The sequence below is a fragment of the Heterocephalus glaber genome, unplaced genomic scaffold (assembly GCF_053883595.1).
Source record: "Heterocephalus glaber isolate CG9 unplaced genomic scaffold, H.glaber_assembly_v1.0 deba00001673, whole genome shotgun sequence".
Classification (NCBI taxonomy): domain Eukaryota; kingdom Metazoa; phylum Chordata; class Mammalia; order Rodentia; family Bathyergidae; genus Heterocephalus; species Heterocephalus glaber.
Window position 1 is genome coordinate 4,159,437 of NW_028258410.1, and position 60,948 is coordinate 4,220,384.

Sequence of the window (60,948 nt, forward strand, 5' to 3'; positions counted from 1 at the left end):
TGAGTGGTGGTGCTGACAGTTATGACGAAGACCTGCCTCCTACCCTGAAGTTTGAACGTGACATTGCCCTACACTTAATGGAGTGATTCTTCACCAAAACTCCTCTGAGGATTTTGCTGAAATCCAAGGTATTTCTTACACGAGTTGTTTACTATTTCTCTTCTTTTTTAGTTTAGAAGTTTTTACTTTTAATTACAGTTTTCTTCTTCAGTAAATTAGTCTCCAGAGTTCATTGTCACCCTGGAACCCTGCCTCCGGGGAAGCAGAGATAATGAACTCGGACTTACTCCCGTTCCCCAGTTCCAGTGTCTGAAGGTGGGATCATGGAGACGTCACAGTTCAGTTGGGAGTGTCTTTGCTACAGGACTGGCTGGGAAGGCTCCATTCCCAGGGAACCTCTGTACACTCCACAAGGAGCTGTGGTAGTTGTGATCTCCACTAAATTGCTTCCTAATGTTCTAGGTCTGCAAGAAGAAGGAAATGCTCTTTAGGAGTAATTCCAACTGTGGGCGATATCTGAGTTGGGAGCTTGTAAAAAGTAATATTCTGAGACAATGGACTGCAATATTTGTCAGAACCCTGAGATACACTTTAGCAGGCCAGTAAAAATCTTAAATTGTTCTTCTCTCAGTCTTAATCTTCTTGTTCACATTCCCTCCTGTGGTTATTTTGCCCTTTGCTTTGCCTCCTGTTACTTTTTCCTTTTCCTTTTACTTACTGACAAATGTGTAGTGTTTACTCAATGGACAAAATGGATCTTTATTGGCCTCATTTATGTGTTTAGCCTCCCTTACCTCACTAGTGCCCTGAACACATTTATCACTACTCATGTTTCAACCAACTACATAGTAGACCGCAGGGAAAGTTCTTTCCAGTAATAAATCCTTGTCTAAAATTATGTTTCACTTCTCTACCAAGTCTATTAGTATTTCCTTTGTCATGATTATCAGAATATTAACTGTAGTATTGCATACCATGTCGTCACTTTGGAAGGTTTTATTCTTTTGATGGAAATACTAAATTCAGTTTATTATATTTGGAAAGGTTGCTATAAACCACTATAGTACAAACATCAATTTTGATCCAAATCATTGCCCTTCCTTATGCATAATATTCCTGTGAGAATTATATCTTTATTTGATTTTTCATTATGCTTTCAGTACATAATATTAAAAGTGAGTTAAGGACTACACTAGCAAATAATTGAGTCAGAAAAAAGCATCAAAACTAAATCGAAGACGCAGGATCTTTTTTTTATTGGGAGCACTGACCCTGTGTGATATGAGACTGTCTTTGACCACACTCACTACCACATAAATTGAAAAGTGCAACAAAAAATTTTGTTTACTTACAGTTACCTCTCCCCAAGCCTGTTGATAGGAAACTGTTGTGTGTATTGTACCCTGGAACTGGAAATCACTATTCCTTTCTTACCTACAGTGGGTTAGTTTTGCAGCATAACATAAACTCTCCAAAGTGACATCTTGTTGAATAAGTAAAGAACTCTGTCTGCAATGACTTTCCTACTTTATCTGCTCTTCCGGCCCTGGAATTGCAGCATAAACTAAACAATCGGAGGCTTGGTTGTCTCCCTTCAGAAAGCCAGATGCTGGGCTGGGGCTGTAGCTCAGTGGAAGGGTCCTTCCCTAGCTTCGGGGTGCTGCATTCAGTGCTCAGCAGCACAATCATGTCAAGCAAAGTAAGACTGATACAGAAAGCCAGATGTCACATTTCCTTTTGTACGTGGAATATAGAAAGAACATTTTTTAAAAGAGACATGATAGGGATATAGGAAAGAGACTGCCTGAGAAGCAGAAAGACAGGGAAGGGGAAGGAGTAGTTAGAGAGTGAAAATAACCAAAATACATAATTTGGTTGTACAGTTATACCAGAAGGAAATCTACTTTTCTGAATAACTAACACGCATTCATAAAATTGGAAAAAGCACAAAGCCCGTTGTTCTGTTTGTCTATTCTTAACCTGGAATGTTTACTTTATATGTCTGAATTCCAAATTGGAAATAATCAATTGCTTTACTAAAAATCAAGTTTGATCCTTTCAGTTCCTTTCGCAAGATCTGTAAGAATCTAGTGCACTCCGAGGTCTGATTCCATATGGAGACTGCAGGAGGCTGAAATTACTGTCTTTAGTGCCCACAGCACAACCTTTAGCAGGAGCCTGAAATGTAGTGGTCATCAGCCTATTTCGAGGTCAGGTAGTTTCTATTAATATTCTTCTTCTTAAGGATAATGAAATAGCTTAAAAAGCTATTTTTGAACATACACATTTATATAGAATTAGATTAACTGCAACTTTGTTTTCCTGCAAATACTTTACATCTGAATGGTTAAAGACACTGAAATATGTCTATTCCAAAGATTATTCTATGCAACTGTTCACAGGGCCTGTGAACTGAGGAAGTCACAGTTAAACTTCCTACAGTAAGAAACGGTTCACAGATCTTTCCTAGGGAAAGTAGAACGTTGTCAAAAATAACTATGAGGCTGACCAAACTTTATTATTGCATCTCATACCTTCTTTTTCATGGATCATTCCCACCACCTGTTTACATGAGGTACGATAAAAATATATTATGAATTTTAATGTAAAAAATTTTACAGTGAAAGACATATTGCCATTAACCCCTCTGAAAATACTCCCTGCAGCACTGAACACACTTATCCCATTGTTCTTTGGCACTTTCTAAAGCCGCTCTGGAAATCCTTGCTCCTGAGTCTTTATGAGGCAAGATCCAAATTCAGTGGGTGTTGATGCTGAGCAAATGGCAGGCTCTAAAAACATTACTTTGTGTCCTCACTCACCCTATTCAACATATCTGGAAACTTGTGACACCTGACTCTTTTGCAAAGTGAAAATAACCAAGAATAATAAATGTTTTGAATCAGTTCAGGACATTGAGGCAACCACAACTGTGCAGCTGAGGCACTCAGGAAAGAGGATTCCAGAACTGACCCAAAACCCGGCAAGGACAATGGGATTGCTGTGTTCACAGGGAAGGGGGCACTTTGAGGGAATTCGTGGCAACATGTCTTTTACTATCCTAATTTTTTAAAAAAAATTAAACATTGAACATGTTTCAATCACATCTAAGACTTTAGAAAAATAATCATTCCCCTTCATTATTATTCCTCCATGGGAAAAAAAAAAGATACTTAACTGTCATGAGGATGGTGCTTCTAGGGTTAGGACACAAAGAATAGTAAACTTGTCTCCTTCTTTTTCCGGGTGCAGGAGGAAACTTCCTGGACTACAGGAACAAGACCTGGTTTCTGAGTTCATCCTCGTGGGGGTCCAGAAAGAGAAAAGGGTGGAAATCCTTCTTTTTTGTGGGTTCCTGCTCTTGTACCTGACATCCCTGGTGGGCAACGCCCTGATCATGGTCCTGGTGTGCTGGGACCACCGCCTGCACTCTCCTCTGTATTTCTTCGTGCCCCGTCCTTCCTGGAGGTAGCCATCAGGTCCACAGGGGTCCCAGGATGCTGACAGACACCTTCTCCCTCAGCAGGGCCATGCCCTTTTCCTCCTGGGGTCCACGGAGTTCTTCGTGTTGACCGTCATGTCCTTTGGCTGCTACGTGGCCATCTGCCACCCACTGCTCTACTTGGTGCTCCTCATAGACAGGCATGTGCCCTGCTGCTCCTAGGCTCTTACCTGGGCACGTTTCTGTGCACTCTGGGCCCGTTGCTCCTCACTGTCCCTCTGCCCTTCCATGGCCCCAATGAGGTCGATCCTTTCTTTGGCGACAGCTGGGGACTTCATCTTCTTGGCCCTCCTGTGCTGCTGCTGGGCTCTTCAATCATGACAGGCGGCTTCAAGCCCGCATCATAGGCGTGGTCCTCACAGTGCCCTTGGTGCAGGGCTTGCGCAAGGTCTTCTCCACCTGCGCTTCGCACCTCACGCTGGTCACTCTGTACCATGGCAACTCCATCTCTGTCTACCTGCGGAAGGCGGGCGTGGCCCCAGCCCAGAGCTCAGATTCCAGCAGAAAGGCTTAGAGCCTGCCGGCTCCGGGTGGGGAGGTCCCGAGCCGAGGAGGGGGAAGGGAGCGGGACACCCGTGTCGGCCACGGGCCTAGCGGGATCCCGTGCTCACACCCGACACGTGGGGAGAGGGCTCCCGCCGGCCCAGGCCTGCAGGGAGAGCGGAGCAGGAGCTGGAGCGCCGCCAGGGGCGCAGCTGATAGGGAACCAGGTCCCTGCTGGAGGACCAGTAGGGCAGCCTGAGCAGGAAGGCAGAGAGGTGGCAACTCTGGGACCGGATCCCAGCCACAGTCCAAGTCAGTGGCGCTGAGCACCGGACGGCCGAGCTGGAGACTTGCACAGCCAAGAGCCTGCCGCGCGCACACACATACACATGCTCACACACGCATGCACACACGCACATACACACAGGCACGCGCCAGGGCACCCATAGCCAGCGCCCCGCATGCCAGGGCCTGATCCCCGCCCTGTGGGCATGCTCTCTGTGGAGCTGACCCCAGCGTGGCCCTCAGGGGAGGCCACGTCGACCCTGCTGGAACCTCTGGGCTTCCCCGAACCCACTCGCGCCCACACTCGGGAGACCAGACCCTCAGTGGGCGCCTCCAGCCCAGCTGGCATGGCCATGCTGGATGGATCCACCCTACAGAGCTGCCCTCTCGCAGCCCATTCGCTGGGAGCCCTTCCCAGGACAGAGCCATTGGAGAGAAGCCTAAAGGTGCTGCAGGAAGCAAGGGTAGGGTTATGGAGGAGCAGCGTTTCCATTCTTCCAAATGGTGTGCAACTCTGCCAGCACGTTCACACCAACAGCATGCACCGTGAATTCACGCCACAAGTAAACCATCCATACCTCTCAGTTTATTATTAAATTCTCATCACAACTGCAGTTTCTTAGGTGATAGATCCTTTGTTACTGATACAGGAGATCTCCCGGAAGTGCTCATGCTGCCCCAGCCATCTGTCAGACCTGTCTGGCTTGGGTGTGCCACAGACAGCCCTGCCCTGGTCTCCTGGGGTGTGGCATCTCACCCTCTGTGGCTACACAGTACATGTGCACCAGGTCTGGAAATAAAACACTTCTTTCAAGTTAAATGAGGAAAATCGATTTAAAAATGCAAGAAACAGGAAGCTGTGAATCCAAGTTGTGAGACCAAAGTGAACCTAAGAAATGCCATCTTGGCCTGTGATTAAACTCCCCTCATACCCCTCCCCTTATAGAGTGCTGGAATTCCCCACAATATAGCTGCTTGCTCTGCTTCTGTAAACGTGCTTTATCGCTCCCCGGGAACAGATGATGCCTGGTGCCTCCCTGTAACCACTGGACCCTGTGGCTACAGAAGGCCCTATCTTGGCAAGATAGGTGGGATGAAAAGAACTGAGTTGTGAAAAAATATTTCACAGCTGGCTGAAAGACATAGTGGCCTCTCCCTGAACTTCTTTGTTTGAGTTTCCTATAAACTTGTACTGTCCCCTGCTTCGGGGCTTCACTTCTCCTAGAGAGTGGAGTCCACGCGCATGAATAAAATTCTTTTAGTTATAACTCTGTCTTTGTCCTGGTGTTTGGTGATTTCCTGGCTGGAGTGGCACAACACAAGTGACTTCATCAGAAAGTGTTTGTATGCAAAGTCCCTCGAGGTAGCTCCTACAGGCAAGCCACCTCTCCAGTACTGTTCATCAGGCCCAATTCTGCAAAAGTTTTCACTGATCCGTGTCATCTGATCCCACCCAACAGCCACTCAACTTTCAAACTCCACACTTGCTCTGTGGTGAGGGCTTCAGACAATGCTGAACTCTGCTTTTTAATCTCTGCTACAACCTCACTCTTTAGCGGAGTAAATGTCCCATCAAAAGCATCCTTAACTTACATTTTCATTAATATATAAGTACAAGGGATACAACAAATCTCGTTTTCTCTCATTTTTTCACTTATTCTATTTTCTCAACTATTTATTTACTCACTTATCAAACATTTAAATATAATTGTGCCAGTCATCTGAATGTTCATGTTCCTAAAAAGACAATTTTGTGACTCTGGAAAACATCACTTAAGCTTCACGACAAGCATAAAACAAGTACAGTATCTTCTGTATGTCAAATGTTAAAAACATGTGTGCAGATAGACCAGCCAAGGCATCTGTGGAGAGAACCCCTGAAGAATCTTAGGTAGACCAGTGCAGGGATCTGTGGGGTGACCAATAACTGCAGTTGGTCCCAGAGGGACCTGAGCAAAGGTGTGGAAGTGAGTCCTGCACAGTGAGAGGGGAATCACACTGCACAGGCAAAGAAAGCAGGTGGGCAGATGGGAGAAAGAAAATTCAGAACCAAAAACAAAGAGAAAGTTGCAATACTCAAGTAACGTTTTTCATGATAATTTAACGTTGCAATGCATAATTGGCTAAAACTAGAAATAAAATTGCTTTTAAAACTGTTTTCATTTTAGATAGGAAGACCCCTTATACACATGTTGGGAAGGTCAAATTATGAGTAGTACGGGAGCAGTTTCATGGAAACTAAGAACAATATATCCATGAGAGAAAAAATTTTAAACAGGTGCTTTTGAGAAAAGGCTTTAAGAAGACTCCAGTGCCTGCCTCTGTGGCGTCCACTGCGCTGTGTGCGGAGAGTGGTGGGCTGCTGACCCGCACAGTTTCCTGGCCACTCATTGTAACATCTACAGCTTTGCTCCACACAGCTCCCTGGAATCAATCGATCAGGCCCTGTCTGTCTCTCTACCCCAGGCCCCAGTCCAGTAAAAGTGCCAGGACATAGAGCTCACACCTGGGGACCTGTGCATCTGAGGACTCCCTTGCAGGCCACCTTTCCTTGTGCATCTCCGAGGTGTGGCCTCAACCTGAGCTCCTAGGGCAGGGGCTGCAATGGGAGTCTTGGCTTTGGGGGCTTCAGTTACTCAGTCAACTGTTTTCCTTCCATTTCCACCAGTGCTAAATAAAATAATATTAACAGTGACTTCATGACATGAAAATCCATCCTATACTGCTGTAGTTTAACAGTATGCTATTATAGCTGCAAGAATTTTAAGCCACTTTAGTTACTACACGATCTTCAATGTCATTTACCTTGGCCTTTTTCAGAAATAAATGGTTTGACTTGCTGTTGTGGCTTAAGTCTATATGTCCCCCAAAGCCTCACGTGCTCAGAGGTAGGGCTTTTGTGTGTGTGGGTGATATCAGGTATCGAACTCAGGACCTTGTGCTTGGGAGGCAGGCACGGGTGCCACTGAGCTAAATCCCAGGCCCATGGTGGGACTTTTGGGAGGTGACTGGGTCATGGGTGTGATGCTGGACTAGTCCACTGATGGGTTTGAAGGTGAACGTGATGCTGGGAGAGGAAGCCTAGTAGGAAGAGTGGGTCACTGGGGGCGTGGCCTGGAAAGGTCTATCTCCTTCCTCTTCCCTTGATGGCTTGCTGCTTGCTGCCTGCCACACCATGAGGAAGCTTCCTCTGTGATGCCTCTCTGCCATGCTGCCCTGCCTTGGGGCCAGCTGAGTATGGACTGAAGCCTGTACAAACTGAGCCAAAATAAACCTCTCCTTCTCTAAGTTGTGGGTGTAGGGTTTTGTGTCCTAGCGATGAGAAAGTAACTAAGACTCTGGCTCAGAATTACATACTTCTACTTGATTGGAATTTAAATGTCTATATTAACAGATTTTGTAGACATTGAGTATTTCTTTCCCCTTAGGTATATATATTCATAAAGTTTTAAATTTTTATTAGTGTATACATGTTTTCAGTGCATAACAAAAACATCCATCAAGGAGAACTGGAACATATACAGAACACAACTTGACCTTTCTACTTCTCTTTCCCTTACCTACCTTCGCATCTTCCGTTCCCTTCCCAACTTCATAAAGTCTATCCTCGTTTTCTATCTTTTACTTTGTTCTTTAAATTATGTATACTTCAGACCCTTATATATGAGAAACCATTTGATACTTAACCTTCTGGGTCTGATTTATTTCATGTAGCATGATGGGCTCAAGGTGCATTAATTTCCTACAGATGATTCAGTTTATCCTTTCTGGCTGAGTAGTACTCTTGGGTAGATACACCATATTTTATCTATCCATTCACCTGTCATTGGACATAACAATGGGCCACTTGCAAGTCTGAGTATTATAAGTTGTGCTGCTATAAACATGCCTGCATCACTGTAATATAGTGGATTTAACTCTTTTTTGTTAGATACCTAGAAATACAGCTAAGTCAAATGGAACTTCCATTTTTAAGTGTTTCAGGAATAGTTGTGCTAGTTTACATTCCCACCAACATGTAAAAGTTACTTTGCCCCATGTCTTCGTTAACATTTTTTGACTTCCTGATAATAGCCATTCTTTCTGGAATAAGGTGCAATCTGTTTTGCTTTGATTTAAGTTTCTCTAATGGCCAAAGATGCTGAGTAGGTTTTTGTGTACCTATTGGCCATTTGTACATGTTTTTGAGCAGTGTCTATTCATATAGTTGCTCATTTTTGATTAGGTCTTTAAATTTAAATACTTGACATCAATGGTAATATTAAATATTATCTTAAGATGTTTTACGTCTGATCTTCATAAAATATGGAAAGAGTGTGTCAACTTCTCTTTTTACTAATCATTTCATTACTCCCTGTTTGTCCCATATCTGCCTTAAAAGTCATGATGTAATCTTATTTGTCTCAAATGCAAGGGTCTGTGTGCCTGCATTGAAACTGATTTATTCTGCAAAGTCAAATGGCCTTCCACAACTTTTGTTATATTTTATTCTGCCTTAATTTTAATTTGTCTGCTCTTTGTGTGTAATATTTGCTTTTATTGTTTTTTGTTTCCTGATATAATCACACTTTTAGCACTTTCAGCCATTTCTTTATGTGTTCCTTATAAAATAAATATAATAAAATATTCTTTTAATTTTAATCAGAATAATTCTAAGTGAATTTAATCCATTCACATTTTTATATGTGGCTTTTTACCATATAATTCATTATTTTTGAAATCTCTTGGTTCATTCCAGTTTTCACTTATTTTTCCGTACGTCCTTTTCTGGTTTTCCTATACAATCTTTGATTTAAGGATCTACTGTTGTATTTTTCTATCCTGTAAAATCATGTCACTATTAATCTTTTCCTTTAAAATATAAACTTTTCAGAATCACCTTCAAATTTGTAGTTTGTCTTAAGACTCATTCTACAAGTTTATTTTCAACTTGCAGTGTGAGATGAATCCTAGACCTAACTTCTCTGTAGAGAAAAATCTCAAACAGTCTTGCTGATGTATACTGCAGGCACACATATTTATGGGGACAGGCCAAAAACATCATCATAAAGTGATTAGTTGTTTTTCTTTTTCAGTGCCAGAGATCAAACTCAGGATCTTTTGCCCGCAAGGCAAGCACAGTGCCACTGAGCTAAATCCCCTGCCCTAAAGTGATCAGTTCTAAAGAATCCTCTCCTGAATGAGTTATTTTCAAAATATCACACTCTTGTCTCTTTTAGGTCTTTACTCACTGTTATATCACTTTGCAGATTAGACTCTGTTGAGTACAGTAAAATTCAAAGAATACATTAGTAAAAATTTTAAATCCATAATGTTGGCTGCTAAGTATCTAAAGGATGAGAAGCAAATTCTCTTGGATTTTTGTAATTGGTTGGTCAACACTGGCTGAAGAGTGTGGTCCACTCTTAGGATGTAAACGTGAAGGCTGAGATGGCCTGCAAGCTCGAGAGTGCTCTACACACATAGGCTAAGTTAGCTCTGGTGTTGAGTAATATTTCAAATATGTGACACAAGGTTTGCATTATAGACAAAAAGATCAGCTACAAAATTAAATTACATGTGATTATTAAAGAAAGATCAGTTTCTTGCTTACATTGAACAAAATCAGTTTTTCATGTGATTATGATTACATATACATCAAGGTATATATATTATATATAGTGATTTCTACCTTCTCATTGACATAAGAGGTAAATGATTAATAAAGATTGCATTACAAACATTGATGTCCGTTTCCTAACCATGAGCAACACAACTTTTATATGTTTTTTTTATGTGAAAGCACTAAGAATAGTTGAAAGCTAGCATAATTGCCAATCATAGTCTGTCTTGGCTAAAATAAAACACAGAGGAAATGACTGAGCTCCATGTATCTTAGTGACACATGCTGGTCCCTTCTCTGCCTCACGGCGCTCCCTGCACCCCGGCCTGGGGAGGCTGCTCAGGATTTTCCGCTGTCACATTGGGTGGCAGTCATTGGAACATCTTCATTTTTACCCTGGCTCTTGTGGGCTCCAGCCTTTGTGCCTATGTGCTTCTTCCTGAATGATCTCTTGGTGCAATGCTGACCACAACTAGTGTGCTTCCCACCATGCTAACATGGTTCCTGCTGGGAAGGAAAAGCATGGCATTGGGTGGTGCTTTGCCCAGTCATATGCTTTCTTTCTGGAGGCACTGAGCTTGCTCTTCCAGTTGTCCTCTCTGTGACTGCTGGGTGGGCCCTCGCAGCCCCTGCAGTGCACTGTGGCCCTGATCAGGCTCTCTGTGTCTTTCCTGGGTGCTTTCTCCTCATCATCACCCCAGTTGTTCTTACTAGGACTGCCACAGTGTGGCTTCAATGTGACTGATCGCCATTACTGTGATGGGTCCCCTCCTCCTTGTCCTGTGCCCCTGAGCCTCTGCTCTTCCTCAGCTCTGGGTCCTGCTCCTCGGCTCCCTATCACTCATGTGGTCCCTTGTGGTGGCTTCATCTGTAATGTCAGAATGTTCCCTTGGGCTAAGGTGAAGGCAAAGCCTTTGCTGCCTGCACCTCTCACTTCACTGTGGTCCCTGCGGGCTCAGGGATCCCCTTTGTCTACATCCACCCTCTCAGAAAAGCATGGTGATCTTTACCAGACACCTCCCTCCATCCTCTCCAGAGCCAGGGCTTCCCTCCTGCGTTCCTTCATTTTCAGTCCATGGGATGAAATCATGAAAGATGCACTGAAGGATGCCTCACCTCGATCTAGACCCCGACACTCTCAAAGAGATGAGGCCCAAGTGACAGGAACTCTGAGATGCATCCTACACCTGAGCATCTCAGCTTTGCAGGAGATGAAGGGAGTGACTGGTGCTGCAGGAAGCGAGCATCCACAATGCGGCTCACAGTATTCACATTCATATCTCTGCTGTGGGGGCCACTCTGCTCTTCCATGGTCACCACCCATGAGTGAACACGTGCATGAAAACACCATGCATGGCACATCAATTGTCTATTATATGCTCGATTAAAAACCAAAGTTAAAAAGTGGAAAACTCCATTTAAATCATTATCAGTCTCTGGTAGTTACATGGAATTTTGTAATCTTGCTTTTATATGACAGTTAATGAGATCCTAGTGCTAAAAATCTCAAATACAGTTATCATTATTAAACAGAGCATATTTCCAGTTATCCCTTGTTCTCACTGTGTGTGATGATTGTTCTCTTTTCAAGTCCTTCTCCTCTTCCTTGTAGTCCACACCTCTTTTTTGCCATCTTTATCCCATGGGTCTGACCTGCTCAGAGTTCAGAGACTCTGGTCTTTGTTCAATGAGTCCACTACACAGCAGCTCTGGGGCAGACATAAAAGCTACCCAGATATTCAAAGTGAGCTAATCTCGCTACCATGTAGGTACCTACAGCAAAGACTGACAGAGTCAGGAGGCAGCAGATTCCCCTGGGCAGCTGCACCAGCCTGCCAGTAAGACACGATATGGTTTTCTCACAACTGGGGCTATGGCTGTCACCATTAGCCAATGTGCTGAAATTCCATACCTACATATGTGCCTCAGCTGCCTTATCTTTAGCAGAGAGGGTACTTTCATCCGTGGAAGCATGGTGGTGGATGCACACCCTGGAATTCCCTGGTGCTGGCAGAGCATTTGGTCTTGGCCAGTGGGACAGAGGAAGGGATGCCTGCTGAGACCTGTGGTGGGGGTGCAGGGGCAGGGCCTGCAGGTGGTGAAGATCAGACAAAGGCCTCATGGAGCTTTAGGAGGGTCAATAAGAAAACTCAATACAAGCAGTTTTTGCCCTCACAGGTAGACCCTGCATTTAGGGTAGTTAGAAAGGCAAGGGAGGGAAAGGATGGCCAGACTTGGGGAGGCCCAGGCACCACAATTACCAGGAGAGCCAGCTCCCCTCACCCACCTGACCAATGCAAGGGCGATAAGAGACAGCCACCTAGGACTTGTATTTAATATGTAAGACACACATGCTTACACATGCATACACAGCTACACATATACACTTTAACACCAGTATAATATTACACAGATCCACACATATACATATGTTTCCTCTACTTCATCACTAAGTACACTTCCTTCCTTATTCATTATAAAGGGACAGAAGAAAATCAAATATCCAGAAGGCCTAGGATAGGCTCAAAGACAGCCGGGGCCACAGCTCAGACAGTGCCCAGCACCCACCCCGGGGGAGGGGAAGACACTGGTCCCCAGTAAAGGGAGCCAGCATAAGGGCTCCTGGGCTTTCAGCCCTGAAGCCCCCACCACCTCACAGTAGCTGTCTATCCTCTTTCTTTTCCATCTTCCCCCCAAGTAAACTGTCTTTTGTTATACTAAACTGCCTTTTCTCAGCTCTTTACTGGTACCAGGTTCAGAATCAGGAGCTGCATTTTCAGCAGAGCAGCGGTTGGCGTGATGGGACGTGGTGAGCTGTCCACTCCTGGTTGTGACACTCGGATGATGAACAGGATGCAGGAGGTTCCACCTCAGAGGCCAGCATGTGGGGGTGTCCCCAAGCCAGACCTAATAAGTCCACATGCAAATCAGGGTGCGGGTGGCTCCTGTCACATCATAGTTACTGTCCATAGTCAGAGACAAGAAACAGCCCTGGTTGACTGGGTGCTGGCTGCAGGGAACCAATGGGTATTAGACAGTGTAGGGCAGCAGGGAGATCAGACCCAGGGACAGCAGAGTAGCTATGCAGCATATACTGGCATAGTGTTTATGTTGAAGTTATGTTCATGGAAAGACTCAGGGGCTCAGAAAAACTAAGACAGAAGACTACAAGGCTTTGTTTCCTGGGAAGATGAAATTTCACTGATGCACTCTGGAAGTCACCCCACCTGAGAGGAGAACTGGCTACCAGTGATCAGAGGGTGAGTGGCCAGGAACCCTCCTCTGGGTCCACTGTGGGCTCTGAACTGGTAACCTGAGCTCAGCTACCTTATGGAGGAGGCTGGGGTGCAGGGTGCGAGGGATATAAGAACTGGTGACTCAGGTTATCTGCCAGGAAGTCACAGAATTTCCAAGAATGGGACTGTTGCAGCAGTTTTTCAGGCGTTTTGTTAGCTTTTAGTCATCAGAGCCAGCACAAAGCACACGGGTACTGGCTATGGTGGTCACCCAGGCTGTAGGAGCCCTCAAGATTCGGTGGATACCCTCAGGGCAGGGGCTGTTAGGTTTCCTCCTTGTTGGAAAGATAAGATAGTGACAGATGCCAAAGAGAGAAGCGATGCATCTAAGGAGCAAAACCCGGCACCAGGGATGACCCAGTGCCCACACAGACCAGATGGGGCAGAGCGGAGCAAGGGGCATTGCTGCCAAGTGGTATCAGGGTCAGGCAGAGCGATATCCACACTGCACACAGTGGGGGGCACAGAAAGAGTTCACAGTGCCAGCTGGTCCTCCTGTAGAAGGAGTGTCCTCCTGCGGCCTGGGGACTGTAACTGCTTCGGCAGTGCCACCACACGGTAGCAGGGGGCAAACGTGTGCACAGATTCCCACTCTGCACATTTACAGGTCATTCCCAAATGCTACACACAGAGTGTCCTGTGTGGATAGGTATCTGCTCTGTCCACAGCAGGAACTGCCCAGATCTGCACTAATGACAGCTTGTCCCTGGCTTGGAATACTTGTTGTTCAATTGGAGAGCATTTATTCTGAAATATATAGTTGGATTTATTGTAGAAGTTAAGGTATAAAGTATAGCATAGAACTTTATTTTAGGTACTGAAAAAATTATTAATTAGTGAATAGCTAAATTACTTCTTCTTATATGTGATTCCGATTTGTTAATAGTTAGTGGACATAAACCACTGTTTTGATCTAATTTTCTGAAATGAGTTTTCCCAATGCACTAATCTTCATAAAGCCAGATCAGAAGACTTTTTACATTAGAGTAGTATATAATGACTTTTACCTTTATTTTATGTCAATAACGTAAGTGAATTCCCCTAGGATTTTACAAATTTTAAATAAAGAAAATTTGTGTATAAAAGGTATGATGTCATTTGCACATTACTTTTAATTTTTTATAAACTTCTAAATTGAGATGTTTATCTCAGAGAAGTAGTGGAGTTAACATGTCCACCCATAAATAAGAAGTTTTGAATTACATTAATGAGCTGCCTGCCACCAGAAGTGGAGCAATGATTAATTTGTTATTTCTTACATAAAGTTAACCGGTTCCCTTTGGGATCTAACTAAAACTTTGCCTCTGTTAACAGATTCCACTCATTTGTGGATGTCTCCACCATGGGTTTATAATGCCTGCAAAATGACTTTTGTTTATTATGCCCCCTTTTCAGTTGTTAAATGTAATATAAATTGGAGCTTATAGGGCCGGGGATTTAGCCCAGTGGTTTCGCCGCCTGCTGCGCAAGCGCAAGGACCCGAGTTCAATCCCCAGTCCCCAAAACAAACAAACAAATAAATTGGAGCTTGTAAGGAGAAGACTTCAGAGACTGTGAAAAATGTCTACACTGAGACTAACAATGTGAAATCAGGCCCAAGAGTGCTAAGGGTACAGATTAATAGCCGCAGTTCTCCTCTTCTTTTTCTTTTCCTTTTGGTACTGGGAATGAATGAGGGCTTTCTCACACCCAGCCTCTTCAATTTTTTATTTTGGGGAGGGTCTTGCTAAGTTGCCCAAGCTGGGTGTGCACTTGCCATCCTCCTGCCTCGGCCTCCCTCTCTGCATGCTGAGATTACAGGTCTGTGCCAGCAAGGCAGGCTCTCCCATGCCCTTCAACCTAATTTCTGTGGATCAAAGAAGATCCTGGAATAAAACAATTCTGGGCAGTGTTAAATAGGATGAGCTCTAGAGGCTGAAAAAGGCTGTGTTCTCCTGCCATCACCGTTCTAGGTGAGGATTTGAAACTTGTCTCCTCTTAAGGAAAACTAATGTATGGCCTGGCCTTCTGACTGTGGGGTTCAGGTCTTCTGACAGAGGACGGCAAGTGTGCTGCTCATCACCCTGAGCTCGCATCTTCCCACCTGGAGCAGAGCTCTTCCTGTGGGGATCTCAGGCCCTCTCTCTCTGTCTCTGTCTGTCTGTCTGTCTCTCTCTTGCCAAGTGGTTCTCTTTTTCTGTCTCTCTCCCCACCATCCACCACCTAGAAACCATAGAATCAAGGAAGTGACACACAAAAAACGAGGAATTTATCCAAGACAAAGGAATAAGCCTAGAAATATGAGTTAGCAGAGAAGAAGAGGTGTTGGGTACAGGAAGACTGAATCCATATTAACACAAGGCCCCAGGCCTGATTTATGTACCTCGGTAACTAAAGTATTCTCAGAAACAGGGCTAGGGACCTGGCTGAGCTGCAGGACCTTGCCTTTTTGCATGATGTCCTGGACTCAGTCCACAGCACCAAAAAAGAGAAAGAACACCTCTCGGCAGCACTGTTCCATTTTTTCTGAGTGTATTCCTGTGCTAACTGTGTGTGTTGCAGAAGATATTGCAGAGTTTATGCAGCCATTTCAGCACACACTGGAGAATTTAATTTTCATTTTCTTAAATATTAGCTTAAAATTTCATAAAGTAATTCACTCTCTGCTTAAAATGATCAAAAAGCTGGTTTGAAGTGAATTCATTATATTCTATAAATCATAAATAGAAATCTGAAAACTCAGTTGTTGCGAGGTTGAACTACAGTATATTTACTACTACTGAAGTAGTTAACATATTCCAAATAATTTAGTTAGCAATGTTGTTCAACTTTATAAGATATAAACTTATTTTCCTTAGGGATCAGGAATACAGACTTCATCCGTTCAATATAGTCTGTGTAAATTTATGTTTTTAATGGTGTTGGAAAATACATTATTTTCAACTTTGTATTTTCTGCTATGCGTGTTATGTAAAAAACTCTGTTTCACTAAGTCTATTGCTTGTTTTATGAAATGGGTAAAATAGTCAATATGGAAAACCTTGCAGACTGCTTTGTAGTATATATGATAAAATGGGAAGAAGAGGGTGAAATCTTCACTGTGGAAGATCTTTTGTATTTAATTAAAGTAGGTGATCATATGATCAAAATGTGAGTTGGGATTACTCGGAATGTAGAAGATCTCACACATGAACATTACTGTCATCTAAAACACGTCCAGCTTCAGCACTCAAGGTGCTATTGATGGATGCCTCTGACTCCTGGTCAGCCATGAGCCTCGGTCTCTGCCTGGCCCAGGCACAGACCTGGCCAAGATGCAGCCTGAAAACTGCCATGATGCCTCCGAGCTGGTCCTCCTGGGCTTCTCCAACCACCCCCACCGAGGGGCCCCTCTTTCTGTTTTCCATGATCTACCTGACAGCTGGGCTGGGAATGCCATGGTCATCACTGTGGTGGCCCTGGACTCCTCTCTGCAGACACCCATTACTTCCTCCTCTGGCATCTGGCTTTCCTTACCGTGTTCTTCAGCATGGCTGTGGTTCCCAAGATGCTCTTCAACCTTCTAGCCAGCAGGAAGGTCACATAGTCCCCCTTCAGCCTCACGCAGATGCACATCACCCTGTCCCTGGAGGCCACCAAGTGCTTCCTGCTGATGGCTGTGGACCGCTGCACGGCTATCTGCTACCTGCTGAGATACCTGCTCATCATGAGCCAGTCCATGTCTGTGATGCTGGCTTTGGGGGCCTGGGCTGTAGACCTCTTTGCCTCAGTGGTGCCTCTGTACTTCACAATCCTCCCACTGTGCTGTGCCCCCCTGTTGTTGACTACATCTTCTGTGAGCTGCCCATCCTGCTGCACATGTTCTGTGGGGATACAGCCCTTCAGGGGACCATGATGGTCATAGGCGGGCAGGGACCATGCTGTGCCCCTTCGTCCTGAGCATCCTCTCCTACCTGGGCATCCTGGGACCGGTGATGAGCATGGACTCCACAGAGGGCAGGAATAAAGCCTTCTTGATGTGCAGCTCACACCTGGCAGTGTTGATAGATGATTACGGAGCAGGACTGATTCGGTACCTGAGGCCCAAGTCCCTGTACTTGGCAGAGGGGGACAAGCTGATCTCCGTTTTTCACACAGTCATCAACCCCATGATGAACCTTTTCATCTACACCCTGAGGAACAGTGAGGTGAAGGGGGTCATGGCAAGCATTATGGGGAGGCTGAAAAAAGTATGAATCTCAGACTGGGACCCTTAGAAGGTAAAGATGAAGATCATGTTTCTAATGTGTTCACACTGGAGCTTGCTGAGACCAAACTTCTTCAGCAGACACTGCAGTTAGGCTGACAAGGTTTCTATAAATCTCTACAAAAGTTCCCATTTCGGATTTCTACTGTGGAGGAGTAAACACCAATAGACGTTCACATAACAAATGTTAAAACCTTGCTGTATCCACTCAGACACTGGGAGTGGGATGCGGTGACCCAGGCCACAGACTGGTCATTCTCTGCATCGCAACCTTTACCATATAATGTGTCCAATTTCCTGTTCATTTACAAACCATTCACCCCAAACTGTGATAAAGCCTGCATTCTTATTCCACCATGTTGGGGAGAGCAGTCTGAAGGTGAGCTAGCTTTTTCCAGGTATAAAGGAAATGTAATGAAAATGATGGGATAATACGGTGTTTGATATTATAAGCAGAAAATATATTTAAAGTACTACTGAAAAATTTTTAACAGGACAGCTTTTTGGTCTAATTTTAGTTTTACATTTTATTCATCTAGAGTTTTGCTGGTTTTGAATAATTTTAGGAAAACGATATCCTCCTCTTAAATTTAAAGTTGAAATTCTCAATTGATTTAATTTTAGATTGCACCATATGGAAGATGGCTGACATGAATAAATAATAACAGTAATTGCATTGATTTATGTTTTTGCCCATGTAATTATATTGACTGCAGTATATTAAGTGAGGTGTTATTTCAAATCACCATATACTGTACACCATATGCTGGAGGATGTTTGCAGATTTATCAAACAACTTCTCTGTGCATGTTTCCCATTTAACAGGATGTGTGCATGTGTGTGTGTGTGCACCTGTGTGTTGTCATAGAGATGAGCACACATGAACATCTAAAACATATTAACGTGCTAAAACACTAGATATTCTGATGCTATCACTTGCCATCTGCTACAAGTGAGAACAACTTCATACCGGAATTTGCAATTGCTTTAAAAATGTAATGTGTTGCAATTAGTAAATGGACAACTTTTCTACCTTCTTTACTAACCACTGTTGGAAGATGCTGTCCTCATAGAACTGACTATCCCTTCTTCCAAGGCCAGGTACTTAGGAAACAGTAGAGGTTCTATCTACACAGTTAGAGGTAAGTCCCAAGAATGTAATGGGTTTACTTAACCTGCTACACATCTGTGCCTAGAGCAGAAGTAACAGTCCCTGGCACGTAACTGGACTTTGATGTTTTTGTGAAGATCTTTGCTGCTAAAGACATTTGCAGCTAGCAATTTGCCTTTGTTCCCAAGTCTTCAATTTCATTATAGTTTTATATGAAATATCATTAAAAAGTAGCAAATGTTAATACGGAGTGAGACCATGGTCACCAAAATCATGTATCCGTGTCTCTAGTGCAACTGTGCTAACAGGCACGCCAGTGTTATTCTGTATTCTGAACTGTATGTTTTCATTTGCAATTGCTATCTATGAGTAGCTTTTGTTTAAAGCCACATTATTTCTAAGGCAAACAAGGCATTTCCATCTTACAAATATAATTATACATTGCCATCATATCTTGATTTCATAGTCACTGTTTCAGCTAGCGCATGACCCTGAGGAAATGTTTTCTTGGGAAAAAACACTGGATTAGAGTCAGAAGACCTGAGTAAAATCCTCAGTCAAACCCGATTTTCCAAAAATTAGGACCTATTTTATTCAATGTGAATTTGATGGCTAGATTAGTCTTAAATCATGGCAACTTGATCATTTTCTGGTTTGAATGAGTCTTTCTCATATGATTCACAGTGTGCAAACAAATGAAAAGTAAATACAGCAGTATTTTATGAGATTGCAGTAGGGATTACATAAATCTATAATTAACATGTATGCAACAAAAGGATTGTGTTTGTTTCTGTTGAAAATAACAATGTGCTAGGTGGAAAGATTTTTAAATAGCATCAGATAATGGAATTATGAATTTGTAAACTTGGTTTGGTAGAAAGCCACATTAATCCTGATTAAAATATTGTGTTTTGCTTAGAATCCTTATAGGCCTTCATCTGTTTAATTTTAATTTTATGCTCAGTGTTAGCCATTTCTAAATGAAGAATCCCTGTGAACATACATCCATCTATTCTGTAGTGCTTCCCTTTGCTTGTTACTTTTCTGGCCTCTCATAACAAACACAAAATGTATCCATTTAACTTTCTGGGTCATAGTCTCTCCAAAAGCCTTTGGGAAACCACCTGAACTTTACTAAATTTTACACCTGATCCTGTAGATATCTAATTAATTCATTCTCATTTTTGGTTAGACCAAATATTACACTCACTTCAAAAACAGATTTTGAATTGGCTATTAACATGATGTGGACACAAAAATTTAAAAGAATTTTCCAAGGAAATCTGTTATTGGAAAACATAGGCAAGAAGAAGACAATGAATTGCAATCATAGGAGGATGGTGTGGGCTGAAGTCAATTTCCCTAAAGATTAATTTTGACAGTTTCTGTTCAAGTGATGGCAGTGTAGTGTTCCTAGGAATTCTAATAAGTAGGAAGTGAAGTTTCTTAATTATGGCTCAACACTCTCTCTCACACTTGAAGATGATGCTTAGAGGGTTAAACACAACCGTGGATCTTTAGGAAGAGTTAGCTGGACTACTGGAGATGAGCTGTACAGATAAACATTACATAATACAAATGCAGTCAATATGTACATTAATGGTCAACTAAATTACGATGACACATGCATTCCTAGTCCACTAGTGATTTCACAGGCTGGGGATAGCATTCTGAAGGTTGCTGTCAGCTCTTTCCAGGAGGAAAGTAAAGGAATGACAAATATGGGAGACGTACACTCTGCCATGTTACAAGGTGGAATAATTGCTAATCAAATCGCTAATGAACATGTTTAGCAGAAGAGCCTCCTGTTGTTATTTTTTGTTTTACTTTTATTCATCTAAGTTTTGCCTATTTTGTATAATTTTAGAAAAAACTTATGGTTTCCTTAAATTTGAAATTGAGAGAAATTCTTTCCAAATGCTTTTAGTTTGCAACATATGGGAAAATTGGGTTGGTTGTTGTTAAAATGTGGATCTAACAGTTTAAACAATCTTTCAAACAAATTTGTTATTGGAAAACATAAGCAAGAGTAGAAAAAGGCAACAAACTGCAGTCATGGGAGTACGGTGTGGACTGAAGTCAATTTCTGTAAACATTAAGTGAGAAACTTTCCACTCAAATGATGACAGTGTGGTATTACTATACACCCTAGTAAGTTCACAGTAGGAAAAATGCTTCTTAACTTTGGAACAACACTCCTGCACATGCACACACACTCACACACACACAAATGAAGAAAAGTTTTTAGAGGTTTAAATACACTGCTGGATCTTTAAACAGAGTTAGCTTGACTAGTTGAGAGGCGCTGTTTAGTTACATAAGTTAATTTAATACAACCACATTTTATAAATTAAGTAAATTAATAACCCACAAGTTTGTCCCTTTCTATCTACCAAAATGGGGAGACGTGTGGCTTGTGTGTGTGTGTAAGGCTAATAAACACTTCTTTGTTGTGATTTTTAATCAAGTAAAAATCTGTTGTATGGCTAAATACCAAGAATTGTCAAAATTTGATCTGCATCAGAATTGCATTACAAATTAGAAGTAACCCTCTCAGTCCCACATAGTAGTGTTGTCTACTTAAAAAGTTTTATACCTCTTCTTTCATCATAAATTACTTCATAATTTATATTTCTCAGCTTGAAAAGGTTTTACTTCATAAATAAAAATTACTACATGTGATATGATATTTTGATTTATTAACATATTGCAAAATGATTTGATCAATCTTATTAAAATATCCATCACCTCACATACCATTACTTTTCATATGTGGCAAGAACATTTAAAATCTCCTGAGAGGTGTTTCAGTCTATTATTCACCATAGTAACCACATACATGCAGACTTCCTGCTTTTGAATCCTGTGTTCCTGGCGCTAACCAGTATCTTCCCATCCAACCTGTGGAAACCAGCATCTACTCTTCACTTGTATATATTTAACTGTTTAGAATAGCTCACACAAGTGAAATCACACAGCACCGATTTTTATTTTTGGCTTATTTTAGGTAGTATAATGTTTTACAGGTTCATACATGTTGTTGCAAATAGCAGAATTTTTTAAAAGAATTTTTTAAAGGCTGAATGGTACCACACATTGCAAACACACACAACATACATGTGTATGTGTGCATGTATGTATAGTATGTATCTATGCACACCTCCCATTTTCTCTATCCATTTAGCTTTTAACTGTTTATATAACAATTAAATGATTTAATTAACAAATTAAGTAATATAATTTCATACCACTGGCGTCAATTTTAATGTATTAATTTCCAGCTAATTTATGTATATTAGGAGGGAAAACCCTTCATTTAGAAAGAAAACATTCTACTGTAGCTTCTAGTTCATTACAGTGACAAAGAAATGAAGCATCACTCTATTTCTTAGAAGTGAGGAGTGCAGATGGAGTAAAAGCCACGGGTGTCTATACGACATTCCATACAGCTGCATTGCAATTCCTGCCGCTATTCTGCAGTTCCACCAGCTAAGCTGAGAGCCAAAGAGTCAGTCTCCTTCACTGAGCTGTGTGAGTAGCTTGGGCCCTGATGTCTCCACTCAGCCTGCGGAGCTCAATGCCCGGAACAGGAAAGGGAGGCTGATTCTGACCTCAGCCTCATTCCACGCACGGTGTCCACTGACTTTAAAATCACGTGTCACTCTTTAGAATAAAGTCATAACACTGTAGTTTTTAATATACAGTTAATAGAAATATAAAATCAATATGAATTTACACATTATTCATGGAGTGAAATTGAGTTTTTTTGAGAGGATAACCCTACTACTTGTGAATAAATTATCTACACTTCTATTAATTTTTTGAAAAAGTAAATATATTTTAACATAAAATCCTCCTTTATGTGGAAAGGATGTCATTTTCTCTTTCAATAGTTTCCTTAAACTGCAAAGAAAACTGTCTGGTAGAAATGAGTCCAAAGTTCAGTTATCTGAAGCCACAGGCTGCTGTTCAACTCCTTGGTTTTGTGCCCATTTAAGCCTTTGTTTGAAGCCCTCCAGTGCTTTTTCATTTTTAAGCCATAGCTCTTACAAGTGGACTGTTGAAAGTCGACCAAGGCACTGAGCACGGGGCCACCCGCTGCCTGGCACGGGGGTTCTCCTGGGTGAGAGTCCTAGGCTAGGGTGGGAAGGGCCCAGGAGTCTGAGGAGCCCCGAACACAGCTGCTTCTCTGCTCTCCCGGGAAATGCCTTCACTGACTTAGTGTCCTAATCACTCTTTTCTGCAGAAACCTAAGCCACCAAGTGACTCTGTCTCTGTTCAAAGTCCTGTACACCACATGAAAAGTGGTAAAGTCCTGTACACCACATGTGTAAGTTCAGGTCTTAGGTGTCAACGCCCAGTCGGGTGTCACACAGATTGTAGCTAGGTATCATTTGATTACATTATCTCCATTATCTTTAGCTGTAATTACCTAGGACAAAATTCTGTATGGAAGACTCTCCCAAGAAGCTGCAGAGGCGCAGGAAAAATAATTACCTGAGGTACCAAAAATAGAGCATGTTTCACCATGAAGTACGTTAAGATCAAATACTTCACCCCTGTGCAATGACATTTGTTTTGGTTTCGATTTCAAATTTTCCGAACTTCCCCCGTGTCAGAAAGTGCTGCATCGCAGGGTGCTGTGCTCTCGGGGACTGATCCACGGGAAATTCTGTGCTGAATGTGGTGCCAGGAAGGGGTCTGCTTAGAGGGGGTCCCGGGGTCACCTGTGACCCGGAAGTGCATCTCCCTCCCGTTTGGTTCACTCCTTCTTGCTCTGCTTCCTGGCTCAGGCTGTGAGCAGAGTTCTTCTGCACAGGACCTTCCTCCCACCTGCTCTTCCTAAGTGGACTGAAACTGAAAAAAAAAAATCTCTCCTCCTTCAAGTGTGGGTGTCACTGTTCTGTCCCTGAGATAGGAAAGTGTCCAATTCAACATTAAACAAGACCTAATCTTGATACTGTGGCTGGTATAAATACTACTATTATGTGAAATAAACCGGTATTACCTGTGTCTGATACAAAGTACTTCATAGCATGCATGCTGCACTTCCTAGAGCAAGAGGGATGGTGAGATGTCACATGACTCGGGACACGCTGGTCTGTATTCACGGAGTTTTGACCAGACACACTTTCTCCAATGTGGCAAGTCTTAAACACATACAGATTTGCCCATTTTTCTCCCATTTCTTCCTGGCCATAAATTGATACGAATGCACCTCAGTTTTTCAGAGTTTTTACCCAGTGGTTTTGCAGAGGAGAGTTGGAGGTGCCCTGTGGTGTCTGGATGCCTGTCTGCCACTTTGTGACCTGGAGCCTGTCATTCCCAGATAATGAGGAGGCAGGGACCTTGGGCTGTGGTTCGGCAGGAGGGGACAAAGCTGTCTTCTCTTGTAGATCCCACTTCTTCCATGCCTTCTCCCATGAGAGTGAAACACTCTCATCCTCTCCACACTGATCATGGCTGTTGGTGAAGTCTCTCTGCTCTCTCCCTCCTTATTGCACTTTGTACTTTCAACCTCGTCATCTTTACTGTGAGGAAAGGGGACCTTTTAAAAAAGCTTTCTTATAGTTGTAATGAAGGCAATTTTCTCCTAATGGGAAAATACAGAATATTAATCCACTTGAAATCCCTTATTCTTCCCAAGGAAAGTTATATTAAATGTTGACATCAAGAAATTCAGATCTGCAAAACTGGACACAGAAGTGTTTAGTGGTTAGAGGGAGATATACCCTGAAGTGTGCTATAAAGAAGCCAAGGAACTCGGTCTTCAGCCCTCTGGAGTAGGAGAGGGAGGAGCTGAGATTGAAGCCAGCATGGCTCCTGGTCAGTTCCTGATCTGAGAGGAAGGAAGCTCATTGGGAAAACACAGTGAGTACAAGGAGCAGCCCGCAGTGATGCTGGAGGAGAGGGTAGTCGGGGGTGTCTGGAGCAGAGGACTTTCCAGAGCAGCACCAGGCTTTCCTCACTGCTTCAGTCTAGGACCTGTAGTTCTGAAGCTGCTTAAGGCCAAAGTCAAATTTTTACACTACAGTTATTTTGTATTTGCTCCTACTGAGATTTTGACGTATTTAGAGCCTGTATTTTATACTCCAGAAAATCATCAACAACATCTGCTAGACATAGCTAAGACCACGTGTTCAGCCTTAGGAGTCACAAGTCACCCCTGCGCTTCCTACATTGTGAGCCTGGGGCCTCAGTGTCCTGGGGCTTCGTGGGACACAGGCACCTTCTCAGGCTTCCCGCCAGGACCTCGGCCCCTCTTCCCTCTGCACAGCAGCCCTGCTCCGAGCTCTGCCAAAATAAAGCTATTCTGTCACCCTGCTGCAAGCTGGCTATGCGCTTTCATCTCATCAACCCTCAAACTCACTATCATAAATGACCAAGGAGAAGTGCACAGAATAACATAAACATTTACAAGAATTTTCCCACTAAAGGGAAACAGAGCTGAGGAAATATTAAATAATAAAGTTACTGAAGGATTTTAATACATATATAATATATTCTCAATGCTGTGGATCAAACAGGGCCTCCTGCATGCTGGCAAAGCTCTCTACAAGTGAGCTACATTCCTAGCTCTCAATCTTAATCTTTCTAAATAACTGCAGGTGCATGGAAAATGGGTTGGTGTCATGAGTGTATGAATTCACTTCAGCAGATGAAGTAACCCTGTGGATGGCCATATTGTCTGTCCAACACTTTCTCTTTAGAGCATGTGGGCCTGATATACATATTCTTTCATTTGTCCATGTGATGCACTTGCTTAAATGGAAGTCAGGCCATTTTCCTCTAGGCTGCTCTTGAACCATGACATTCTTAACTCTTTCTTGAGAAACACTGTGGCCACTCTCATTTATGGTCTCTTACTCCAGCTGGGCTCTTGGTATAACCCACAGTGTTCTGAATGTCTCTATGATCTCTGAAGTATCCCCTAACAGAGATTCTAGCTATTTGCACAAAATTCCTCTGCTACCACCACTTTGTTATTCTCAGCAACTGACATCGTGTTCCTTAGGGGACAGTGTACAGGGTGCTCCAGGGAACTATATAAAAATTAAAAAGCTTCATATAATGAAACTCTTACAAACAAACATGAAAGTAGGTTAAATGTCTTTACCACATTCACAGAGGCGTTAATACATGGGGTACTCCTGTAGCATCTCAGTAGATGATGGTGAAATACAGAAAATATAGTGAGCACTGTGCATCTGGCGAAGCTCCGATTAGCATGTCCAAAGGCAGATGATGAGAGGATTTGGAATCACTGTGCTCCTTTGTCTCGGCACACTGACACAGGATGTCTCGATCCTCTTCTTTCCCCCCTCATCCTCCATCTCTAGATCCTCTTCCCATTTGCAAAATATTTATTTCCCTGTTTCCTATTGTCTCTTCCATTTTGTTTTTAAAATTATATATACTTTGGTTAAGAGAAGAAACCATGCAATATTTCAGCTCCCATGTCTGATTTATTTCACTGAACGTTATGGTCTCCAGGTGCATCCATTTTCCTACAAATGACTGGAACTTATCTCTCTTCATGGCACAGTTGTGCTTGCACCATGTTGCCTCTATCCATTCATCTGTTAATGACATGTAACTCTCTTCTAAGATTTAGCCATTCTACTATAAACACAAGTGTGCATGTATCTCTGTAATATGATGTGTTTAACTGTCTTGAGAAGATACCTAGAAGGGGAACAGCTAGTTTGAATGTACTGGAATCATGAAAAGAAATACATGGAGACACAGAATTTGGGTAAAATAATAAAAGTTTACTTGCAAGCAGGCTGGACCACCAGAAACTGGTCTGGTCAGAGTCCACATGCTGCGTTCTTTTTCTATCACCTTTTATACTTTTATTAGTCATTATCTCATCCCTAGCAGTCTTTGCTAAGTAAATAAAGATCGAATTCTTGTTTAATGGTTAGACACAGTTGGTTTCTGGCACTGATTACCATCCTAAACACTAGTCAGTTAAGGCACATATATCACAAGTTTGTTCAAGGAATCCCACTTTGTTCTTCAGAGCTAGGATGCTATCTATAGTGGAGCTACAGATCAAAGGAGGTATATAACCTTCACATTAAACAACAAACGCAATGGGCTAAGGCAAGCTTTTAAAGGGATACACTGCCTATTTTGCTTCCACAACTACTTTAATAGCTAATCCACTAAACTTACTTTAACTTTTTCCTATCATGAATAGAATTTCTCATTTTAGTTTTTTGAAGGATGACTATACTGGTTTCCAAAGTGGATGGACCAGTTTAGAGTCCCACCAACAATCTTCAAGGATGCCTTTTTTTCCTGCAGTTTTCCAGCATATGTTATTGTTATTGTTTTTTAATTTTAGCCATTTTTGGAGTAGGATGGGATCTTAATGCTTTAAAAAAAATTTCCCTCTAATGCCAAATATGTTGACTACTTTTTTATATATTTACATATTTTAGATATATTTTTATATATTTGTATTTCTTCTTCTGAGAAGTGTCTATTCATGTCAGTTTTTTATTGGGTCTTTTATTTTTAGGGGTCTGATTTGTTTGAGTTCTTTGTAAATTCTAGGTATTCTTCCTCTGTCCACTAATAACTTCTGTAGAAGCTGCCAACAATCAGCTGCCTGGTAGGTGCTCAGTAAACAAAAGTAGGATATTCACTGGAGAATTCTGTGGAATACTCCAGAATTACATGAGTATCTAGTTTTTGTTGGTGAGGAGAGAGGTAATGGTTTGCTGAGAATGCTTACAAACCCTTCAAAAATGAACACACATGAAAGCAGTGGGTTTACGCAATATAAAGCTTCCTGCCACACTGAATCTTAAAATACCAACAATGACTGGAAAGCTGCCTGCAACATTACCAGTTCTCTTTCAAACCAAGAGAAGCCAGCAACAGCACACCTTGGAGACACTACTGAGAGCCAACATGGAAGCAACCTTAGCGCTCACTACACATGTGAGTATGCAAAGTGCTGTATAAAGATACCCTGAAGAAGAAAAGAGAATCAGGATGTGGTATATCCATGTAGCGACTCCCCACAAGGAGTGTAATCATTAGGTACTACACATAGGTCCCAAGAAAAATAAATAAACACATAGATAAATAATTCTGTGTCTTACAGAAAGTTTACCCAGTTTAAAAACAAATGAAATTCTGACATGTGTTACATCATGCATGGACTCAGATTTATAATAATTTGAGTAATAAGCCACCACAAAAGGACAAACAACTGTATGATTCCACTCATAAGAGGTACTGACGTTAGTCAAATTCACAGAGACAGAAAACAGAATGGTGGTTCCTAAGCAACAAGCGAAAGGGAAATGTAGAGTTCACTGCTTCCAGGGTAAGGAATTTCAATTTCAAGGTGACAGGGCTGTGACGTGGATGGAGGTGATGAGCACACTACTTGTGAGTGTGTCTAACACTATGGAAGTGGGTAGCAGAGACCACTGAGATGGTAAGCTTTAGGCTGTGTGTGTTCCACACAATAAATGCTCAGGGAAAATCACATTATGCATGATTAACTAGGTAACTGAAGAGGAAAACTATCCCGGGGATTGCATCACTTTTACTTCTTTTAAACTGGAGTTTCTTAAGCATTCACTGATGAAATGCACTGTACCCCATGCTCCCTGCATTTAGAATAGGGGGTGTCTCAGTCACCTTCTCCTCCCTGGAAGGAAACACCCAACAGCAACTTGAGAGAGGTTAACTTTGGCTCATGTCTAGAAGATTCTGTCCTCGAAGGTCAGTGGCTCACTGGAAAGGGGCTGGTGGACGAGAGGGGCTCACCTCTAGAGATAACCGCTTCTGGTCACAAGGCCCCCTCTTCTGACCAGGCTGCTGGGTAACAATGGCCATTAAGATCCTTCTCATTCCACTCACAGGGGCTGGGGGAGGATTGGGCCCAGGCCACGACCAGGGAATGGGGCAGAGGCTGTCTGACCAGTGTGCAGTCACAAGTGTGCCTCCTTTTAAACATCCACAGAGTGTGCAAGCCTGAGCCCACTGAGGGCGCTGGTCAGATGAAAGGATGCCCTGGCCCAGGCTGCACCTCCTCCCTCCTGCACACACCTGCTCATCACTCATTTCTGGTGTGGTGCTTCATTTTCCACCTTTGGGAACATGGGCATCAGATGAGAGCCGGGGCCGGGTCATCGTGCTTTGCTCAAAGCACAGATACAGGGGAAATTCATCTTGAAGGGGACATTTATATTTCCAGGACTGCACAGAGAATGCCAGGATCAGCTGGAGTCACTGGGGGTGAGCGTTTATTCCTGTGCTTACCAAGGGCAGACACAAACATAACTTACAGAACACACCAAGTGCTGATGGCCCAGGACGGGCACATCTGCTCGTTCTGCATTTGGTAAGTGTGTGTGGAAGAACTCAGATTTCTGAAATGATTTCTTTCAAGCATGAGACAGTTTCTCAACTGCTGGAATCAAAATAAATAATAAGAAAAGTCATAGAATATTGGCTCACATAACACTGAACACAACGATATGGTGATTATTTGAAAAGGAACTGAGGATTAAATTGTCACACAGTATCAGCCACATTGTGTCCTCATCCATCAGTGTGGTGTGGGGACATTCCACGAAGGCTGCTCTGCACTGAAACCCATCTCTCACTGCCTCAGTCTCATCCTCCTGTCACTCATGCCCACACCTGCCAGGTCCATACCTCCCATGCCTGCTCTCCTCATCCTCGCGGTGTGCAGAAGAGCACAACATGAACAGAGCTTTGCTAACTCTGTGCTGATTCAGACCTTGCTGCTCCAAGGTCATGAGTCTGCTCAGACCTCACTGCACCAGTGAAGGACACCCATCATTCCTTTGTTGTTCCTTTTGCATTTCTCCTCCACTCTAGACCTGGTGCTTCCCTTAGGCCACATCTTCCTTGGCTCTTTCTATATCATTTATCACTGGACAGTTCAGGCTGTAGATCAAAACAGTTTCTGTGGAGTTAGTAGCTGGGATGCTGGGCAGGAGTAGCAGAGTTCTCCTACACTGTCTCTGAATTAAATAAAATAGGAAAGGGATGTAAGCACTGTTCTGTACATCCTTGGACTCCCAGGGTTACTGTTAAACAAAGTATTTCAGATTTTCTTTTTCTTTTCTCTTGCTTTCCTTCCTTCCTTCCTTCCTTCCTTCCTTCCTTCCTTCCTTCCTCCCTAAGATCTCCCTTCTTTCCTTTCTTCATTTCTTCCTTTTCATTTTTTCTCTCACTCTTTCTTAGAATTTCCTCTTGAAAAGCTACAATAGTCTAACATATCACACAGAGATCTTGGTGCTTCAATAAATCTGTTTTTCTATTATTACTGGGAGATAATCCAGGTCAACATCCATTTCAAATATCCCATTTTTTTCTGTTTTCATTCATTGTTTTGTAGAACTATTTAATAAGAACAAATGTCATCCACCAGGTTTTAAGTTGTCAAGGCTAGTCTCCTCACAGTACATAAAAATCCAGAATTTCTATACATATAGGTATAACAGGATTTTGTTGTAGAATCTGAGGGTAATGTGTGCCCCGTCACCATGCACTAGAACTGTACAATGAGATTCCCTTCAAAAGAAAAGTGGAAGTGTCAAGGGACAGAATTGCCCCAAAGAGCACAATTTGTCTCCTGCTTGGTTGCTGGCAAGGGGCCCCCAGGAGATGGTTTCCCTGTGGCTTGGAGAGTTCCACACAGCACCAACAGCGACAGTCAGTAAAGGCCTCATTCATGGCTGTGCTCCTCCATGTGCCTCCCAAGACTCTGCTGTCTAATGAAGATCCCTCCCCTCACCCTCACCCTATAGCTGCTGCACTTCCTTTCCATGGCTGCTCTCATAGCCCGTTTGAAGTCTCTGTTCCTCAAGCTGTAGATAACTGGATTCAGCAGTGGTGTGACCACGGTGTAGAAGACAGAGATGACCTTGTTGGCTTCAGGAGACAAGTGCACATTGGGACGCACGTACATGGAGATCATGGTCCCATAGTAGATGGTGACAACTGCCAGGTGGGAGCCGCAGGTAGAGAAGGCCTTGGTGCGGCCAGCTGCTGATGGGATTCTCAGGATGGAAGACACGATGGAGACGTAGGACAGGAGAGTCAGGAAGAAGCAAACACACAGCACTGCAATGGAGAGGATGAAGATGAGCAGCTCTGTGGAGTGGATGCTGGAGCAGGCGAGCTGCATCAGTGGAGGGAGGTCACAGAAGAAGTGGTTAATCTGGTTGGGCCCACAGAAGTCCAGCCTACAGATTGTCAGGGAAGGCAGGAAGCCAGTACCCACCCCTGCGAGCCAGCAGAGAGCCACCAGCCGGGTGCAGGTGTCTGCACTCATGAGGGAGGAGTAGTGTAGCGGGCTGCAAATGGCCAGGTAGCGGTCGTAAGCCATTGTGGCCAGCAGGAAGCACTCTGTGGCTCCAAAGAACACGAAGAAGTAGAGCTGCACCATGCAGGCAGAGAAGGAGATGGTGTGGCCCCTGGAGGAGAGGTTGTCCAGGAGCCAGGGCATGATGGTGGAGGTGTACAGGATCTCCAGGAGGGACAGGTACTTGAGGAACATGAACATAGGTGTGTGCAGGTGTGGGTCCTGGCTCACCATGATGATGATGACCATGTTCCCAGCAACAGTGATTAGGTAGATGCACAGGAAGATGGCAAAGAGGAGGGTTTGCCATTCCAGGAGGCACTGGAACCCCAAGAGCTGGAACTCTGTGACGGAGGACGTATTCTGGGGTCCCATTGCCTGGGGAGGGCAGAAAACACTTTTGAGAAGCACACTTGCAAGGCACAAAACATTTATAATTATTGATGTTTGGAACTTCAGATATTTTTAAGACAGTGTATCCTTGTATGTACAGGTTGTTAGACGAATAAATGCATAACTCCATCTTTCTTTAACATGACCACATTTTGAAATGACAAGCTGAAATTGAAAGATCTCAGGAAGGGACAATAAGTTCCATTTCTTGGTCTTCTTTTAAATCTTAAAGTCTCCAATCCAAAGACATAGGCAAGGGCCGGGGATGTGGCTCAGTGGTAGAGCGCTTGCCCAGCATGTTTTATCCCCAGAACTGAAACAGAAAGATGCAGAAAAGGGCTCTTATTAGTAGATCACACACATTCAAAATAAGAAAAAATTGCAGCTATCTAAGGTGAGATAGATGTATTAATAAAATTGAGAACAGCGATTATCACAGTAGACACACATATCAAAATAAATTGTATGACTTAAATGCAAACAACTTTTACTTGTCACTGTATCAGAAACTAACAAGAACAACAGTGCTGTATCAAAATTATGCACTTCTGTCTCTTGTCTGATGGAGAAGACAGATAGCATATTTCCTGTAACACCACGAGGAAGTTTGTTCACTTTCCTCAGACACTGTTTATCAAAGCCCTGCTGTGCGTGTGTGCATGTGTGTGTGTGCAAGGTCCCTTGCTGGACTCTGCCCCTCGCTGCCAGAGGAGGTGACATCACCCCCATGCCCACAGCCTCCTGCGCACACTCCACACTCATGCTCCACCTGCCATTTCTCTCTTGTCAAACACAGCTCTGCATGAAGCCAAGGTCCACTTGCTGCACAGAAGCTGCTACAAAACTGAGGGTGACAGACAGTGAGGTGCTGCCACTTTGAGTCACTCCCAATAAGCTCCACAGCACCCACCCCACATCCTGGGCTGCTTGCTTTGGGGTCTGCTCCCTGATGGCTCCACTCCCTTTCTGTTTTCAGCAGTTGGTGAGCCCTGGCCCCTCTGTGTCCCTGGCAGGAGGCCTCCCATGGGAAGAGCCAAAGCTAGGTGGGGAGCTCTGCCTGGAGATCTCAACTCCCCTCCCCGAGTTCCTGCCTTCATCTGCACCACAGTGGGACATGATCTTTGGCTAGCCAATGAGGAGCCCCACCTAGCCCTCGGTGCTGAATACACATGTACACACACACTCACCCACACACAGACACATACACATGCTCATGGGTACACACACATGCACATACATGCATGGACACACATCTGCACTCTCAGCCACACACAGACACATACACATGCTCATGGGTACATACACATGCACACACATGCATGGACACATATTTGCACACACCCCCACACAGATACGTACATATGCATCATACACACACCACACATGCACACATGAGAAGGAGTGAGCTCTACTGCCTCTTCTTCCCCCAGCCCTGCCTCTCAGCAGGTTTGTCTCTGCCTTTGGAGGTCAGCACAGAGAGGCTTGGGTGCTTTCCTTTCCCAGCACTGCAGAGGGACCTTCCCAGTCTTTCCCTGTGTTCTGGGGTTGCCTCTTCTGCCTGCTCTGGTCCTCTGCTCCCCTCCTCTCCTTCACTTGGCCTTTCTCTCCCTGTTACTCCATTTGGCTCTGCTAGGCCCCACTGACCTCAGCCTCCTGCTCCCCGTGGTGTTCTCTGCAGCTTGCACCCTGGTGCTTAGGCTGCCCTGCTTTTCACAGAAACTCAGGTTTCAGTGCTTCTCTCAGACTCTGTCCTTCATGGATTCCAGCAGCCTTTGCTTTAGTCATGCATCTGCTCACTTACAGTCTTGGGGGGGTGGGAGGCAGGGCCCGTGCTCTTGGGTTTTAATTCTCTCTCTGCTCCTAACCCTCAAGCTTGGAATGAGCTTGTGTAACCAGCTCCCCTGTGTGACATGAACAGTGGGGCCTGCTCAGCTTGGAGAACTCCCCCCACAGTGGTCCTGACTCCTTGTAGTTCCCATCTCTCTTGAGGGCTCAATACCCTCCCTCCTTTTTGGGCAGGAGACATGGAAGTCAGCCTTTGTTTCTCTCAGACCCAGTACTGTATTTTCCCAGATCCAATCTGATCACCGCTCACCACCGGCACTGCTTGCTCTCTGGAAAATGCCGCTTCTCCACCTACATCCTCATAGCACCCTTCCGCAGCTGCCCAGGAACTGCAACCTTCCACAGGAAGCAGCTCCCATGACACATTTAAAACACAGGGAGCTTCCTGAGGGAAGATGAACTCACTGAGCTTCACTCCTGGTCAAACAGCCAGGACCAGTCAGCTTGCCCACCTGTCAGTGACCCACTGCTCTGCTATCCATCTTCCTTTCCAATCCCTGGGGATCTTTCTGTCTTATTCTGTTTATCTCCATTGTGGTTAGACCACTGGGAATATCATCCTCACATGACCATGAGATACTAATGCCAAGGGAAGCTATCTTAGCAACTACGCCTTTCCTATCAGAAGCGCAATAGTGGGTGCTTCACAAAGATGGAGCCAGACTGTGCTTGGCTTCTCAGAGGAAGCTCGAGAAAGGGTAAAGGAAGCTTGGAGACCTCGATAGTCTCCTGGGCCCTGCTGCCTTCTCCTCCCTCTCCCCGCCAACCTCTTCCTCTGCTCTTCTGCATCCTATACTGCTGCCCTTGGTGTTCAAGCCTGCCAGGACCCGCATTTTCCTCACTCAGCAGGCTCCTCTCCTTGGGACACTGCAGAGGCTGATTCGTCATGCATGCATCTGCTCTGCCTGACGGCACTTTCTCCAGGATGCCTGGGTGACTTCTCAAGAACTCAGTTTTAGCTACTTTTCTGTTGTTATGGTTTTATATCCTGGACCATTTTGGCAAAGTCATTTACTATTTCTAAATAGATAGCAAACCTCAAAGGCTAAGTTTTCCTTGACATTGAGGAATAATTTATGGGGCTCAGTGTAATTTCAGAATCCAACAACCAGAACCAGGACAAATCTACAAAAACCTGTGTGTCCATCTGACACTTAAACATGTACCATGGTGGCCTTCTCTTGAAGGATGAGACACTCATCTGTAGGAGATTCCCCATCCTGCCCTTCCTGCCTGCATCCCAAGGCCCAAGTGATTCCTGCTCCCATGTCAGTTTTGCCCCCCTCAAACCCGAGTCCTTACTGTGCAGTCATGGTGCCAGCCAGACCATGCCATCTTATGCCGCTGTCTGATGCTGGGTGAAGCAGATTCTCCTCTTAATAACCCCAAGTTTCCTGAGGACCTGGCCCCTCTGAGAATGCCATTCCCCAGATATTCTGCCCATAATTTGCCCATTGAATTAGTAAACAATGAAATCAGCCTTCTGATACTAGACTGTCCATCGAGGCTCCATTGTCATAAAACACTTGGGATGGATGCAATTCTTGCATTCCTTTTGAAATAGATTTTTTTAAAATTTAACCTAGGACAGGTCATAATTATAGTGAATTAAAAACTGAATCAAACAAAAGGATTTCTTTAAACCCGGCAAGCAGTCCACTCATGAGGGAACTGTTCTTATTCGTGTGACAGCTGTGTTTTGCAGAATGGCATTTCACCATCAGGACTTCATTACAGAGGTGGTTAAATATAGACATGTATGTGCAAAACAGTTCACTAGCTCACCTAGAGAAATCTACATTAAAGCTCCTTCTAATGCAAATTTCTCAATTTAATTACAAATAAGCAATATATGAATTGGCCTGAGAAACCATGTTAGAGTTTTAGAAGATAAGTTGAAGAAATTATTTGCAAAACATTTTCGATATAGAAAAAAATTTTTAAAATTCTAAATTTATGAAAATAATTAGTAACAGCTAATGTTTTAATACTTCTGGTTAAAATAAACTTACGTTTTTAGTTTGAAATAAAATATTTTAAGAAATCTTTTTACAATAATTATTAGTGTACATTAGTTACACAAATCAATGGGTTTAGCTATGACATTTCCATACATACATGTATCATGTTTTGATCACATCTGCTCTCCCTTCTAACTTATCTTTTAAAATTTCTATTAGTATGTGTCTGTGAGACATAGTAACTATGTCAGTCTTGGGGACTGATACACACACGTCACATCTTCATTAGTTTTATTCCCTGTCTGCCCTCCTCTTTAATCCCAGTCCTTTCTCAGGTCCCTGTCCCATCTCCACAGAGTCTAGCTACCTATTTCTTAATTTTGCTCTTTTATTTTGCTATGTAGCTTATTTATATTTTGAATCTCTCATATTAGAGAAATCATGCCATATTTAGCCTTTTATATCTGATTTATATTACTTAGTATTATGGTCTCAAGATTCATCCATTTTCCTACAAATGACTCAAATCTATCCTTCTTTATGGCAGAGTAATATTCCATTTATAAATACATTTTCCTTGTCATCTGTTGATGGACACACGGGCAGTTTCCATGATTTAGCTATTATGAACTGTGCTGTTATAAACATGACTATGCATGGTGGACTGCAGTCTGAGGATTTCAGCTCTCTGGGGAAGATACCTAGAAGGGGAATAGCTGGGTTGAATGGAATTTCTAGCTTTGGTTCTCTGAGAAGTCTGCACCCTGACTTCCCTGCTGGTTGTGCTGGTTTACATCCTACCAACTGTGTTCTTTCTGTGCTTTCCTGCAACCCCTTCTCCCTCTCCTCTGCCTGCCCCTTCCTCTTACCTCTTCTATTGGAAGAACATATTGAAAGTTTGAATATTTCCCCTCCATCACTCCCTTCCTCTTACCTAATAGTCCCTCATCTACTGAAAGAAAATGTTGGAGGTTTGAATAAATAATGACCAAAAACAAAAGTATGTACTTTTTTGGGTTTTAATCATCTTTAATTCAACAAATATGCATTTAGCATGCACTGTTTGTTTGAGACTGGCATAGATATTATATCAGTGAATTCACATGTAGTTGAAGGGAAGTCTGCATCATTTATTATTTACTGATGATTAATTCTAATATGTGTTGTCTCAAAAGAATATGATTTATGATTTCAGAAACATGATTCATAGCTTTTAGAGAATTCAGCAAAGGAAGGAAATACAGACAGAAATATGTCTTCTAGAATACCCGCAGCCCTGTCTCCCAGAAGTAGGCATCCAGTAACTCACTTTCCATACACTCCTGTGTCCCAAACTCACCGTGGCACAATTGGGTTCCTGCACGTGGCTTACACCTTGGGTCTCTCTGTAATACTTCCATGGTTAGCATGCATCATAGGCCTTTTCTCCTGTCCTATTTTGGGATAAAATTAAAATGTCCTTCATAGTCTCACAGTGGTCCCCTGTTGCATGAGGTGCTGTTGTAATCTGATCCAGTGTAGATCTAGCTGCAGACTCGCAGGGATAGCAGGGCATGGCCTGCACAATTCAGTGTGTACACTTTGCTTTCGTCTGCAGAGAGCAACAAGGAAACTCCCATGCAGGTCAGCCCCAGCTGGACCTGGAGCTGGGAGGGTCCTCAGGCTCCCAAAGACCCTCATGCCCACCCAGGAGCCAGTCAGAGGGGCCTGTGATGTCAACATGTGGACAGACACCAGCTTCAGGCATCACTGCAGCCTCTGGGGGGTAGAGAGCTCAAAGCAGACAGAGCACGTCTGCAAGCTGCCATCCACATCCAGTACCCAGCCAGGCCACAGCGGCCCAATGTCTCTTATTCTGCACTAATGGAGATATTGGATACAAATGACTTTCAAGAGTGCAGGGGAAGCTCGTGCCAAGCACATTGACAAATGCCAGAGAGAGATCCTTGGTCACAGGGAACACACCCAATCCAGTTCAAGCCCACAGCAGTGAACCACTTAGCCATGCAGGTGCCTGCAGGACCCCCCCACCCCACTCCTCTGGCCTCTTGGATGTACTGCCACCTGGCTCCACACTACAAAGACACACAGGGGACACCAGACCACCAGACCATCATACTGGGTAAGTTGGGGGATCATCACCTCCCATTGGAACCTGGACTATCTTCAGGGGAAGGGTAGCTGGAACCTGCAGTAGATCCTTGCAGAGTTCAACCCTACAGGAGGACAGGGAGCTCAACTTGGGACTTGCAGCCAGAAATCTGCCTGAATCACATGGGTCTACAACTGGCTTGCTGAGACTCATTGACTTATATCTGCACACTGCTGCTCATGTTGTCTATTGTGAAAGCAGAGAGATAGCCTGAAGGAGGCCTTTCATTTTCATTTTTATTTTTTATTTCCAAAGTTAGTATTATTGGTTTGGTTTTTTCCTTATTTTTAATTTTTTCCTACTGTGCAAATTTTAGTTTTTCTCTTCTTCTTCTTTTTACTTCTTCTTTCTTTTCTCTTTCCATTCCCTCTCCCTCCCACTCACTCTCTTGCTGTCCCACATTGTTCTTCATTTCCCTTTTTGTTCCTGTTCTGGCCCTAATTTGGATTTCTTCTTTTTCTTTTTATCTCTTTTTCCTTCTCTCATCCTTGTCCTCTGGCCTCACTGCTTACCTTCCCCTATCCTTCTACCTATTTGTCCCTCCCTCCCCAAATCCTTCTAATTCCCCATCCCGAAGGGTAAAGTTACTATATTAGTTTATTCACTAAAAACATATGTTGGGTTGATCCTCGATATTGATTTAATTCACACAGTAAAAGGTTATAGATTAATAACTACCACAAAATGTCATTTTCTAAGATGTACTTGATGCTATGGTGTTGCTGATTGTATCACTTGGGCTAAGGTTTTTTTTATCAATCTAGTCAGTGGCCCTTCCTGGTACAATGAAAATGAGATAGCCTCAGAGTCATTAAAGACTCAAAACCTAAAGACCAGCTATATGTGGAAGACACCTCTGAGAAGCAATCATTCCATAAGGGTTCTAATTACAAGCAACAAATATACTTATAATAAGCAATTTCAAAGTATCAACCAAGGAATTAAACAAGAGATAGTACCAAAAACAAACATGAGAAGACATTTAAGCAAGGCACAAAATCAGACTTCCACCACACCAAGGGTAAACTCTGGGGGAAATAAGGTAGAAAAGTCCAATAATCAACCACCTGGACACCCTGAACTGATAGCACAGGAAGTAACAAAACAGATGAATGAAGATCTAGAAAAATTTAAAGCAGAAATAATCTCCCATATGACTACAGAGATGGTGAGCAGAGTGAAAGACATGATTAGGTGCTCTAGAACAGAAATGGATAAAAAAATAGATAAGCTCAAAAACATATTGGAAGCTATGAATGCCCAGCACAAGGAAGAAATAGAAACCATGATCACCCAACAGAAGAAAGAAATGGAATCCATGAAACAGATTCAAACAAATATTCAGGAGATTAAAAGCTCCACGGAAAGTATCCACAGCAGATTAAGGGAATCTGAAGATAGAATATCAGATATAGAAGACAAGATCATGGTTAAGGACCCTGGAAAAAGAGATTTCCTAAAAATAGTCAGAGACCACAAGAAATCAATCCAACAGCTGATAGATGATGCAAAGAAGGATAATATAAGACTCATAGGAGTCCATAAAAAAACAGGAGAAAGTATAATTGAGATTAAAAAAAACTGTTCACAGAAGTAATAGTGGAAAACTTCCCAGACAGAGGTGGAGAATTGGATATACAGATAAGTAAGGCATATAGAACTCCAACTAGCCATGATAAAAAAAACTACACCTAGACATATAATAGTCAAGATAACAGAAACCCAATAGAACAAAATCCTACAAGCAGTTAGAGAAAAGAAACAAATCACCTACAAAGGAAAGCCCATTGGAATCACAGCAGACTTCTCAACACAAACCCTTAAGTCAAGGAGAGCCTGAAGTGAAGTATTTCAAGCCCTAAAAGAAAATAACTTCCAATCTAGACTGTTGTATCTGGCAAAATTATCTTTTCAAATTTCTGGGGATATTAGGTACTTCCACAACAAAGAACACCTGAGAAATTTCATGAATACCAAACCACCACTACAAGCAATTTTAAACAATATCCTAGAAAAAAAAATGAAGGTCACAGCTCAATGAGGCTCAACAGTGGGAAGCCACCAGGCAAGGTAAGAAACTAAAGGGAAAGGGGGAAAATAAATAAAAGAGCAAACAAAAGTAAAACATCATGACAAGGATGAATCCATATCTATCAATTATAACTATCCATGTTAATGGCCTCAATTCACCAATCATAAGAAAGAGACTGGCAGACTGGATTTAGAAGCAAAATCCAACAATATGCTGTATACAAGAACCACACATAACTCAAAAAGAAATTCATAGACTGAAAGTAAAAGGATGGAAAACTGTTTTCCACACTACAGGAACACAGAAAAAAGCAGGGGTAGCAATCTTATTTGCAGACAAAGTAGATTTCAAACCAAAACTAATTAAGAGAGACAAAGACAACCACTACATCCTTGTCAAGTGAACAATCCAAGATGAAGAGATGACAATCATTAATATATATGCACCCAATATGAATTCCCCCAGCTATACAAAACAAATATTAATGGACATGAAAAACCAAATAAGCAGTAACACAATTGTAGTGGGGGACGTCTATACCCCACTATCACAAATAGATCATCTAGACAAAAAATTAACAATGAAATTCTAGAACTGAACCAAGCTATTGAACAAATGGACTTAATAGATGTTTACAGAGTGTTCCACTGCACAAAATCAGAATACACATTCTTTTCGGCTGCACATGGGTCATTCTCCAGAATAGACCACATACTAGCTCATAGGACATGCCTAAGTAAGTGTAAAAGAACTGAAGTTACCCCTTTTATATTATAAGACCATAGTACAATAAAATTTGAGATCAATAACATAAGAAACTGCAATACTCCCACAAAAACATGGAAACTGAATAAGAGCCTCCTGAACAACAAATGTGTCACAGAGGAAATTAAAGAAGAAATTAAACAGTTTCTACAAGTAAATAATAATGCCAGTACAACAAACAGGAATCTATGGGACACAATAAAAACAGTTCTGGAAATACATAGCAGTGAATGCCCATATTAGAAAACCAGAGAAAACACAAATACATAACCTAATGCAGAACCTCCAAGCTCCTAGAAAAAGAAGAGCATAATAAATCCAAAGCTTGTACAAGAGAGGAAATTATAAAGATCAGAGCAGAAATCAATGCAGTGGAGACTAAGAGAACAATACAAAAAAATCAATGAATCAAAGAGTTGGTTTTTAGAAAGAATTAATAAAATTGATAAACCTTTAGTCAAACTTATAAAAACAAGGAAAGAAAAGATGCAAATCCATGCAATTAAGAATGAAAAAGCTGGGCCGGGGATTTAGCTTAGTGTTTCCTTTGCTTGCTTTGCAAGCACAAGGACCCAAGTTTGATCCCTGGTACCAAAAAAAAAAAAAAAAGAATGAAAAAGCTGCAGTCACAACAGATCCAACAGAAGTCCAGAGGCTCATTAACAGCTACTTTGAGAACTTGTACTCTAATAAAATGTAAAACACAGAAGTAATGGACAGATTTTTAGATACATATGAATTGCCAAAATTAAATGAAGAAGATACAGAAATTCTAAACACCCCAATTACAATGAGTGAAATAAAAAATGTAATTAAAAATTTACCAACAAAGAAAAGCTCAGGACCCAGTGGCTTCACTGCTGAATTCTACAAGACATTTAAAGAAGAACCATTGCCATTACTCTTTAAACTCATCATGGAAATTGAAAGGGAAGCAAGTGTTCCAAATTCATTCCTGGAAGCAAGGGTTACTTTGGTTCCAAAACCAGGGAAAGACAAAACCCACAAAGAGAACTACAGGACAATCTCCCTAATGAACATAGATGCAAAAATCCCTAACAAGACACTGGCAAACAGAATACAGAGTCTCATTAAGAAGATTGTACACCCTGACCAAGTCGGATTTATCCAAGGGATGCAAGGATGGTTCAACATTCATCAATCAATAAATGTAATACACTATATTAACAGAGTCAAGGACAAAAACCATACAATCATCTCAATAGATGCAGGAAAATCATTAGACAAAACCTAACACCGATTCATGATAAAAATCCTACAGAAAATTGGAAGAGGAGGTTTTTATCTCAACCTGATGAATGATGCCTGTGAAAAACCAACAGCCAGCATCAAACTAAATGGTCAAAAACTGAAAACTTTCACACTAAAATCAGGAACAAGGCAAGGATGCTCACTGTCACCACTCCTGTTCAATATAGTTCTGGAAACATTAGCCATAGCAATTAGACAAGAGAAAGAAATAAATGGAATAAAGATAGGAAAGGAAGAATTTAAACTGTCATTATTTGCTGACAATATGATATTTTATATAGAAGTTCCAAAAAACTCTGCTACAAGACTTCTAGACTTACTTGACAGATTCAGGAGAGTAGGTGGATAGGAGGTCAACACTCAAAGAGCAATAGCCTTCTTGTACACAAATAACAGACTCACTGAGAGAGAAATTAGGGAAATAATTCCTTTTACAATTGCATCCAAAGAAATGAAATATCTAGGAGTCAATCTAACAAAGGAAGCAAAAGACCTCTACACTGAAAACTACAGCACTCTGAAAAAACAGATCGAAGGGGATATCAGAAAATGCAAAGACATCACTTGTTCCTGGATAGGAAGAACCAATATAGTGAAAATGGCCATACTTCCAAAACTACTATGTAGATTTAAAGCAATCCAATTAAAATTCCACCAATATACTTCACAAAACTAGAGAAAACAATCCAAAAATTCATTGGGAACCAGAAAAGACCTAGAAGAGCAAAAGCAATTCAAGGCAACAGAGATATGGCAGGGGGTATCCCAATCACCAACTTGAAAGTATACTACAAAGCTACTGTGATAAAAACGGCATGGTAATGGCAAAAGAACAGGCCTGAGGACCAGTGGAATAGATTAGAAGATGCAGAAACAACTTCAGACATACTCAGCCACCTCGTCTTTGACAAAGGAGGCAATCACCATCATTGGAGGAAAGATAGCCTGTTTAATAAATGGTGTTGGAGAAACTGGATTTCAACCTGCCAAAGATTAAAACTGGACCCATACCTATCACCATGCACTAAACTAAGATCGAAGTGGATTAAAGATCTAAATATTAAAACAGAAACACTAAACTTGCTGGAAGATAAGTTAGGTAGAACTCTTGAGTACATTGGCATAGGAAAAGATTTAATGAACAACACCTCAGAAGCACAGGAACTAGCACAGAGAATCAACAACTGGGATCTCGTCTTATTAAAAAGCTTCTGCACTGCAAAAGAAACCACCAACAGAGCTAACAGGCAATCTACAATGTGGCAAAGCATTTTAGCAGCTGTACCTCAGACAAAGGACTACTATCTAGAATATATAAATAACTGAAAAAAACAGACCCCTCAAATTAAAAGACCCAATTCAAAATGGGCATCTGAACTGAGCAGACATTCCTCAGACAAAGAAGTAAAAGCAGCAAATACATATATGAAATAAATGTTCAACATCACCGGTCATTTGAGAGATGCAGATGAATACAACACTGAGATGCCACATCACCCCAGAAAGAATGTCCGCTGTCAAGAAATCAACCAGTAACAAATGCTGGAGGAGATGTGGAGAGAGAGGAACACTTCTCCATTCCTGATGGTAGTGCAGGCTGGTGCAACCACTGTGGAAATCAGTAAGGAGATACCTCAAAGAAGGAGGATTAGTGGTCCCATTTGACCCAGCTGTTCCCCTGCTCAATATCTTCCCAAAAGAATTAAAAGAATAATACCACAGCAATATATGTGCACCCATGTTTATAGTGGCATAGTTTGTAATAGCTAAAGCTTGGAAACAGCGCAAGTGCCCTTTAGCTGGAAACTGAATAAAGAAGATGTGGGGTTTTTTTTTTAAATAAAATGGAATACTACTCAGCCATAAAGAATGAGAAACTAAAGTCATTTATAGCCAAATGAATGCATATTGAGGCCATACTCTTAAGTGAAATAAATAGGACACATGAATAGTTTCTCTATTATGAGAAACTGAAAATATAAATAAGGATTTAAATGATTAAAATGAATAACTGACAATTTGAAATAGGAAGAAGAGTCCAAAGGGGTAGGGATGATGGGAAGGTGAGGGGAAAGGAAAGAAGCAAAAGGAAAAATTATGAGAAAAGGAAAAAAGTGGAAACAAAGTCTATGTAAATAGGGAAGGGTGGAGGGGGTGAAGGTGCACAAGTAATGGGGGAAAAATAAGAACCAAGATATATCATGTACAGGTAGAAGCACCCAATGACAAATGTAAACATATTGTATACCTAAAGTATACCAATAAAAGAACTTAAGAAAAAAAAGAGTGCAGTGGATACTGGTGATTAAAAGCATGCAGCATGGAATATGCAATTACAAGGCATAGTGTACATGTTTACATTCCCAGTGTCTCCAGGACACAAGCCTGTTCCACCCAGGAGCCGCCAGAAGACCAGTTGCGAAGGTGCTGCTGCTCTGTGGCCTTCTCCCTTTTCCCCTGCTGGGACTTGGGTGCTGCTTGTCCATCTCAAGTTCCTGTACAGGAATCTTGATCCCCAGGCCATGGCACTGGTAGACAGAGGGCCCTGTAGAGGGTCCCAAGGTCACTGGGGGACCACAGGAGGCACTCTAGGTTCTCTGGCAACTCCTGGGTCCTTACAAAGCCCAAGCCTGGCCTGACCACTTCCTCCTTCCCCAGGTGTCCTGTCACCACCATCCCCACCAGCGCACAGAGCCCAGGATACTCACCTGAGCCAAGCCAAGCTGACCTTCAGCCTCTAACACTGAGCTCTGACTAGATCTTCAGGAAGCCAGCCCGTCTTGGTGTCCTGTGATAGCGGTGCACCTGGACTAAAGCTGTTGCCCTCTCCTCACCTCCCACCCCATGTACCCAGGCTCTCTTCCCCAAAGCCTTAATTCCCCACAAGCAGCAGGGCTCCTGATACTGCCTCATGACAGCGACTCACCCTAAGAAACCCTCAATTATTCCCATTTCCAGTACATTCAATTTTATAGATTGAGAACCTTATTATCAACTTCTCATTTGAAACAAAAACTTATGTTTGAACATGCTCCCTTAAGCAGCGCATATACTAAATACTTATGTTTGACTATAATTTATTAAATATTAATAATTCTGCAGTTAGGTTAAAAATAAATATCCATTACATATACTAAATCAACACATTTATATAAATATTCAAATTTTATCTTGGAATAATACTTCAAACTTGTTCTTTTATATTTCCTAGTAATTTAAAAAATTTTCCTTTGCATTGTTATGATTAATTAATTAACCAGCATATGAAGAAATTTTGGATAATTATATATCATCATGATGTGATTATTATGCATAGCCTCATTTAGTGGCAGCTGTAAAGGTAATTACTGTTGCAAGAAGGAACTGAAGAGTATCACAAATATTACTATAGTAATAGTATAGTAGTCTAATAAAAATAAGCTATGCTACCCTATGGAATTATGACATCACTATAATAATGCAGCCGACACTTCCAGAGCCTGTCTTTAGCAACATACTTCGTGGAATGCGTTAATGTCCTGGGACAAACTTGGGCTCTGTGGCTGGCTGTGTTTTACAACCATTCTCTGGAATCAGACAACTGAATAAAGGCAATGAACTAATCAAAGTAACCAGCCTCAGAAGATAAATGTCCCATCTAGAGATCAGTGACTGTTGTTTTCATGGGGCCACACATAAAATTAGCAGGTGCTATTATGATCTTTTATCGACCTGGCACCTAATTAGAGTGAAAGCTTCCTGTCTGAATACTCCCAAGTTGGACACGCAGTGGAGATGACAACTCTGGAACAGCAAAATCAGCTCTGCAGATAATGGAGCAGATCAAGTCCCCTCCTCGAGGGTTTGCTCTTCCTTGTCTTTCTCTCAGGTGCATCATGGGGTGGGAGCCCAGAATGAGCACTTGCTGGGCAGATATCAGAGTCCTGTGCCTTCCAGGCACAGTGCCCCACAGTCCTTACAAAAGGACGCGCTTCCCCCAAAGGACCCAGGCAGGCAGGCGTCCAGAGTGCAGTGCAGGGCTCAGGGTGCACAGGAGGCTAAGGTGCATCTGCTCTGCTGCACAGCCAAGTTTTTCTGCCACAGTCACTGGCCCCAGTAACATCATGGCAGCTGCAGGTGCTGGAGGAAATGGATCCATGTCAGTTATGTAAACATTAGTGTCTCTTGTTGGGCTGGGTATTCAGGCACTGGTGAGAGACAGCAGGAGCCCCAACCATCTGGAAGATGAAAGTCTAGATGCATAGGAAATGCTCTGAGCCCCTTTCCTGGACACTGCAAAGTGCAGAGGAGGTCCACAGGGGCGGGGCCCCACTCTCAACTCAAGCAGAGCCTGGAGGACACACAGGCAGCATCCATCTACAAACAGACAGTGTGACAAGCGTGATCTAAGAAATGCAGCTAGGCTTGAGCTTCTTCTGCAGTTGGCAATAAAATTCTACAACTCTGGGATCCCACCCACCCGCTCTCCAGCTCCTAGACCATCCCTGAGGGGGAAGAAGCCTCTAAGTGACATTGATCCACGATGAAAACCACTGGGAAAGATAACCCATGGTGGTGTCCAGGTCCACTTCTGCTGGTAATGGTGAAAGTCTGCTTTTGATATTAATTACCTACTAATAAGAAGTAAATGTGGGGTACAGCACACAAAATTAGCCCTTATCTGGTCTCCCCAGGTTGTCACTTAACAAGGAGCAGCTTCAAAATATTCCTGCAGCAGAACCGCAGGGTGGAGACCTGTAGTCCTCTGCTGGGCTCCTCTGGACAGACAGAGCCAGAGCTGCTCTCTCTGATAGGAGCTGGGCTGGCTGCAGACCCCAGGCTCTCAGGGCTATGTCCAGAGGGGCCCTCCATGCCCGGCCAGGTCACAGCATGCCCCTGCACCTCTAGTCTGAGGATCCCTCTCGTGTTCCTTCTGGGTGGTGATTCTGAGAAACCCTTGGTCTGTGCAGGCTCAGAATGAAGGGGCTTTGGAATAAAAACATTGGTAGAAAACACTCTTCTCCCTGAATTGGTCAAAATATGTATAATAACAGTGTGAATCACTCTTTAGCATAACATTATTTTTAAAAAGAAGTAAGATATGCTATGTACATGAGCCAGATCCCCACAATGAGTGCAAACATTATATACTGCAAACATGACCTAATAAAAATTAAGAAAATAGTAAAGAAACATATTACTCCTTAAAAAATAAAAGAGAACAAGGGCACAGAGAAGGAGCCAGCATGCTGAGACCATGGGGATTCAGCCTCTATTCTTAAACTCTTGGCCTCTGTACTTTTGTATTAGAGAAATAAACTTACATGAATTTAGAAATGAATAAATAAATACATAGCATTATCGTGTGAATGTGCCTTTGTGAGCACTTGCTGGTGTGGCACCAGTTCAGCAGCACCTGCTCCCCTGCCTGCCAACCAGAGCTCAGGCCCTATGCTGGCCCCCAGAGCTGTCTCTGTGTGCACTTCCTGAGAGCCCTTCCCCCGGGAGTGAGAGGTACAGGGTCATCAGCAGCCCTCACAGGTTTGTACACTGTTGGTGGGAGCATAAAATAGTGCAGCCCCTGTGGAAGTAGTACAGAGATTCCTCAGGAAACCAAAAGCACAATTACTTTGTGACCCCACATTTTGACTGCTAGTGTTCACCCAAAAGAACCAGAGAAGGGTCTGGAAAAGGTCCTTATGCCAGTGTTCATAGTGATGTCATTCAAAATCTCTACAATGCAGAAGCAACTCAAGAGTCCATTGACGTGTTAAAAATTAGCATGTGCTTTTGGGTAATGAGATTTTATCCAGCCTTAGCAATGAAGGAACTTGTACAATGTGCTGTGACGTGTTTAAGCACTGAGGAGCTTATACTAAGGGAAGTAAGTCAGTCACAAAATGACAGACATATAATTTAACTAGGTAAATCCCCTAGAGTAGTCCAGTTCAGAGACAGCGGTACGAAGGTGATTGCCAGCATCTGAGTGGGGTGAAGGGGCACAGGAAGCTGTTATTTAATGTACACAAAGCAGCTATTGATGAAGCTAATCATTATGTGCTGCAAATGTACTAAAAAAAGTAAAAATGTAAAAAGTACTTTCTGGGTACAGAGCTTCGGTTTTATAAGATGAAAAGAGTTTTGTCAGAGTCCACGACAGTATAAATTTGCTTAACAGTATTGAACTGCACAATTGGAGTGGTTAAGGTTGGGAACTTCTGTGAGGTGTCTGTTACCACAGTAACACAGGGGGTGGAAAGGCAAGGGGAGACTGGGTGGAATCACGTGGTGAAAACAGAGGAGCTCTGCAAATGAGGAAGTGCTGAGTCAGGGCTGAGCTTTCCTTTCCCTGTGCTGGGCTGAGCTGGGCTGTGGGGCAGGTGGAGAGGCTGTGAGAGCCCTGGGCCCAGGTGGCGCAAATAGGGCCCCAGGCAGGGAAGCAAGAACTGATGTGCTGGAGACACTGAGTCAGGAGCCCAAGCCCAGAGGCCACAGGGTGGCAGCGAGAGCCTGACCAGATGGGGGTGAAGGATCTGATGCCCTGTGTGTGCCACTTCCACAGGATGAGCGGAACTGCTGTGTGTCACAGCCAGCTGTGTACTAATAGAATAGGTTTTTTCTTTGGAGAGAAGGAAAAAAAGAACAAGAGCTGAGAAAAGTGTTCAGATGAGCTGCAGTGTACATTTCAGGGAATTACCAGGATGTCAGGACCCGAGTGCAAGGAAGGGTAGATGAAAGTTTGGGTGTACACAACCCATGACTGGGTTGGAGGACTGAATTCAGGGAGAGGTTATGTCAGAGAAAGGCTTGTCTTGGCCTAAAAGAGAAACCATGAAAAAATGCAAGTTTAAACAAGAAAACATGTGGAGGCCCCGACCAGCAAGTGTGAACAGCCAGCCTGGTTGTTGCACACCACACGCATCCAGCTGGAGGGCCGTGGCAGGACTGTGCTCCCTCATCTTCTGGTTTCCTGGGGTCAGAGAGCAGACAGCCGTCGCCAGCAGCTCTAAGCCCACTGGCCCAACAGGGGCCCACCAGCACTGGGAGACCCGGGTCCTCCTGAAGCACATTGTCACTTCATCCATAGAGCTGAGCAGGTGAATTATTACTCCATGTGGAACAGAAGTGAGGGAGCTGGCACTGAGCAGGACCAGAGCATGGCAGGGACATCACCACAGTGGACCAGAGAGGAAGCCCCTTGGGTAACCCATCCCACACAGGGTGCATCCCAGGCCTCCCCCGGAAGTTCCTTGGGTCTGGGCCAGTGCATGTGCAGCATGGAAGGGCCTCAGGCCCCAGAGTGACCCCACTGGAACCCCCTGAGCCACCTCAGCTGTGGGTAAGATCAGTGCTTCTGGTGCAGATGATGGCCCTCCCAGCAGCCCTGAGGACCAGAGTCACGGCCCACCTCTCCCTGCAGGTTCATCTTGCTGCCACCTGCCAGGCCCTGCGTGCCCACCTGAGTATGGGTGCAATGCCACCCCCCACCACCACACACACACTCATCCCCGCCCAGCCTGAGGTCTTCCCGTGGCCTGGCACCCTTCTGCACTAGCTTGGACCTGCAGGGAAGCAGTCTGTTCCTGGTTAACAGCCTGTGAGGCTCTCTCCAGGACCTGAGAGATGAGGCTCAGGAGGCAGTAGCAACAAACAAAATGATTTAAATTTAAAAACCTAACAGGAAAAGACACATTGCCTAGAATTCCCTCAAAATCCTCCCTCGTGGTGGGAGCCCACTCATCCCATGTCCTTGCCACTTTCTGAAGCACCTCTAGAGTCCTCTCTCCTGAGTGTCTTTAGCTGTGCTCTCCTCGCTACCTCCATGTCCTGAATGGATTTAGATCTTTTCCCTTTCCCTGTCATTTTGACCTTGGGGCAGAGCCCAAAATCACAGGGTGCCAGATCTGGTGAATCAGGTGATGAGGAAGCAGCCTCCTGTGGTTATTTGCTGCCTTTCTGTCCAATGGTGCTCAGCGGCAGCAGTCACCGTGTTTTTGATCACACCTGGTAAACACCTTCAGGGAAGAGGACTCCAGAGCTGCTCCAGGAAGTGGCGAGGATGAGGGATGAGTGTGCTCCAAGTGATGGGGAGGACTCTGAGGGGCTTTGTGGCAGTGTGTTTTTTGTTCACTGCATGTTTGATCAACCTTTGTATCTCTTCCTCATCTTCATGCCTTTTGCATTCAGGGCTGCATGTGAGACCCACAGACACACATGTGTGGAACAGACAATGGCCATGCTCCCTTGGTGTCCAGCTCCTCGCCGTGAAGTTACCTTTGGCTCAGGTGGCGGGGCTCCCCTGAACCCGCCACTTTCTGGATGGCATTCACAGGTCCCGTGCTCTCCCTGCTCATACCCCTGGGGTCACTGCTGCCAAGGCACTGGCCATGCCCAGCCTCCCAGACCCACAGCCAAGTTCTGAAGGGCAGTGCTCCTTGGCTCCCCAAGAAGCGGCTTAGCTCAGGCAGGACAGGCAGACATTGGTCCCTGAGCCAGGCCAGAGGTTCATGTAAATGTGCAGAGCTGTGGCCAGCTGTGTACCTGTAAGCAGTGGTGTACGTGTGTGTGTGTCAGAAGAAAGAGTAAGGGAGAATGAGTGTGCAGCACAAACAGGACCCAGAGTAGTCAGGAAGGCCAGGGAAGGGGCTGGCCATTCTCTAGGTCTCCTGTAGTGAACTTCCAAGCCTAGAGTGAGTCCAGTCACACCAGTTTTGGGGTTCACCTGTCAGCTGATGTGCACCCCACTCCCACTAGGTCCTGCTCCTGTGAAACAAGTGTAGTCAGATTCTGCAGCTTTATTAAGAGTCCAGGAATTCCCTCCAACAACACAACACACTCCAGGAAGCTGTAAAATTGTGTTAACAAAATCTTTAAAGTTTTTTGAGGTGAAAGTTAAACTTGAAGCCAGGCTTGGCAGAGCAGACATGTCATTCCAGCACACTGGGAGGCTGAAGCAGGAGGATCATGAGTTAGAGCCCAGACTGGGTAACTTGGCAATTTAGGAAAACCTTTTGCCAAAATGGGCTCAGTGTGTGTGGGGGGTGGAATGGAATGTAGCTCAGTGCAGAAGCCCTGGGTTCAATCCCCAATACCACATAGTAAAAAGAAATAATCAAACTTTAATAACTTTTCATGGAGGCAGGGGAGAGGTGTCCTGGGTGAGGGTGGCCCTCCCTGCTCTGCAGAGCTGCGCACTCCCCCTGGCCTGGCCTCCTGATAAGCCAGTGAAGGCCTGCCCGCTGCAATCCTGCCAATGCTGCCTGTTACACACACACCAGGCCCAGTCATTGTGGTCGCCCCGTCCCGCGGCCTGATGTGCAGTGTGCCTGGACCTGCTGCACGTGACCCTGAGCATGGACTGTGGGCACAGCTTCTGCGCTGTGCAGCCCCACTGCTCCGCAAGCGCTCAGCCCACAGTGCCTCGCCCAACTTCAGGCCCAAGGGCTAGCGGCCCAACTGGCAGCTGGCAGCGATGGTGGAGGGCATGCAGGGTCTGGCGTTGGCCAAGGGCGCCACAGGGGCCTCAGAGGGGGCGGGGTGCACGCTGCAAGGCCAGAAGCTCCAGCTCTTCTGCCGCCAGGACAGGTGCGCTGTGCAGGGTCTGCTCAGCCAGGGAGGAACACCAGGGACATCACATCACCCCTCTGCAGGAGGCCGCGAAGCCGCGCAGGGTGAGGGACAAGGACAGGGAGGCAGGTGGGGTAGGGCAGGTGAGGTTCTATGAGAGAAGAGCAGGCCAGGAGGGTTCAGGATCTACAGACAGAGGAAGGGATGAGGAGCCGCCGGGCAAGAGAAGCACTGGAGACCTGGGGAGGAGCTGACAGGGAAGCAGGTTTCCAGACAGGGAGGGAGCTGGCGTGAGGAGGAGAGGCTAGAGGAGAAGGGGAGGGAGAAGGGGAGAGGCCTGTGCCCCCAGAAGCCCCTGAGCTGCAGTCAGGCCCAAGGTCAGCCTTGGATGCGCCTCCTGCTGGGAGCCTTGCTGTCCAGGGATCAACTCCCCCTCCTCCTGAGCATTTTCCCAGTGTATCTCAGCTCCCTGCACCTGAATCACCAAGACCACAAAAGAGGTCAAAGCCCTCTTTGCAGAAGTTTTTAACCTGGGAGCTGTGCTGGGCTGTAAGAAATCACACACGCTGGCCTTGTGAAAAGTTCTATTACTTTGTTTGTTTGCTTGTTGTAAATTAAGGTTGGGATGTTTTACATCAACACCTCTTGGTCGAGCTTCCTGGAAAGATCTCTCTTGGTTTTTCTTCTTGATTTCTGTTATCTTCTGCAAAATTCAGACACTAGGTTCTTTCTAGGTAGCGTTCTGAAGTGTGCTGCTACCTGTTTGAGTCCAGAAGGAACTAGTACAGCATGGCCAGAGTGGGTTTCTGAAGGTGTGCTCTGTATTTTCAGTGGCTCTTTAACTAAGTAGGAAGTAAACATCCCTGGAAGCCTTCACCCTGCCCTTTAGACCCCTAGGGCCCTGGGTTGTGTTCTGGCTGCTGTAATCCCAGCCAACTGGAATGCAGTGAAAGTAGCCCAGTCACTGCTGCCCAGGGAGACTCCACACTGCTTTGTTTCACCTCCTTGCTTTTGCTCACAATCTCTTTGATCTGTGGGAGCTTTTTCCATCTACAAGTGTCACAGTTCCCCATTCCTTTCCAATAGCAAACCAAACACCACTTTCCCCAAATCCTCTGATGCCCACTGTGAATGCTAATGTTATGTGAAGTGCAGTAAAGGGTATTATTGACCTTTTAAAAACAACTGACCTGTATGTAAGATTGATTGTGTGGCTTTGGTGATAGAATTTGTATTTTTTTCTACTAAAGGTGAATTTCTCTATCTTTATGCATGTTCTTCATAAATGAAGTCTATATACTTGCCCCTAGCAAGGGTCCCATCATTGAAGGGAGATTTAATTTCTGTTGTGTTATCATTTTATTTTTGTATAATTTACAATATAGTGTAACTTTTTATTTAAAACATTCGCCAGGTTTCTTCTTGACAAATAATACTACTAACACTATTAATAATAAACCATTTTCTTATCATGAGTAATAATTACTATTCAACCTAGTGCCACAAGAAAACACTTCATCCAGTAATGTTTACCTCTACCAGGTTTTATATCTTCATTATAAAAACTTTTTACATGTTGGGATTAAGTTTTATAAGATACATTTACTTTCAGATTATAATTGCAATTGTCATTACATACCCCAATGCATCCCATTTATACACTGTACTGTTCATATAAAGTAGTTTTGTATGTTCATATTTTAACATCTGGTTAGTTGTAGTGTTACTACTGTAAATAATGATGTAATGAGTGTACTTTTCTGTAAGTCTTTGTATCTGCTATTAAGTTACATTTGTGTTTAATTTACTTGTTAATGAGGGACATTTCCCAGGCTGCCTGGGAACATTTCTGTGCTCTCTGCTGCCCTCCTGGTCTGGTGTCCTGGTCTTCAGGAGGCATGGGTAATGCTTCTCTGTGTCCTTCGGAGCATGTGAAGCTGCAGCAGGCCCTGGAGATGGTGCAGAAAGAGATGGAGGAGGCATCAACACAGGAGGTGAATGTGGGGAAGAAGACTGTGGTGTGGAAGGTGAGCTGGTTCCGGGCTTAGGGAAGCTCTCTGGGCCCAGTCCTCCTTCCAGAGCTTCCTCTTACAGCGCTCTGCTCCTGTCCCAGCTCAGGAAGAAGTCTCAGCACTGTTCTGGTCTTCGGATCCCTTCAGATCATGCTGGTCCTCTGCTTCCTTCTTCCCACCTTCATCAACAGCATGCACCACAAATTGCACTTTTACTGTGACCTTACTGCGAAACTCACTGCTGTGTGCTTTCCACTTTGTATTGTAGTTTACAAATACATCTGTTGGAGGAGAGAACAGATTATACTCAGTTATACAACTCTGCAGCAGATGGAAGAGGGCTGAGAGAGGGAACATCTGCCAGAAAGACAGGCAGAAACTGGGGTTTCTCTTCAGTCATCCATTCATGTATTCCTTCTCTTCTGCACACTACCAGCATTTTCATTCTCTTACCTATTACACACACACAGACACACACACACACACTCACATGTACACAGGTCCTCAGCCTTGAGTGATTTTACTGTTTTCAAGAGTCATTTTGGAAGTTCTATTTCTGTAGCAAAGTATATGCCTTAGGTCTACTGAGAAATTTTGGCTGTGAGATTTGGGTAGAAACCAAGCAAATTACTTGAAGTTAAATCTGAAGGATACCGAGTAGCTTTCAGGTTTTCCTTGACTCAGCAGAGAACATTAATGTTAGGGTTAGGGTTAGAGTTAGGGTTTCGGGGTTAAGGTTAGCGTTTGTCCTGTGTGAAAGTTCTGCCAATTGTCAGGATGTGGGAAGGTGGCCTGTGTTGCTGGCACCTGTGAGGCAGAGGCAGGAAAGTGCTGAACAACCTGAAGTATTCGGGCAGTCCTCACACCTCAGGAGACTGTGGAACCGCAGAGTGAACCTGTGGGTGCATTATACTTGGTGTGTGTTCTGTGCTATGACATGGAAAGGTATGTTGTATAGAATATTGCCATTTCCCTCGTTTCAGTTAACCGGTCTTTATTATTTTTTATATTTTTCTAATTCTTCCTTGTTTTTCCTAAAACATGTATTTTTACACAGTTGGCTATTTCCATAAGGATTAAGTTTGCTACATTTCTTTCTTCTGGAATTTCTTATCCTTTCCAATGTGCTGTTTCCATAGGTAAAGTTACACAGTGATTCACAATTTGTGTTGTTGTCAGACTAACAATCCAAACTCCTTGTTTTAAGTCCTGGCCTGACCACATATTTATGAAAGCAGAATTCTGGTGTTCAAGATCTGGGTTCATATACTTTTGAAACACTCCACTGATTGTTTCTACTGAGAGGTGGTTCTAAAACTCCAGTCAAAGCCTAGTAAATGTACATGATTTTTCCTCCCAATAATGCCTCTGAATGAGCTAAGTGCAACAAGCACAGTTTTGATAAACATAAGCTCTAAATTCTTCAGAGGCTGTTCTTTCTGTATCTGCAGATATAACTGCAGTCCTCAACAGATGGCAGAAAAGAAGAGGGTGGCGCCAAACCCCTTCTCTCTGCACCATCTCTGGTGCCCCACAGCGCCACTGTTTCCTGTTGGCTGAGTTGTGAGCCACTCACAGGAAGCGTAGTCTCCAGTGGGGAGCACTGCACATATTTCACAAGAGTGATGTGATTAAGGGAACACTGAACTCAGAGTTGGTTGATTTTAGGAAGCGAAGATTGAATGTATCCAAAGATTTTGAAAATCCTAAAAGGAGCTGGCAATGGAATATTACAGGAAGGAGTTGACTCTTAGGAGATTTAAAGAGTTATTTATTATTTGACTTTAAAACATAGTTGTTTCTTCAGTAAAATCAAGAAAATATAAGATGTAAAAACAAATTAGAGAATCCAAGAGGTAAATACTTTGAGAGGGTAATCGGCCTCCCATATTCTGTTTAAATGTACTAATCTCAAGACTAAAGTTTGGGCATAATAACTGTAGCAAAGTACTTCACATGCCTTAGATCTACTTGGAAATTTTAGCTGTGAGATTTGGGTAGAAACCAGACAAATAACATGCAGTTAACTTTGAAGGAAGTGGGCAGAGTAGATTTTGGGTTTTTCTGGACTGCAGAAAACATTAACCTTATGGCTGATTCACCCTTACTGCATTGTGAAAGATTCATGCTTTCTAATCTCTAGAACTTTTTTCTTCATATCTGCAAACCCTGGTCTCCTTTATTCTCCCTTCATAGCTCAGTTATTTCCATGTGTCTGGTGACTAATAGTGGGATAGTTGCTTCTGTTGTATGCATGGCTACACCATGCTGGTCCTGGTGTTCAGCAGATGAATAGATGTTTAACTGTAAGCCCCAAAGTCTTGGTTTTGTTATGTTTTATAGGCAATGTTGAACCCATGTATTAAAATGCCTTGCCTCCAAGTCTGCAGTGAAATGGGAATCCAAATCCCAGTTGTTCTCAGACTCTAAGTTTAAAAACTTTCCCAAGACCTTTGGGTTGTAATGGTTCCAGGTTTCTACATGTTGTTGGAATGTCACCTGTCAGTCCACTGCAACAGAGCTGAGGGTCGGGACATCACATATGCAGTGCATCAGCGACATCACCTTGCAGAGCTGAGGGTTGGGACATTGCCTTCTCCAGCTCCATGTCCCACACACAGTGTAGAACCCCTACCCCTTTCCCTGCTGACCACCTTCTGTGTCCCCAGGAGAAGGTGGAGATGCAGCAGCAGCGGTTCTGGCTGGAGTTTCAGAAGTACCATGGCTTCCTGGCCCTGGAGGAGAGGCTGCAGCTGCGGGGGCTGGAGGAAGAGGAGCGGGTAACCCTACAGAGGCTACGCGACAGTAGGGTGAGGCTGGCCCAACACAGCAAGGCCCTGAAAGAGCTGGTTGAGGAGCTGGATCAGAGGAGCCAGCACCCGGCCCTGGGTCTGCTAGAGATGAGTAGGGAGCGGAGATGGTGACACTGAGGACTTTGGAGCAGGCTCACTGTCTCCCCCAGCTTTATCTTTATTTGTTCACAATTTCCAGTATTTCCTAAAGAAATTCCCCAGTGTGGCCATTGCAGTGGCCTCAGGCCTGACTCCCACTTCTGCTTGTCTTTCTAGGTGTGAGTGAGGTCTTCAGCCAGTATGTTTGCTTCCCTGTGACCCAAAAAGGGTTGGGGGCAGAGCCACGGTGGGGAAGGACATTGAGGGACCACAGTGATGCCTGTGGGTGCTGTGTCCTTCTCAGAAGCATGGCTGTCACACGGCTGGAATGTGAGACCACCCTGCTGGAGCTGAGGACAGTGTGCTGCATCCCTGGGATGAGAGACATGATGAGGAGGTTCCAAGGTGGGTGGTTAGGTTTGCATCACCATGTGTGGCAACAGCCACTCAGTGGCAGCCACAGCAGAACTGGATGCCTTCGGGGCAGAACTCACAAGCATTTCCTGCATGGGCCTGCAGAGGCTTCTATGCCACACCTGTCCCCCCAGACCATTGCCATGCACTCTGCTCCTTCCTGTGCTGGACGTTATGGGCCAGGGTGTTTTAGACAGTAGGTCCCAGGTCGAAAGCAGGCAGTGCTTAGGATTTTTGCCTGTGTCTAACTCACTTCTTTCTGCCACTACCAACCCAGGGACAGCATCAGATCCACACTGGGAGGCCTGGGTCCCTCATGGCTGGCCCTGCTTCAGGGGCCAGGGCTGGCAGGGTAGGCTGTGTCCCCACAAACCAGCCATGCATGGAGTTGCCTACAGACCCTCCTTGGAGTGGCTGGCTTTTTTCTCTACAGCAGTGCACAGAACCCCCTCATCTTAAGCAGTAGAGAAGACTTCAGTCTGGTATAGACCAGCTGCACAGGAGCACCCGTGCTCAGCATCTGGCATCCCTCAAAGCTCTTGTTTTACAGAAGCTTCCTGTGTAGACAGGATTGACAACCCATCTCCCCCTGCCCGGACTCCTCCCTGGTGTCTCTTGTGGCTGCAGAGTTTACCCCGAGATAATGGTGCATGCATTAGAGCCCTAACCTTATCCCCAACGCTTGCCATGAGATCTCACATTTTATTATTACCGCAGTGCTCTTGTGTTGATAGTCTGGGAACAGAGGATGTCATCCTGTGTATAGCATGCTGGCTTGGTAGCGCTACTGGATTTGCTTCAGCCTCAGCGTGTATGCTTATGTAGAGTTAAGTGAATGCTGGCAGTGAGCTGGATTTGGACATCTTTTTCTAAAACAGGAAATGCTAAGCCTGGCCATCAGTTTTTCAACTGAACTTTCTGGCCCTCTGTAGCCCCTGAGGTTGTAGGACTGGAAGTTCCAAACATCTGATCACTTCATTGGGTCCCCTGGCAAGCAACTCCATCCTGAGGCCTTCTGGGGCCCCAGGCACCTGGTATCTCATTCACATGCAGAGGCGCCCTTCCCCTCTTGGAGACTCCCTTGGTTTAGGTGCTATAAAGAACAGGGTGGAGACCTAATGCACATTTCACAGTGGCACAGGGACTGGTTCACTGGTCCTAAAGGCATGCATGCTGCAGTGGACATGATAGAGGTGGTAAGAGGAATTCACAAATAAATCCAGGTTTTTAGATCTCAAGAACTAACATCATACCCTGGCTCAGAGGCCCACACTTGTAAACTCAGCATGGAGGGGGGCTGAGGCAGGAGGATCACCTTGGCAACATAGCAAGGTCCTCCCTCAAAATAAAAGTAAAAATGGGCTGAGATGTAGGTAAGTGTTAGAGAAGCCCTGGGTTCAATCCCCAGTACTACACATACAGAACAACAATAAAAAACATAGCATCTTGAGCCTGTTGGCCTAGTGGAAACCCCTGAGACCTTAGTGGAAACTTTTGCAGTAGGCTCCAGTCTCCTGCTCAGTGTATAATGCAAGCCTGAGAAAAAAAATAAAGAACTAAGAGACAGAATACTGAGGAGCCAGGATGGCCAATGCTGTTTTAGCAAAAGGTGCTGGTCCATCCAAGCCACTGATTTTTATTAGTAATCAATTGGGGTAAAAGTAAGCTATGTGCAAGGGCAGAACTGCATGCAAGGATACACAGTCCTGAGGTTTCTATGGAAACTAATGTTAATCAAGGCTCCTAAAGGACAAGACAAAGCATTCTCGAGTCAGGAACAGAATAGATAAAATATATGGTTGTAATTAGAACATTGTCCTCCTAGTTAAGAAACTTTTAGCTGTGGGAACGGAATTTGGGTGCAAGTCACTCTGACCTCAGCACATAGGCTTTCCTGGACTCACTTCTATCATCAAGCCAGTTGGGGGTTAACTCCTCACAGCCTGCACTGCTCACAACCTGCTTTGGGCACAGTCAGTATTGCGGTCCTGGCACTGTGTACACTGGTGGGTGAGGCTACAGGTGAGGCAGGAGGAGGGTCAGTCTTGAACTTAGTGATGATGTTAATGGAATGAGGAATGCTGACCATGCATGTGTCAGGCAGGCAGATGAACTTACAGAGGTGGAGTTTCAGAATTGTTCAGTTAGAAACTTGCCTTTGTAATCAGATGGCAAGTGAGTGGAGCTTAATAAAACCAGAATTTAGTGAAAGAGATGATCTCCAACAGAGGGAGTCAGGGAGCAGGTGCAGGGGCCTGGACCAGAGTCTGAAGGCTTCCCAGTGATGGTGGGCAGAGGAGAGAGAGCAGCCAAAGAGACCAAGAAGGAGCAGGAGACTGAGGGAGAGCATGGAGATGGGGTCCCAAAAGAAGGGAAGTTCACAGTAGAGCAGTGAGCTGGAAATAAAGACTCTGAGAAGTGGCGTGGTCCACATGGAGGTCCCAGGGGACTTGGGAGGTGCCAAGCTATGGTTGCCATAAGCAGTTGAGGCTAGGAGAGAAGAGATAAGCACAGGCAATGCCTGTGATCCCAGCACCCTGAGAGGCAGAAGTGGGAGGATTGCAAGTCTGAGCCCAGCCTGGGCAACTCTTCCAGTGAGACAGTATCTCCAAAATCTTCTAAAAAAGAGGAGTGGAGGCTAGTAATGTAGCTTAATGCAGAGGCCTAGGGTTCAGTTCAGTAACATACACATACACAGATAAACAAGAATAAAAACATAGTGGTAGTATTAATACTAGTAGTAATAGCATATTAGTTATGACATAAAAATAAAGTACATTAGTTTATTCCTTTTGGCTGTTTATGGGGAAAGGTGCCTTCCCTTATTCACAGAGGGCTCCAGTCTAGATGTATATGTTTATTTGGTAGAAGGCCAGGGTGCATCACTGAAAAATAAAGCCCCTGCTGGGGCCTTACTGTGCAATATTAAATGTTTTTATTTTGTTGTTGTTGTTTTTGGTGCCAGGGATCAAACTCTGGACCTTTCTCTTGCAAGGCAGGCTGCAGAACCACTAAGCTATATCCCTGGCCCTGTTGTTGATAAGTAACAAATTGTCACAGGTTTACCTGCTTTGGACCATACCCATGTCCGGGCCCTTGGTCCATAGACTGGACATCCAGTTGGGGTCAGCCCAGTGCCCTGTGTGTGGATCCCCAAGTTCAGGCCCTGACCTGGGGTTGGGTCCCGGGCAGTGTTGAGGGAAGAGCTGGCTCCCAGGATTGTCCTGGCTGTGCATGTGGTGCAGGTCCACACAAGGGAGCCCAGGACCTGGCGCCACTCTGGGCCCCAGGGAACCCTTTCTTCCTCCTGGTGGCAACACCCAGGCCCAACCGGAGTACTGTGTGTGGTTTGTGCATGGTGTCAGCTGCCTGCAGCTGCTGGCTTCTCTGCTGGCCAGCAGAGAAAGGGGTCTCTGGGCTCACTCGGTGGCCTCTGTTGCTCACCGTCCTCCATCTTCCTTCCCTGCCCGCCATGGACATGAAGCTGGACCCCAGCATGGTGCACCCCAGCCTGCTGCTGATGGCCAACCTGTGCTCTGTGCTGGATGGCAAGTTCTGGAGGGACATGCCTGGCAACACTGAGAGATTCGACACTTGGGCCTGCATACTGGGCCTGCAGAGCTTCTCCTCTGTCTGGAACTACTGGGAGGTTGCGGTGGGTGAAGGCACCAGGTGGGGCCTGGGCATGTGTCAGGATGTGACGCCTCGCAAGGGCTAGGTGGCCCGGGCCCCCAAGCTAGGTGTGTGGGTGCTGTGGCTGCTGAGCAGTGCCTAGTACCTGGTGCTGGGCTCTCCTTGTGCACCACCACTGTGCTGTCTTGGCCCTACCCTGCGGGGCTCTTCCGGGACTGCAATGCCTGGAAGTACTCCTGCTATGACCCCTGTGGTGGCTCCCACATCTACACTTTTGGCCACCTCTTCCCAGGCTGCCTGTGGTCCTACTTCTTCGTCTGTGACAAGAACCCCCTGGTTCTGCCCCAGGTGGCTGAGGTGGAGTGGGAAAGCAGGGCCTGCAGGGCTCCCCAGAGCCTGGGAGCTGAGGGTGCTGATGGCCCTGAGTTGCCTTCCTGAAGACACCACTGGCCAAGGCTCCTGGTACAGCCAGGCCTGCGCTTCAGGAACCACCAGGCCTGAGCTTCCAGTGACAGCACTCCTGTGCCTGCACATGGCCACTCACAGGTCCCTGTAGTTGGGGCGCTCCCCCAGGGGAGAGGGAGAGGGAGGGGGAGAGAGAGAGAGAGAGAGAGAGAGAGAGAGTGAGAGAGAGAGACTCCCTGGGGAGGAGAGGAATTTGGAATGGAGCAGTCTCCTCAAAGCCTATTTTCGAATGGCTCCAGGAACATTCTTAAGGGTTGTCTTTCAAATTCAGGATTCTGCACTAATAAAAGACCCCTATACATTCCTTGTACTATCTCATTCTTTTACCATCCTTTCATTCTTAGTATTTTACCTATAAGGTCAGAAATGGCAGTTCTTCAGTGGCCTCAGAATGAGCTTGTTAGTGGGCACCCTAGTGACCCATTGGTCCTTCCTGAGGTTTTCCTGTCCCATTCAAAGAATTGGGTAGAGCAATTGATGAAGGTGAAAGTTAAACATTTATTTAAGGCAAAAGAAGAGAAAGAAGCAGAAGAAAAGTGCTCAAGAAGAAAGTGCTCTGGAGATGAGCTCTGCAGAGTAAGTGTGGCCAAGTGGGAGCAGGCAGGAGGCCATGAGGAGGCCCACCGCCAAGAGCTGAGTGACCACTGCCCTTCATGTCTTCTTTCCAATGTCAGATCTGAGCATCCATCACACCTG

The 60,948-nt window shown here is 44.3% G+C and overlaps 1 protein-coding gene and 2 pseudogenes across 1 annotated transcript; 2 read left to right on the plus strand and 1 right to left on the minus strand.

Annotated features, from left to right (window-relative positions):
• Nucleotides 1-16,461: 16,461 nt before the first annotated feature.
• LOC101704818 (olfactory receptor 10A7-like) lies at nucleotides 16,462-17,382 on the plus strand (annotated as a pseudogene).
• Nucleotides 17,383-30,232: 12,850 nt separating this feature from the next.
• Nucleotides 30,233-31,246, minus strand: LOC101704459 (olfactory receptor 11L1). Its single transcript, XM_004870698.2, has one exon. The coding sequence runs from the start codon at nucleotides 31,244-31,246 to the stop codon at nucleotides 30,233-30,235; it is 1,014 nt and encodes a 337-aa protein (XP_004870755.1).
• Nucleotides 31,247-50,587: 19,341 nt separating this feature from the next.
• LOC101703736 (E3 ubiquitin-protein ligase TRIM58-like) lies at nucleotides 50,588-60,225 on the plus strand (annotated as a pseudogene).
• The last annotated feature ends 723 nt before the right edge of the window (nucleotides 60,226-60,948 follow it).

Coding starts and splice junctions, on each gene's coding strand:
- LOC101704459 (XM_004870698.2), bottom strand. CDS start 31,246: ATGGGACCCCAGAATACGTCCTCCGTCACAGAGTTCCAGCTCTTGGGG.